Genomic DNA, 72,089 nt, shown 5'->3' on the forward strand with positions numbered 1-72,089 from the left:
ATTTTCAATGTGGGGGGAAAATTATTACTTTTCTTGCAATTTAACAATTTAAAAGTTAAGCAATCCATCACTGAGTTCCGGCACAATTTTTTTTTCAAAAAAAAAAGCACATTATAGATAGATAGATAGATAGTGTTAAGACCTCTGCGCGGTGTTGATTCTTGACAATCTGTCTAGTGTAGATCTGACTGTAGGTAACGCTGAACTCAACACTTCAGTAACACCGGCGAAAGGCCGAAACAATCAAATATGTAGTCGACGCTGATATGTTGTTCTACAAATATGTTTAATACTCAAAAGGGAATCGTCCGATGTCAATAATGTCGTACTTAAGTCTACTACTATACAATAAGCGTCCTCCTTCTAGCGTCGTTTAGAGCGTTCTTCTTTTTAAAAGATCTGTCACGTCACTTGTCGCTAATTAAAACTTTACCCTATTCCCGAAACAAATAACTAATTCCTAACTACTTCCTAATCATGTCATAACAACTCCTCCCCCTCCCGCTAAAAAAAATTGCCTGTCAATTTTTTAATCTACTGTCTTAGTCTTACAATGTGCAAGGGCCAAAATGTAGGGAAACATAAAAGACAACACAACTAGAGTCTTGATTGCGATTTCAACTTCTCTTTCTGTGTCCACAATCAAGTTCCTCTGAACACATATTTCCCTAAAGTGTCACTAACTGATACTGTCCACTGTGATGTGCCATAGGTGACCGCAGACATAGTTCGTTTGCGCTGACACTATAGGTGTGTCTATCTATACTTCATCACATCACGTTCCAGAGGTTACACCGCTTTCCCTCACACGTCAGGACAGACAATGTACCTAATATGACAAATTGACATCTATCAATATCCGTTCTCCCACTATACACCTAACGTTCTTTCGGGCATTTACAAGTGTATTTTATTTCCTCTCTCCACTTACTTGTCCCCACACGACCTAACTCTTTACTGATGTATGATCATGATCAAATACAAAGAATAAATTATAAAACTTACTTTTCCTTGATGTAACTACATCGTCGCCTTATAAATGCCCTTTCTATTCATACACACATCCATGCAATGCATACATACTACCCGAAATTACATAATTAACATGAGTCAATCTAATGATAACCAAATTACCTGTATATTATAACATAAATATACTATTCAAAGATACATTAATACCCGTCTAGTTATGACTACTAGTTAGGTCAATTAATTAAGAATAACCAATTTAAATAAAATCCAACTTATTTACACACTACGGTCTCATAGTGCTATGTTTCACAGGCTATCTACACGACTCATACATTTGTTCTCTCCAACTGGAGTTAACATCTCTTCTTACACCACTATAGCCCGCTTGTGGCCTTCTACCTCTGTATGACTTGCGATTACCGCTACCATAGTCATCTCTTCTACCATCACTTTCGGATACCGACCTGTGCCTCCTATCCGAACTCGCAATCTTCTGTTTAGACTGTTCTGCCCTACTCCAACAGTCTTTAGCGGTGTGCCCATGTTTATGGCAGTTAAAACAAATTATGACCTTTCTAGGTTTGTTTCGCTTCTTGTTGCCATACCTGCTTTTCCAACTTCTAACATGTTTGTCAGAAGCGGCTCTGACACCTGCTACATTTCCAAGTAAAACATCTCTAGATAACCTTGGCATGGCTACCCCTTCGCAATACCCTGTGTACAATGGAGATCGAAGGAACACTTTGCACGCTTCGAATCTCTTAACTGCGCCGTCTGCCAACCTGACTGATTTGGTATATCCTAAATAATCCTTAGATTTCACTAATCCCCCTCGAACTGCGAGTGTACTGCTAGCTGTGTCCCGGATCACATTTACCTGTTTATTATTTATCATGCCTGGATATAGTTTAAATCTATCTTCCCCACAATCAACGTAATTAATTTCTTCATCTGGTTCACTATGTCCACTATCACGATCCCTGTCTTGGATGCTCCTTACAAAATTAACCCTATCCGGTGGCCGATTATCCCTCTCTTGTCTACGGTTTCCTTGATTACCTCTCCTATCACTAGTGCCACTATTATCCTGTGTATTCCCATTGCCAGCTCCTTTCCCTCTATGTTTCCTACACTGGTATGCCATGTGTCCCTTTTCCTGACAGTTAAAACATGTAACATCCCTAAGGTTTCTATCACCCGCTTTAGGTCTATCTATTCTCCTATCATAACTTTCCCTGCCATTGTTTTCATTTTCCCAGGATCTATCCTTTATGCCATCATAACTATCCCGACCATTGTTCCCACGTTCCCTGGACCTATCATTTCTCCTACCATAATCCCTATCACTAACATCATTTCTCTTTACATAATTTACCAGGTCAATAACTTTTTTGTGGTCGCTAACTGAAAGTGGGTTGTTTGGGTAAGCATTCTTAAAGATCCTAATAATTTCTACCAAGTCTTCAATTACCTTAGGGTTTCTCTCTTTCACAAAGGACTGTAGCTGAGGGTCGCACTTATTGATAAAGTTATCAATCAAGATAAAGTTCCTCAACCCCTCGTAGGTGTTCTCCACATTCTCGAATGCGAGCCATTTAGTGAAGAAGTCTTTCTCTGAGTTGATAGTTGTTTGTGGATCAACTTGGCTGGATGGGGTGTTTTCGTAATACCTCTTTCGGAATGTTGCCGCGTTGTGCCCGTATGCGTTTAGCAGTTCCTTCTTTAGCACCTGATAGCTGTTTTGCATGGCGTGGTCATGGTTTTGGCAAATCGTGAGGGCTTTCCCATGTACGAAGTCCAACAAGATTTCGGACCACTCCTTCTCCTGGACATTAAACTTTGCAAGTTTAATTTCAAAGCGTTTCAGATAGTCGCCGATGTCGTCCTTGTCTTCCGCAAACGGTTGGATTTTCTTCTTCATCCATGCGGCGCTACTATGGCTTTCTATGTTGGCACTATTGTTGCTGTTTCCTTCGGTGGGCCCACTTACACCAGCCTCTATCCTCATCTGTTCTACTTGAATTCTCACTTTTCTGTCCGCCTCTTCTTTTTTCTCCCTCTCGATGCGTTCCGCCTCTTCTTTTTTCTCCCTCTCTACACGTTCCGCCTCTCTAACCTTTTCCCGTTCTACACGGTCTGCCTCTTCTTTTTCTTTTTCTCTGGCTCTCTCAGCGTCTCTGACTCGTTCCCGCTCTCTGCGGTCTGCCTCTTCTTTTTCTTTTTCTCTGCCTCTAGCTTTCTCTCTCTCCAAGCGTTCTGCTTCTCTTATTCTTTCCTTCTCCAAGCGCTCTGCTTCTGCCGCCACCATCTGCTGTACATAAGCAGTTAGTTCTTTGCCGCGCAGTTCTAGTTCTGTCTTAGCTTCATGAATTAGCTTTTTTCTAAATTCTTCCAGGTCGTAACCTGAAGTAGCTGCCATATTACCTTTATGTTACTTTACCTCGCTTTTAATTTAAACTATCTTACACACAGGCCTAATATCTTCTATTACCTATGTTCTCCAAATCAAATTACCTTTTGAGCGTAACCTCGCTCCGCGGCTACCTAATACCTCTTGATTCAAATAAATTAAATTCGTCACTCTACCCTTGGCGTCTAAACTACCAAATCCGACTTATAATAACTTCTGTACTTTCCAAGATACACTTAGTATCCTTGGTACCAGTGTGTAGGCTACCCTTTTGACCCGACTGAATACGCTGTGCGACACACGCACACACACCCGACTACGTGTTACTCACACGAGTCGCCGGTAAATAGACCAACCTGTCTATTTACAAATACTAAAATTTACAAATGGGCAATCAGGCTTCACCTCGATTGTTCCCCAGATCTAGTCTAGATTACGCTAGATCTTAGTTACTTCTTACCTGCTTTCACAGCCAGGAGTGTATATAACTTACTCATACAAATAAACTATGAAACTAAACCTAAATACGTTAAACACCAAACTATAGATCTAGTTCTAATGAATGAGACTTTCGTCTGACAGTAAGACTTAAGACGGGAGTATTGCATACAATTAATACATGACGTTACTACAAAAAAAATGCTTAACTAAATGATCCACATTCACACACAGGACGAATTAACAGCTAAACGTATATCTGGACCTCTTGCTAGATTCCACCTAATTTTAAGGATATCCCCAATCCACCACGATTTAACCTGGTAGTGATAATCTAGCGAGTGGTCACTTCCCTACAGACTCTAATTATTCTAAGGAGAAAGTAGTTAAATAACACTTGACTTATCTGTCTAAGAAGCGGCGATAACTCCACAGTCAGTCTCGGGTCCACTCTTCCTACGCTAATGTCTGTCCCGGCGGCAAGGCTCACGGCGATGTCTTCCCTAGCGGTGAGATAAAGACAGCGAACGTTTCGGCTCTCCAAGGTCCTTCGGTACTGGTCTGCAACGGCTCCGGTTCTTCGGTGGTACGGCGTCTGGTTCTGGTTCACGGTGATCTGTCGTCTGGCTCCGGTTCGTCGGTGACGTAGAGTCTGGTTCCGGTTGCTGGTTCCAAGGCAGGTACGGTGGTCGTCTGTCCAAAGTGAAACTGGAACGGTCCAACAGTTGACCCAGCGACAAAGTCAAAGTCCAGTGCTAAAATACCGGCTATCTGGCTATCTAACGTGTAGCACAGATTCAGCCGAGACGTAGATCAAATTAGCACTACTGTACTTAAGTGCCGTAGGCAGTAAGATGGTTCCTACGTCACAAGTTCTCTGGCGTGACCTCAACGGTCGATCTTGGCCTTGCAGAGGTGACCTTCACGTTCGTTCTCAAGATGCCGGGCAGGCGATATCTCTTCAGTACGGCTTCGACAGGACGGTTTTCTTCCCTTCGACAAACTGTAGCCCTCTCAACTACAGGCTTCAGTACGCTGCCCCAACGTATGGGCGTTTACAAATTACAAATGTAGATCTAGATCTATATTTCGTTACCTCCTAGGTCTACGAGTCCAGGATCTCACTGGCTTTCCTTCGCCGACGTGGCTGTATAGTCAGGGTCTAGCTGCAGACTAGGCCGATGACGTGATGACGTTAACTTCTGCCTCCTCCTAACAGAGGGCTTCTATCCTTCTGAACGTTGATGCCAGTGAGCTCCGAGTCTGGGGTCGCCACGTTGTTAAGACCTCTGCGCGGTGTTGATTCTTGACAATCTGTCTAGTGTAGATCTGACTGTAGGTAACGCTGAACTCAACTAATTCAGTAACACCGGCGAAATGCCGAAACAAGCAAATATGTAGTCGACGCTGATATGTTGTTCTACAAATATGTTTAATACTCAAAAGGGGAATCGTCCGATGTCAATAATGTCGTACTCAAGTCTACTACTATACAATAAGCGTCCTCCTTCTAGCGTCGTTTAGAGCGTTCTTCTTTTTAAAAGATCTGTCACGTCACTTGTCGCTAATTAAAACTTTACCCTATTCCAGAAACAAATAACTAATTCCTAACTACTTCCTAATCATGTCATAACAATAGATAGATAGATAGATAGATATTACGTATATTGCATATTAGACGTATTATTTGTTGTTTTTGGATAGGTGGGCTTGACACTCAAACGTTGTGCACTGGGTGCCAGTTACGCTCGCTACGCCTCTGCTGCTTAGAAGACAACAAAACTATTCATATTTTGTATGTGTACCCAATGAAATATTCAATTTAGATAGATCGTGTAGTTGTTTGTTTTACTGTCTTACATTTAACCCTTTTTTTATGGTACTCATAGCATGAGAATTCTGAAAGTCCTGATCGAGCTATAGAGTAAAGTGCGAAGTTCCAAATTATTAAGCCCGCAGGCAGCAATTTTCACGTTTGGATTTTTATAGCACCTTAACGGTCTTACCTATGAAAAATCTGATGACATCTCTGAATTCCTCGTCCTTTTTTCTATAAAAATAGATCGAATTTAATGTATCACTAGGCTTCGTTAAAATGAAATATGAGTTCAAAGAGGTGTAGGGTAGATATCGCCAAGCGTACTTTACCTCGAGCGGATTTTTCCCCAGTTAGTAAGCTCGAATGGGTTGATGGAAGGTTCGAACAGATCAAAGAAAATATATCTAAAAACATGTTTTAATTTTTAATTTTCACTATAAAGTCATTTTCTTTTTACTCCAGCGCAAGAACACCATCCATTGCACCATTTCCCACCCTCCACAACTTCAAATAGTTTCTTTAAGCTGATGAGCAATCAGACTTAAAAATAGCCTTTAGCCCATTACCCATTTCCTTCACTACCGGGTAGTAAAAAAGAATAATTCCACACCTCCTGAGTTTGACCTCACCATGAACCTAGCCTTTACAAGGAAAATGAAATAGTATGTGTCGGAAGTAAAGAAAAAAGATGCATGCGCAGTAGCAATATAGTAGTAATTTGGCAAACATTCAAATAAAAAAGTTTTAGCAATAAAAAGTGAACTGTTCGAACCTCTTGACAAATCGGGGCTGCTGGAACTTCGCACTTTACTCTATATAGGTCAGTGTGCTTGAAATGAAAGTTGCAGATTTTTTTTCTATTAAAAAGAAGATACAAATTGTGGTCACGTGTATCGACAATTACTAAGAATACAATTAACAATCAACTCCACCAATGATATTTTATAGTCCATTAAGTAAATATTATCTTTGAGTTGAGTACTTTCAACGACATTGTAAAAGAATTACCAATGTCCCTTAGTTGTATTATTAGCCTCAGGTGTTGCATTAATTTCAGACCTTGCCGCCCATAAGGTTAACGAGGTTGCCATGAGGCCAGCACAACGACCAACTCTTGAATTCATGTCAGGTACATAATAGAGTACTAGAGGTGCACTAAAGAACCCGAAATAAAAAAAATCCAAGTCTTCACCAGGATTCGAATCTGGAATTCGGTTCGGAAGCCAGGCGCTTTACTACTCAAATATCTCGCCTCCTGCATTAATTAAACTTTATTCGATAAACAATAAGCCTGTTTTTGGTAACTTATATCTTCATTAATAAATGATCTGTTGTATTTCATACACTTATGTGTTAATGGAACTTATTCTCTTCAGACATAAAGTATTCTCTTTCATTGTATTCTGATTTGTCTTTACAACCATTACCTGACATAATGTATAATCTATAATAATAATCATAATCATAATCATAATGCCTGTCTACGCGTCCGAAGATTAATGAGGAAAGCAGTATTTCCAGCTGGACCTACATATTTTGCCACACATAGCGCAAGCATAACCATTGTCCGCCGGTGGTCGATTTAGATTTTCTACTCGCCGTCTAGGTCTTTCCTTGGCAGCTGTTTTTCTTTAGGTCTCAAATGTGTATCCCGCGCGTTTGTTAGTGACCTCCAGCTATATTGCATTACATGCTTCACAACCTAAGTGCTGCACATATAACACCGGCCCTTCGCTTGACACTGATGTTTGTTTATTTTTTCGGGTCTACCTTTTGTGATTCTCTATTTAAACATTAAAAAGCAAAAGTTTTAATAAATAATTTGAGACTCAGGTGTGCATAACGTGTAAACGTGTAAACATTAATTGTAATCAATAAATCGTATAATTAATGTCACTTGGGTGTATTGATCTTAACGTCTCGAGATCCCAATGTAGATCTATATGTTTGTTAAAGCCAAGAATTTGAAAGCTCATTTTAATAGCTGGCCTAGAAATAATGAAAGGAACAATGACCTAGAGTGTTTATTGATGGAAATGTTTTTTTTTGTCTTTTTTAATTACAATTCATCGGGGGCGTTGGAGGGAAGAGAAAGAGAGAGGTGGTTGTTACTTTCATGTGATCTTTTTTTTTTCTTTTTACATGAATCTATTTTGTCTCAGAATATCTCTCAAAACTGGATGTTTAGAAGCCATTTTGTCCGATATCCAGTGCATCTCAGTGCAAGGAGTCCACATACTTAAATCAAGCCCTTCTGATCAGTGGCGTAGATAAGGATTGCGGGGCCCGGAGGACTTGAGCTCTTTAGGGGTCCTTGCATTTTGACTTTCCTGACATGACCTAATGGCGCAATATTTAATGTAAAAACAAATTTCGGACACTCATTTGGGGCCACCTTAAAGTGGGTTCCCGGGTGAGGGTAATTTGGACCCTCCCGCCCTCCCCACCGTAGCTACGCCACTGCTTCTCATTACGAATATAAATCCTTAGGATATTTACAGAACCCCTATTTCTAGTGTCATTGATAAGTCTGTACATAACTAGTTTAGGATATGGACTGATGGAGCTACTGAACTTGAAAGGATTAGATGAATTAAGATTTAGTAGGATTGAGTATGCCGTTGGAACGTTACATGACAATGTTATGTCTTGTCTTAAATTACTTTTTCTTTAAAAAAATAGTAAAGTTATACTTTCAGACCTCGCTATCTATAGGGCAGATGATGGTCATCTGTTTCTATGGCTCACGGTTAAAGAGGGTGTCATGTGACCAGCACAATGACCAACCACCTTTACTTTTGCCCAACGTATATAAGGTACTCATTAGAACTTGGTGAACTCATATTCTCCCAAAAAACAAGAGGGGGGGAAGAACAAGTATGCACAAAATAGATGGACCGGACCGGTGTAACCAAGAAAGATCACTCTTTTTTTTATTTCTTACTCACGTAAAAACGAGGGGTGGGGGGAGAGAGAACAAGTAATCTACTTTGTAGGAGCTATCGAGGCGACAGAGAGCAGGGCTCAGAAAAAACAGAGGGGGGGGGGGAACAAATATTTTTCACCCTTTGCTACGGAGGGCTGCCTGATCATGAGGTTTGCGCGCTGGATTCTTCATTAGTTTGAGGCGCGATAAGCTTCTTTCACCAGATTACACAATTAGGGCTAATGCATAATGCCGTTTTTATTTATCGCGCGTAGGATTGTCGTTTTCCATATTGAATGACACTCTAAAATGACAATTTTTATATATGTATTTCCGTATATTTTACGTATACTTTTTCGTATATTTTGCAATTTTGGGAGATTTCCAGGAGCTGCTAGTAAATCGACAGGAGGGTGCGGTTATACACCTTGAATTAGCGTAGGTCCTATGTTTATTGTGGCCTAAGGCCGGCCCTGCAAAATAGCGGCGTATGCTACTAGTCGACTAGTATTATATAATAGGTCTAGACTAACAATATTAAATCTGTGCGATTAGAAACATTTTTACAATTGTTATTGTTTATTGCAATTTCATGCTTTTAGCTAAGTGCGCTATGATCCTATCACTTGTCTGGACCAGTTGGGAGGGGTGGGGTGGAAGGGAAGGGGTTACCTGAGGGAAGTTTAACGTGCTAACTTTAAAATCTATTTTAATACTAAGAAATTTGTACTGCTTGAATTCGAAATCGAGGGCTCAGGCCTCTTCATGTTCATAGTCTCATTACTTCACTTTGCCAGAGAAGTGCTTATGAAAATAGAAGGTTTTATAGTTATCTTTTGTTAGTTTCAAACTTTAAAGCGACGACATAATTCTCAACACAAAATATAAGGAGGACTTATATAACTTATACCGCCACATCTGTCAAGTACAATTTCTTTTCCTTGTTCGATACCGAACAAAATAATAATACTAATAGTTAATTAACTAATAGTTTGTTTTGTTTATTGATTCTTGTTTTGTCGGGTACAAGAAGTAATTCCAGATTGATCCGAGATTGGGTGTGGGAGAAATAACGTGCACACACTTTTTACCACACAGACAGACCGACAAACAGACAGACAGTTGATTTATAAACTTTGTTAGAAGGCAACATTATTATGTTACATTTGAGGTAATATAGCCAACGTACGTCTTTAATGTGCGTGATTGTCTCGGTCTGAATAACCGGCTGGTCCAATTAACCTAATCCGATCGTGTGAGCATAGCTTATAAAAGTAATGTATCAGTTTTCAAAGACTAAAAGCAATCATAATCTTTTTTTTTTAAAGTACTAATTTCAGCCATAGACGTCGCCAGTGTAACAGAAGGCTATTTATACCCTCTCTCCTTTCTGTTAATAATTGTAGCAATTATAGGTGAATTCTAATCCTGATTTATTTCTTCAGTTAGTGTGTCGATGTTATCGAGACCTATCTCCCTATTCATTGCCCAATTACTACACTCGGGCTAAAAAAAATATGTTAGGTTTAACGTTACAATGTGGCCCGTTTATTATTATTCAAAATAAAGAAAAATGTTCCGGTTATAATAAACACTATTAAGCCTGGGGAAACAAATCAATGGGTGTAGTGGGTGTGTTATAGCTATTTCACATCACATTCGGCACCAAGCCACAAACAAATTAGGTTACAACTGCCGTAATGAAAGATTTGTTTCGTTTTAACAATCTTTTAAGTCGTATTCTTAAACATTGACATCCTTCGCCTTCACCATCACCTATCCTTTAGTCTGTTGAACCGCTGGGGCACTACACAAGATCGGTCAACGGCCTTTCTCCATTCCTCTCTTGATTTAGAATTGCTTTCAATGACATGCCTGTCTATTCTTTAATGTCTTCCCATCACTTCCTCTTCTTCATCCTGGTACAGTTCTCTATGTTGTTGTTGTTGTTGTTGTTGTTGTTGTTTTTAAATCCTTCTATCAGCTTGTAAACTCTACATGTTTATGCTGTTTAGAAACTTACTGGACGGGTATTTGGAAGACGGCTCCAACGAATTTCCTACAATTATAAGTTTATGTAGAATTGTAGATCTTTGGGGAAAACTTAAATACCTAATTAGCCACACAATGAAAACTATGGTTTTGACAGGTTTGTTTGTTTTTTTTAAATATAATCAAAAGTAAAATTGGTCTAAGTGGGAATCACCGCCATCAACACTAATATTTAATTGTATTCAATAAAGAGTTTAATAGATAAATAGACGTATATAAACAATGTGTGCCTCGTTTTATTTACAAATGATGAACTGAACTGTTCATAGAGGAGCTTGATTGTACAAGAACATTGACAAGACTCCTTGCAATGGTGAAGCATCGCAAGAAATAAACAAAGACGTTATATACCATTTTAGTTCTCTTTATGTGTTAGATTACTGTCTTTGGACTCCTCCCAGTGCTTACAATCTACAAGATGACTACATTATCAAGGATCCCATTGCTAGTGTTTGATTGTCAAGGATCCCATTGCTAGTGTTCGATTATCAAGGATCCCATTGCTAGCGTTTGATTGTCAAGGATCCCATTGTTAGTGTTTGATTATTAAGGATCCCATTGCTAGTGTTTGATTATCAAGGATCCCATTGCTAGTGTTTGATTATCAAGGATCCCATTGCTAGCGTTTGATTGTCAAGGATCCCATAGCTAGTGTTTGATTATCAAGGATCCAATTGCTAGTGTTTGATTATCAAGGATCCCACTGCTAGTGTTTGATTATCAAGGATCCCATTGCTAGTGTTTGATTATCAAGGATCCCATTGCTAGTGTTTGATTATCAAGGATCCCATTGCTAGTGTTTGATTATCAAGGATCCCATTGCTAGTGTTTCTTGCTTCTGTCAGCTTCAACGTTGTTTTTTCAAGTTTCACAAGGGGGTCACATGCGTTGCATAGTGTGAGAATGAGGTGCCTTGTCATTGTTTATTTTGATTTATTTAGGTAAAGGGACGCAACTCTGGGACTGTAAAGTGATACAACGAGCCAGAGTGCTTAAAGCTTCACATTTGATTGGCTCTATGCTTCACTCTTCAGAATAAAAAGAAACAATTAATAAAAAAAACAACTGATTTTTACTGACGCCTTGCCCTGGAGATAATAAAGCTTTTGTAATAGTAGATTTGAACACACAAACAAACACTAGATTTAGGCTTAGACTGCACTAACAAACACTGGATGCAGGCTAAGACCACACTAACAAACACTGGATGCAGGCTAAGACCACACTAACAAACACTGGATAGATAAAGGGTGATCATAAGGAAAGCTGTCCTGAATTTTTATATCTCGATTGTAGCCCCTACATGTTTGTTAACATTTGTTAGATTCACGTTAGATTATGTACTGCTCATAGTCCGTGTGTTGATCTTTACTATGTGTGTAGTTATTTTTCGTCATTCAGTGTAATACAGCTTGAGATGTTAACACAGTTTTTGTAATATTAAAGTACGACTGTAGGGTTCTGGATTTCAATTAGGGTAGACATCAGAAATACAAAGAACGGTTAAAGTGTTGCAACATCTGGTGGATTAAAGATGCCCAACCGGAGACCGCAGATGTGTCCTCGGGATTAGCTCTTTTAGTCACATGACTAGTTGCAAAAGGAAGCGACCGTCTCTTGAGACATCAAATACCACATACAAAGGACTAACCATAGGGACTAACAAAACAACACCTTATGTCATGCCTGTGTAATAGCCAACTTTTATTCTTTTTATAGGCCCACAAGGCTTTCAATATCCCCCCCCCCCTTTCTGTTGAACTAACTAACCATTGAGCCTTTCTTTAACTCATGCATTCAATATATCAACACCAACAATACGTTTTTCAATACAATACAATTGTCTAGACAAAACAAGCACGTTTAACTATCAAGGGTCTGACTAGAGGCAGGGTCTGTACTGGGCTTACATAAATCCTATTCCGATATTCTCTGATTAGAGATACTGGGGTTACATTATCCCTATTCTCATATTTCTAGCATTACATTACTGTTACAGTTCACATCCAACCAATAGCATCTATAATTGTTGTTACGTAGACCTATGATAAGCAATTGTTCTGGGACTGTAAAGTGATACAACGAGCCAGACAACATGCTACACCACTTTTAAGAAGAACATTAAGACCTATCTGTTTAAAAAATTTTTTAGATTAACTGTCATTGTATCTTACGTGTTTTTGTTTGTAATGTTGTTACAGCGCCTTGAGCCTACATTTTGTTTGTTAACAGCGCTTTATAAATAAAATTATTATTATTATTATTATTAATCTAATATATAATGGAGAATGTAAGAAGTATGTGTGACCTTTCTGGTAATCAAAATCGTTTGACCAATCTTAATGAAACTTCGCATAAACGTTCCTAAGATAATAGCGGTGATCTTAGGATATGTCTATAACAAGACAGCTTACTAGATATAGGTCAATGAGACATTTTCACATAGATTTTTAAAGATGAAAACAGCAGAGATGCTTTTTATTATATAACGAATAAAAGACAAACGATAAAACCCGAGCAAAGCCAAGTAAAACATATCTAGTAATGGGGACAAGTGTTATCTTGGACTACCTAACTGCTACCATGTCTCAATTAGTATAAGTGATTCATAATAATGAAGCCTTAATAGCAAAATACCACAGGCCCTCAACATTCCTACAGCAAAATAGCATAGGCCCTCAACATTCCTATAGTTAAATAGCACAGGACCTCAACATTCCTATAGCTAAATAGCACAGGCCTTCAACATTCCTATAGCTAAATAGCACGGGCCCTCAACATTCCTATAGCTAAATAGCACAGGCCCTCAACAATCCTATAGCTAAATAGCACAGGCCTTCAACATTCCTATAGCTAAATAGCACAGGCCCTCAACATTTCTATAGCCAAATAACACAGGCCCTCAACATTCCTATAGCTAAATAACACAGGCCCTCAACATTCCTATAGCTAAATAGCACAGGCCCTCAACAATCCTATAGCTAAATAACACAGGCCCTCAACATTCCTATAGCTAAATAACACAGGCCCTCAACATTCCTATAGCTAAATAGCACGGGTCCTCAACATTCCTATAGCTAAATAACACAGGCCCTCAACATTCCTATAGCTAAATAGCACAGGCCCTCAACAATCCTATAGCTAAATAACACAGGCCCTCAACATTCCTATAGCTAAATAACACAGGCCCTCAACATTCCTATAGCTAAATAACACAGGCCCTCAACATTCCTATAGCTAAATAGCACAGGCCTTCAACATTCCTATAGCTAAATAACACAGGCCCTCAACATTCCTATAGCTAAATAACACAGGCCCTCAACATTCCTATAGCTAAATAGCACGGGTCCTCAACATTCCTATAGCTAAATAACACAGGCCCTCAACATTCCTATAGCTAAATAGCACAGGCCCTCAACAATCCTATAGCTAAATAACACAGGCCCTCAACATTCCTATAGCTAAATAACACAGGCCCTCAACATTCCTATAGCTAAATAACACAGGCCCTCAACATTCCTATAGCTAAATAGCACAGGCCTTCAACATTCCTATAGCTAAATAGCACGGGCCCTCAACATTCCTATAGCTAAATAGCACAGGCTCTCAACAATCCTATAGCTAAATAGCACAGGCCTTCAACATTCCTATAGCTAAATAGCACGGGTCCTCAACATTCCTATAGCTAAATAGCACGGGCCCTCAACATTCCTATAGCTAAATAGCACAGGCCCTCAACATTCCTATAGCTAAATAGCACAGGCCCTCAACATTCCTATAGCTAAATAGCACAGGCCCTCAACATTCCTATAGCTAAATAGCACAGACCCTCAACATTCCTATAGCTACATAGCACAGGCCCTCAACATTCCTATAGCTAAATAACACAGGCCCTCAACATTCCTATAGCTAAATATCACAGGCCCTCAACATTCCTATAGCTAAATAGCACAGGCCCTCAACATTCCTATAGCTAAATAGCACAGGCCCTCAACGTTCCTATAGCTAAATAGCACAGGCCCTCAACATTCCTATAGCTAAATAGCACAGGCCCTCAACATTGCTATAGCTAAATAGCACAGGCCCTCAACATTCCTATAGCTAAATAGCACAGGCCCTTAACGTTCCTATAGCTAAATAGCACAGGCCCTCAACATTCCTATAGCTAAATAGCACAAACCCTCAACATTCCTATAGCTAAATAGCACAGACCCTCAACATTCCTATAGCTAAATTGCACGGGCCCTCAACATTCCTATAGCTAAATAGCACAGGCCCTCAACATTCATATAGCTAAATAGCACAGACCCTGAACATACTTATAGCTAAATAGCACAGGCCCTCAACATTCCTATAGCTAAATAGCACAGGCCCTCAACATTCCTATAGCTAAATAGCACAGACCCTCAACATTCCTATAGCTAAATAGCACAGGCCCTCAACATTGCTATAGCTAAATTACACAGACCCTCAAAATTCCTAAGTTCTGGCCTAGTCTAGTTACCAAACGTTTTAAATTTCTTTGAGTAATAAGTTTGTTCAATTAGTCTTTTATTTTTAGTCGTTATCAAATCCTCTCCAGTATAAATTATTACGGATGTTGGTTAATCACATGTTGTGGCTTGCTGTTAGATAAATTAAAATCGATCTTAGCCAGTATTGATTACTCACGGTATTCATTTAATTACTAGGCAATCGCATGTCTCATATTACCAATGTCATGTCAAGATTCACCTAACGCAGGAAGAGCCAAAATTAATCAATGACCTATTTAATTTTACAAGCGTGGACAGCTTCCTGTTTTTGTTATTATCTAGAATTATTACTATTCCTCTTTTTAACTTGCAAATTCATGCAAGAAAACTGGAACCTTCATTTCGATAACGGCTCAAGTGATATTTTTTAGAAATTTGACAGTTTTTGTATATCTTTGGGGAAAAAATACTGGCCAATAAGCCACATGGTGAAAACTATGGTTTGACCGTTATAATTTTTCAAAAAATAATCATCTTGAATTTTTAAATTTGATTTATACTCTGAGTAGATTTATACATGGGCGTAAACAGGATTTTTGGGGGCAATGGTAAAAGTTGGGGCGATAACAAATGCATAATGCCGTTTTTATAAATCGCGCGTAGGATTGGCGTTTTTCCATATTGAATGACACCCCAAAATGCCAATTTTTGTCTATAGATTTCCGAATATTGTAAGTATTTTTTCGTATATTTTGACATTTCTGGAGATTTCCAGGATCTCCTGGTAAATCGACAAGAGGGCGCGGGAAATCTGTTTTAAGTTATAATACGGTTTAATTTAATAATTTATACACCTAGAATTAGAGCGGGTCCTATGAAAGTGCGGACCCCTTGCGGTCGCATAGGTTGCAGTGGCCTAATGCCGGCCCTGCAAAATAGCGGCGTATGCTACGCTGCCGATCAACTAGTAATAATTTATTTGAAACCTAGTCAGGCTAGTATACTCCAACAATAATAATTTATTTGAAACCTAGTCAGGCTAGTATACTCCAACAATAATAATTTATTTGAAACCTAGTCAGGCTAGTATACTCCAACAATAATAATTTGTTTGAAACCTAGTCAGGCTAGTATACTCCAACAATAATAATTTATTTGAAACCTAGTCAGGCTAGTATACTCCAACAATAATAATTTATTTGAAACCTAGTCAGGCTAGTATACTCCAACAATAATAATTTATTTGAAACCTAGTCAGGCTAGTTTACTCCAACAATAATAATTTATTTGAAACCTAGTCAGGCTAGTATACTCCAACAATAATAATTTATTTGAAACCTAGTCAGGCTAGTTTACTCCAACAATAATAATTTATTTGAAACCTAGTCAGGCTAGTTTACTCCAACAATAATAATTTATTTGAAACCTAGTCAGGCTAGTTTACTCCAACAATAATAATTTATTTGAAACCTAGTCAGGCTAGTATACTCCAACAATAATAATTTATTTGAAACCTAGTCAGGCTAGTTTACTCCAACAATAATAATTTATTTGAAACCTAGTCAGGCTAGTTTACTCCAACAATAATAATTTATTTGAAACCTAGTCAGGCTAGTTTACGCCAACAATAACATTAGGAACAAGTTTCGATATTTCTTCTCTAAAAAATTGTTTCCAGTTCTGTGCGAGGGCTCACCAGTTTGCTTTTTGCCTACCCCTAGGGCCGGTCCTGCTCACAGAGTATAATGGGGCCGCAACAGCCATATGACTGGGTTCATGCCCATCCTGCCGTCTTGGCTTCTTGTTCTACCTAACTCCTCCATGTTTGCTTTGGTCACCAAGCCTTTCTCTTCCTTGTGGGGTTCTAAGTCGTTTCGTGCAGTCTTTCATTTCAACATCTCTAGATTTTGCGATCCGAGTCCAACATTTCGTCAATACATTATTAAGCAAAATGTCGATGTGTAACTAAATCATGCGTCACTGTAACTTTGCTTATGTGTAAATAAAACCTACTAGTGAATAAAGACATGTGTAACTAAAAAAGTATGTAACTTAACCTATATCTGTGTGTTATGTGCTTTGAACTGTTGACTCGATAGTCCAGAGGTTCTCAAAATTTTTTGACCCGGGAATACCTTTATATAGTAAAAAAAAAAAAAAAAAGCTATAAAAATAATTTATAAATTATAAATTTAAAAGACAAAACTTTTTTTGTTGAATGAGTGCTTATTGAAATTATAACTTTTGTTTAAAATGGAAATTGAAAAAAAAAATGGTTTTGATAAACGTGATGAGATTTGAGGAGTGTATTTAGAGTATGTCCGACTCAATGTTTGTAGCAACCGTAAATCTCCACTAGCACAAGCTTCAAATCTAATTCTAAGATTAATGGAGGCTCAATACAAAGCTTATAGCAACTCACTCTGTCTGGCAAACATTTGTAAACATTATTTCTCCGACACCCAACCCAAGTGGATGTATAAGCTGAATTAGTCCCCTTTATAGGTTACCGCATTAAAGTAAGTTTGAAAAAGACAATAGATAAATATAATTGTTCTATTTTCATAAGCGCCTCCCTAGCAGAGTGTTCAAAAAGTCGCCTTGAGGAGGCTTGAGCCATGACTTCAATGGACTTAACAAAACACGAATCAATAAAATAAATTCATTTAAAAAGCAAATACGGTACAAAAAAAAAAATTCACCCAGATATTCCTTTCTTTCTAGATCTTCCGACCCCTTTTGCCCAACTGATCCAGACAAGTGATAGGATCACAGCGTATCAAGAAGTCGATTGAGTCGAATAGCCCATACTGTGGGTAGATCTATTACCGGTAATTAAAAAGTCCATTTTAAAAACATTTTCACTGGAAAGGGTGGGGGGGGGGGCAATAGTTCCTCTCATGTGGAGGGGGAAGGGTGCAACGTCGTGACAAAAAGCAATATTAATTTAATATATAAAGTAGAATGTAAGGAGCATAAACGAGTAGTCCGAACGAGATCAGTCTGTAATATCTATGACATAGAATCAAGATGTCAGATGTCTGAAAGCTGGTAATTCCGAAATTGTTCATAGTGCATGGTTCATAGTTGTACTTGAGAGAAACAATAATGATGCGAATATGAACGGAAACAATGCAATGGTCTACAAAAAATGGATTTAAATCAAAGGGCACTTTAGGAACAGTGTCCAGCTCAGTCTTAATGGAATTTTTTTTTTCGGGAAAAAAAAAGGGGGGGGGCATTATTAATTTTGCACGCAGGCGGCCACAACCCTCTATTACAAGACTGATCCAAACAAATATATATATATACAATTACACTATAAGCTTTGTTGTTGTTGTTTTTTAAGTATTTATATGTTTTTTCTTGTTACAGTACTGAATTTTATGTTCTACCAACTAAGAAGTCGGGAAAGCAGTCAACAACTTCTGTGCAATGACCCATAGTGCACGATATAAAATTGGAATTTGTTTTTGAAACCAGAATTTGTGCTATCATTGTTCAAATATTGGTTTTAAGTTCCTCGTTTTTTTTTTTTTTGTTTGGTGTTTTTTCGATATTAAAACGAGCTGCTCCTGAATTAGAAAGGATTCATCAACGACTGGGATCTCAGTTTGTCTACGTGTTAAAGGATATCCAGGGGAAGAATGTCTTCAAATCAGAGGCGTAGCTAGCAATGTGTGGGTGGTGCTGGCCACATGAGGCATCAAGTGGTGGGGGGGGGCGACAAACTGAGGACCAACTTTCTCAGTAAAAACTACACATGAACAAAAACAAAACATTTTTTTTTTATTTTGCTTCTTTGTTAACATCCTAGATTCTTTCTTAAATTAAGTCTAAGCTGTAGACCAGCTTCAGTTCACAAATGTCGGTGTCGATCGGTTCGGTCCGCAACCTTACACTAGCCTAGCGACGCCACTGACTGTACATACCAAATAATATCAGTTAATCGAGCCAGTATATATCCAAGCAAGTCTGGACAGTTAAAATATTACATTACAAGTTCATATGTCAATGTTTAAATGATACAATTATTTATTTAGCTTTTCAAAACGTTGCTGTTTAATGGTTATCTTACTCTCATAGTATGCGAAATCTTTATTGCTTTAATCGATCCAGTGGCGTAGCTAGGGTGGGGGTCCAAATTTGAAAATTACCGGGTCCCCTGTGAAGGGTTCCCCGAATAAATGTTGCGAATTTGTTTTTTCATTAAATATTACGCCATATAATGTTGAATGTCAAAATGCAGGGGACCCAATAGAATTTTCTAGCCTTCCCCCTTGGGCCCCCAAATCCCTTGCTACGTCACTGAATCGATTAATATATAGGCCTGTGTGCTCGAAATTAAATTTACCGGAAATCATTTATTTGAACAGAATATAAAATTTTGGTCACGCGATATTGACAGTTTCGAATAACTAGATCTAGCACAACAAACTTCACCAATGATAAGCCCATTAGTTTAATATTATCTCAGAGTTGTACACAATGAGGTTGTGAAACAAATCCTAAAATCCCCTAGTATAAACACCAAGGAAGCTAGTTCTATTATTAAAACATAGACGTTAAATTAAATATTATTTGCTAAAGAAAAAAAACAACTTTTCAGACAAGTTCTATCGTTATTTCCTAATGAACACATTTTTTAGAACTGCTCTAGGATCTATCATCACAATATGGTAAGTTATAACCACCTTACACCTGACGTATTATACAGTCGATATCAGTGGTTCTTAAAATGTGGAGCGCGGACTTAATTCATATAAAGTTTATATCAACTCATTCTGTCTGTATGGAACAATACTTTATTTTCGTACACAATAGTTCTCCCACTTCCCGTCCTAAGGTCAAGTTGAAAAAGTACACAATCGTTCAATGGACTTAACAAAACATGAATCAGTAAAAAAAAATAACCAAATAAGCTTTACCTCAAACTTAAATCCTACAGTATTAAGAAATAATTTGGAGTTCTTCCCCTTATATATTTTTTTTCAGTCAATTTATATATCTCGCTTGTTCGTATAATTCAGTTGAATTCAGTGTCCATGGCATTGTTTAGTTTAGCGTAAAAATCTCCTATGGCAACAGATAGCAACAAATGATCACGTGATCTTTACTTCTCATTAGCGTTTTAGGTTTGCTCAAATTGTTCCCGAGATTTCAGCGCTACAGTGTAATGGACTCCCATTTCTTATTCTCTGTTTCAACAGTGAAAACAAAATTCTAATCAATAATTTAAGGCCCACATGAACAAAGCGTGTACGAAATGCTCACATCAATAGATCGTATAGTTAATGTCACTTGACTATATTGATCTTTACGGTCTGATGTACCATCACACAAAACTTGGTTGATTCAAACATCTTTCTGCGACAAAAGGAAGAATGATTATTGGATCAAGTTCCTCCAACAAAAGAAAAATTGGTACATTCTATTTCATATATTACAGAGCTAAACAAGCAACCCACAATGGAAATATGAGTGCCTAATAAACTAGATCTAAACTTTTCTTTTTTAAATGCTGTTTTTTTTTAAATGAGAAATTTCACTCATTCTTTTATTAACATAGGTCTACACCAAGAATACACCAAGAATAACTAATGCCTTTTCCAAATCTATTAAGACTAAAAAAAAAAAAAAAAAAAAAAAAAAAAAAATTTAGAACAAAATAAAAAAAGTCACAGCCTGTCAAAATATTGTGATATCGACTTGAGAAGCTGACAACTAATTAAAAATTGTATTTAGGACTATTTTTTGGGGGGGAGGGGGGGAGGGCGGCTTTTTCTTATTACGTTATTATCAAGCATCCTATTTCGTTTTGGCTGGGTAGAAAAATAAAAAGTCCATGAAAGATTAATGGGCCTAAAATTGTTTGACAAGTTCCTTCAGAATGAAAGATGAATACAGGCTAGTCCAAACCTCCAGAAAAAAAATACAAAAATCCTTTCCGTAACCGAGATAAGGTCTGGGGGCGTATTTAAAGTGGTCTCATCTAAGTGAACATAACAGATATTAGAATAAAAAGTATAACAATTGGGACGCCACGAAATCCGAGTCGTGTCATTGGATTGGAAAGAAAGAAAAGGAGTTCCTGCCAGAAAACTAAGTAGCAGAGCGGAAAAAATGCGGAAGATGAAAAAAAAAGGAAGGGAGTGGGTCCTACTGCTTTATTAAAAATGGATTAGACAAAAAAATGGGTGAAGGGTTAACTGATAAAAATAGATACAGTATATCTATGGGAACAAATTAACGGGCGTAGCCTGTGTAGAATGCTTGTATAGATATTATTTAGATAAATACATTCATAAATATATGTATAAAAAAATTCTTTTTAAAAAAGCGGGACGGACGGACGGACTGTGTGTTTTGGAGTACGTTTTAAAGTGGCTCGCTCTTATTAAACTAGCATATACTAGAATACATGGGCCAACAGGAGGATTGTCTAAATGCGGGCAGTTTTTATGTATGTCCACGTTACGGTTTGCAAGATGAGATCAGAACAAAGACCTAGCCCAAAAACTTCATGGAGCACATCAACTAGTTTGAATAAGAACTGCAGAACAGATGAATAGTCAGAGAGTACAAATAAGAACTGCAGAACAGATGAATAGTCAGAGAGTACAAATAAGAACTGCAGAACAGATGAATAGTCAGAGAGTACAAATAAGAACTGCAGAACAGATGAATAGTCAGAGAGTACAAATAAGAACTGCAGAACAGATGAATAGTCAGAGAGTACAAATAAGAACTGCAGAACAGATGAATAGTCAGAGAGTACAAATAAGAACTGCAGAACAGATGAATTGTCAGAGAGTACAAATAAGAACTGCAGAACAGATGAATAGTCAGAGAGTACAAATAAGAACTGAAAAACAGATGAATAGTCAGAGAGTACAAATAAGAACTGAAAAACAGATGAATAGTCAGAGAGTACAAATAAGAACTGAAAAACAGATGAATAGTCAGAAAGTACAAATAAGAACTGAAAAACAGATGAATAGTCAGAGAGTACAAATAAGAACTGCAGAACAGATGAATAGTCAGAGAGTACAAATAAGAACTGCAGAACAGATGAATAGTCAGAGAGTACAAATAAGAACTGCAGAACAGATGAATAGTCAGAGAGTACAAATAAGAACTGCAGAACAGATGAATAGTCAGAGAGTACAAATAAGAACTGCAGAACAGATGAATTGTCAGAGAGTACAAATAAGAACTGCAGAACAGATGAATAGTCAGAGAGTACAAATAAGAACTGAAAAACAGATGAATAGTCAGAGAGTACAAATAAGAACTGAAAAACAGATGAATAGTCAGAGAGTACAAATAAGAACTGAAAAACAGATGAATAGTCAGAGAGTACAAATAAGAACTGAAAAACAGATGAATAGTCAGAGAGTACAAATAAGAACTGAAAAACTGATGAATAGTCAGAGAGTACAAATAAGAACTGAAAAACAGATGAATAGTCAGAGAGTACAAATAAGAACTGAAAAACAGATGAATAGTCAGAGAGTACAAATAAGAACTGAAAAACTGATGAATAGTCAGAGAGTACAAATAAGAACTGAAAAACAGATGAATAGTCAGAGAGTACAAATAAGAACTGAAAAACAGATGAATAGTCAGAGAGTACAAATAAGAACTGAAAAACAGATAAATAGTCAGAGAAGAAATATAAGGGGGAGTTCCATGACAAAATAAACAGTATATAGCCTAGGCGTCAACGGTCGTAGCCGGTGGGTAATTCTAGTTGTTTAATATTTCTGTTACAAGTAGGTATATTTGATTTTGTGATCTGAGTTTCTATTGTTACCACACCTCTAAACAAAGACTGACTGCCCAGTAATGACCGTCACATATTCTTCGGCACAGATTTGATAAACGAAGACACGTTTCAGTGCATACATTAAAACAAAGACCGTCGTCCATGGAGAACTGTTGTCTGTAAGTCCCAGCATAGACTATCCAAGTGTAAGCAGGTCATTTAAAAAATAAAAGATTGTACCATCCCATTCGTTGGTCTAACACTATCGGTATGTATGAATTGAGCATGCTCATAATTATTAAACTCTTTATCACTGATATTGTTACTGTCACTGTATTTGAGATATTCGTTTATGAATGTTACCAAGATAATCTAGAGTAGCATGTCCTTTTCCATCTATCACGTTGATAGATCATTTCTCTTGTTCTAAAATAGAAAAAAGAGACATGTCATATTATAAATTATAGGTAATTGTCTTTCTCTTCCCTATCTCTTTTTCTTGCTACTCTCTATTACTTTCTCTTCTCTCTCTCTCTTTTCTCTATCTTTTTATCTTCTCTTTATTTCTTCTCTCTATCTAACTTGTGACGATGTGCCAAAAACCCCAAAATGTCAAATATATTCTTCTTTGTATTTCATGACTACGTCTTGTTTGCGTGACAAGAATAAAGTTCACTAGACTAACAATGTTTAAATAGGTTTTCCTGGGTTATTATAGGCTCAAAGAAAAGTTCTGGTTAGAGTTAGGGTTAGGGTTAGTTTCAATAGGTTTCTCTGTCTCTATACTTTGACATTTAGTTTGATTTTTTTACGCACACACACACTGTGACAATAGCATAAAAACTATATTTACAACGGGAGGTAATCATATAATTGTGTTTATGTCATCAATTTTCTGTAATAATCCCTCTTTACTCGATACATTTTTTAAAAAGTTTAGTATGTAAACTTGTATGACACTTAAGTTTGCTACTTATTTTAACGTAAGGACTTAAATTACTTTAAGTATGTAAATTCGTAAGTTAGTCAAGTGTTGGATGTTGCGACACGGGCTACACACTAAGCCAGGGCATTAAACCGCATGCACCAGTTATGTTTCAAGAAGAGTCTATCTTCGAAAATGAATCTGAGAGCCCTGCAGTTGTAAAGAATTTGTTTTACCGTCTCGTCTTCCGTGTGATAGTGTCGACATCTGGGATCGTGATTCACTCAGATCCTAGCCACGTAGGCTCCAATCGGAAAGTGCCCCGTGCGAAAACATGCCAAAATTGCTTGATCCTTTGTGTCTAGCTGTCATCATTCGTCCTTCCTCTCTGGGCTTTTGAAAACCTTCCAGACTTCCCGTCCCCTGCTACAATGGTCCCAGCTATCGTACCACTTGGACTTGATCCATTCACAAATCGTATGTTTTCGATTCCTCTGGTGGGTCTAAAAGCGTTCGTAGCTTCGCCAAGCTGTCTGCTTTCTCGCTTCCACAATGTGAGGGAATCCATTGTATAACCAGTATTTACCACAAAGCATACAAGAACGGAACCACATGCAGAGATGAAACAAGACGTGTTTGAGCTCAAAACCTAATGGGATCTCCAAATCGATGCAAGTAAAAGATGAAAGATCTCATAGTCGTTCTATCGTGTAGAATGTAGAAAATTGAAGGAATTATTTAGTACAAATGAATTAAGATTCTAAATCTTCGAGAGGTCTTGAGGCCTTACGGGCAATGATAATTTTTGTTTCTACAAATTGTATATTAACTCACTCTTGTCTGTCTGTCTGTCTGGTAAAACTTTGTACACGTATTTCTCCCACGCCCAATCTCGGATCAAGTTGACATTTGGCATGATTATTTCTTTACCTGACAACACAAGAATTGTAATAATTATTTTGTTTGGTATCTCGGAACAGGGGAAACAATGTACTTGGCTGAATTAGTCCCTTTGATAGGTCGCCGCTCTAAATTGAAACAAACAATATATAGTTATACTATCTTCTCAAGTCATGGGGTACCTCACTAGCGGAGTGGTTAGCACGTCGGCCCGAGGTAGTGTGAGCCACGAGTTCGAATTCACGTCGTTGTTGTTGTTGTTGGTCTAGATCAGTGATTCCCAAAGTGGTCTATATAGACCCCCAGGGGTCTACGAAGACTTCCAAGGGGTCTACGAAAGTGAAAAAACAAATTGGGGGTCTATGAGATGTCCAAGGGGGTCTTTGATAATAGATGTCATTTAAGCAGGTCGTGACTTTAATTTTTACATCCCATTAATGTAATTCTTCACGCTAATAATCCTAATATATAATGTGTACCTAAGTAAATCCTTTAAATATTTATCATTCTATTCAAACGAAAAATTGTAGTATTTAATTTCAATAATTATTTAAATAACTTAATTTTGTCTGCATCGATTATTTAAAATTGTTCATTCATTCCTCTTAAAATATGACGATATGAAACTTATTTATTTTAATTGGCTTAAATTTGAATTACATCAATAACAAAAAAGATAGATCTCTATGACTTTGTGTGTAGCTTTAAATTACTTTTTCATTTTTCAACTCACTACAGATAGAAATTAGTTTTAAAAATTGTTGATGAATTTGAAAAAAAAAATTAAAAAAAAAATTAAACAGGGGGTCTACTGAAAACCAGAAAACATGGCAAGGGGTCTACGAGACAAAAAAATTTGGGAACCACTGGTCTAGATCTATTGTAACATTCATTACATTTCTGATCCAAACTAATGGATACTATTACTTTTGTTATTTGTTTTGTAATTTTTAAAAAAAAAAAAAAAAAAAAAAAAGTTTATTTATGTTTTTCCTGTTCAAATGTTGAGCTTTTCAATCATTTTGTGACCTGTGGTTTATTTGTAACGTGAAATAATACTTTTTTTTCCTTTTTTTAGACACTTAAAGAGATCTCACACAAAACTTGTTTGATTTAAACATCTTTCTGCGACTGAAGGAAGAATGATTGTTGCGTCAAGTTCCTACAGTAAAAAAAAAATTGGTACATTCTGTTTCATAATGAAAATATAATTTTTGTTATATTACTATTAATTCGTTAAATTACATCAGACAGTCTTTTATAATAAGTAATGTTTAGTTCACATATTTCAATACAACTTAATCGCTTTGGTCGTTTCCTCTAAAGATAGGGATCCAAATCACAAGACTCTAATCATCTTATAATAAGATGAAAAGTCACATTCATCTTGATAACCACCATTGGCGTGATGAATTGTGTAAGATTCTAGTGTCAGAAAATGTTTGTGCCTCTCACACTACAGTACATAATAACGCAAACAACCTGAAAACAAGGCTGTTTGTTTGTTCAATGCTGTTTGTTCAACGTTGTACATTCGAAAAGCAGGGGAAATAAGCTTCAAAACATAGGGGAAGAACTATGGCCAAGATATTAACTGGCAATAATTTGCCTGTAAATGTTTACAATTCTTATCAATTTTAGTGTTTATTAAACAGCTATTTACATCAAGATCTAATGCAAGTGATTTCTAATTCATTAAAGCTTTCTAAAATTTCTGAGTCGAACATTTGTATTTCATTTTTTGTGGAAATGCTATCAACATTATTGAAACTGCATGCAATATGGTATTGAATGTTACAAACTTTTGATTTACCATTTAGCTATAGGTGCAGTTATTTTATGCGTTGGGATCGTAGCCCTAGGTCTTGGATTTGGATTGGGCCTCCGGTCAGCAGAAGATAACACTCTGAGCAGACAAGAGCGGGCTGAAGATATACTCTCTAGAGTTCCTCTTGTTGACGGGTAATTATAAGCTTTGCTTACAGACCGAAGAGCTTTGTCCTAGCATACAATTATATCTATACATAAATAACATAAATATATATGTTTGGGGTATCTCTCTTATCTATCAATCAATAAACAAAGTGATACATTCTGCTTTCTTAGAAGCATTGGCCTCTCCATTATTATACTTAGTTTTGTTTTTGTTTTTGTTGTTTTTCTAACTTTGTTTTTTGCACCATGCTTTTGTAATAGGGTTTGACTTTTGGCCAAATGTCCGCTTGAACTGTTTTACAGCTTAGCAGTTTAAAATAAGAAGAGACATAGAAATACGTAGCCGCAAATAGGCATCGCTTATATTAACTAAACAAATATTTCGTATAGTTAATGTAGAAGTATCTTGCCGAGAAGGGTGTGAGGCAGGGCTGTGTACTTGCCCCGACACTCTTTGCAATATTCTATAGAGCAATGCTAAATAAAATGAGGCGACGCTTTAAAATGTTTAACATGTTTAGGATGCCCCTCCAGAGTTGAAGATAGTTTACTTCTTAGTCCAAACCTCCCGCCGGACGACGGGGGATGGGAGCGGGCAGGGTTTGAGCCCGGGACCATCGATAAGTATTAACGACAGTCCAGCGCGAAAACCACAAGACCAGGCAACCATCGCTGTATGAGAACATCTACATCAGTTTCCTCACCGATGGCAGCATATTTAACATACGACACTTGCTCTCCAGTAGAAAAATTAAAGAGATGATTGCGACAGAGTTGCTCTATAAAGACGATTGCGCCCTTCTTGCACACACCAAACAGGAGCTTCAACTTGCCTTCCATTGTTTGCTGAGACAGCTGCCTCGTTTGGTCTGTCAATTAACCTGAAAAATGGAGGTCATTCTTCAGAAGTCCTCAGTGGGAATTAATCCAGATCCACAAATCAATGTAAATGGCCATCTCTATAATGTTGTTGACTACTTTACCTACCTGGGCAGAGAAATAGACAAATGTCTCGCAAACGTCACAAACGCCAACTGCGCTTTTAGTCACCTAAAACTGAGAGTATGGCGGAATAGGTCTCTTCACCTAGCAACAAAAATCAATGTGTATAAGACAGTGGTTATCGCCACACTTTCAATGTCTCTGAGACCTGGGTGCTCTATCAAAGGCATTTAAAGCTTCCATCAAAGGTGCCTTCGCTACATAATGGGCATAAGCTGGCAAGACTACATTAAAAATAACTATGTTCTGCTGGAGGCCGAGGTCTACAGTTTAAATGCACAAATTGCTATTCGACAGCTGCGTTGGTTCGGGAACCTATCCTGCATGGGACACGACCGCATGCCAAAGGCGATCTTCTTTGTTGAGCTTAAAGGAGGACGGCGTAACAGAGGTGCCCCCGTAAGTGCTATAGATATAAACTCAGACACCATTATGCCCTCACTATTGGAAGGTAGCTGGTAGCAGATGGCCTTTGAAAGAGACAGTTGGAGATCTCTCTCAAAGACTGCGGGATGCACATGTGAGACTCAATGGAAAGCTCTATTGAGGACAGGCGCATAAGACGGAAAGAAAGCTCAAATAGATCGCCGGCGGACAACGGCTTGGTCTGCACTAGATGAGGATAAATATGCAGGTCATTGTGATAGTAAATGTTATTGTCTTGTCAGCCCCGTCCTGTTATTGTATGTAACCCAGTAACCCACATTGCTGGCATGTTGAAAGAATGTGCTAATTAACAGATAGGGGGGATAATTGAATTCCTTTTAGGCCTATATATATGGACGATCTAACTTGAATAAAGGGCATTTAAACAGACAAAAAAGTGTTTGTTAGTCTCTACTAGCCTACTATTACAGTCATAACTGCGTTTGCGTAGTCATGTGAAACACTACAGTTATCCTTAATCTTCGGAATTCAAGACATTGCCATTATTATTATCATCATTATTATTATTATGAATATTATTATTATTATTATTAGTCGTATTGGTCGATTGAGCATTATGAAGTCATTTTATATTTTAGCTATTTTTTTTGTTTTTGTAATTGTTTAATCTTTTGGGTACAATGCTCATTCATTAAAAACCTTAGAAACATTATAATGATGTTTTGAACGTATTCCCTTTCAGTCACAATGATCTGGCCTATCAGTACCGTAAAACGAAGAATAACTCGGTCAATACGGTAGATCTGTACACCTGGTCAGACATTCATTCAAGTGTACCGAAACTTCGCCAAGGGAAATTAGGAGCTCAGGTAATGGACAGACTTTCTTTGTTTAGAGAGAACCAGCACTGCTGTCACCCAAACATTAACCCCCCCCCCCACCCCACCCCTGTCCACTCTTTCTCCTGAATTTTATATTTATTTCTCTTGTTTTTGTATAATATTTATAAAGATGTTCGTTCAGAGTTGAAGACAATTGACTTCCTAGTCCAAGCCTCCCCAGGACGACGGTGGAAAGCAGAGGGAAGGGTATGAACCCGGGACCATCGAGAATTCGAAACGACAGTCCTGCGCACATACCACACGACTAGGCAGCCATCACTCTTTTTCTTGTTTTCTCTCTTTTCTCTCTTTGGTTTCTCTCTTTTCATTTTGTTTTTAATCGCTTTCTTCATCCTTTCCCACACACTGCTCTCCCTCACACTTTCATAAAAGCACTAGTTCAGCAGCACAAAATGTCTTGCCAACTAAATTTTAATAAATCGCTTATTGACGGATGACTTTATTATTTTCTTTTATTTGACTTTAAATCTTTAATCTCGTTTCTGTGTCTATTTTGTTCCCTCCTACTGTGTGTGTCCAGCTGTCAATTATTTATGTGACATTCTATACCACAGTTCTGGGCAGCTTACACAGACTGCAACACTCAGTACAAGGATGCTGTCCGGATCTCCATGGAGCAAGTGGATACGATCAAGCGATTCGTTGCTCGATACCCGGAGGTCTTTCAGTTTGTGACCACGGCACAAGGTAATCGGCATAGTGGTAGAAGTAATAGAAATAATGATGAGGGCCATAATCTAAATTTTCACCAGTTATACAGTATGGAAATCTTCACCCTTGACATTAACGTCTAGTGTTAGACCAGTGCATGTAGTCCATTGCCAGTTTGAAGATATACAAAGCTATGAAACCAAACGTATCACTTCTTAAAGATAAAAGTTGTGCGTTTTTGTTTTTTTTTTGTACTGGGAGATAAATGGGCGGATGGTTTTGGTTGTGTTGGATGAATAGATTTTGAGGAAACATCAGGATGGCCTGTAGTAGTTCACGTGAATAAATAAGAATATGAAAGTTCCAGACAAAGGAACAAGGTAAGAGACTTGTGACAGAAAGAAGTGTGACAGAAAGAAGTGTGACAGTATGACTTGTGGCAGAAAGAAGTGTGACAGAAAGAAGTGTGACAGTAAGACTTGTGACAGAAAGAAGTGTAACAGAAAGAAGTGTGACAGTAAGACTTGTGGCAGAAAGAAGTGTGACAGAAAGACTTGTGACAGAAAGATGTGTATTTAACGTGAGTTATATCTTATTTAAAGTATCATTATTTCATTTGGGTTTTTACATTAATCTATGTTGAAGTTGAAAGCTGTGTATATTTGCAAATGGTTATATTCAATTTTGCTGATTACCTTAGATACACTGTTCTTGATGCTCGGTCGTTGCATAACTTGAAATAAACCGGAATGAACTTCATAGACCACCATCAACTTCACAGAGTATAAATTAATTTTAAAAAATATATTTTTTTGTATTTTACTTTTGTGGTTTTGTCCATGTTTTAAGGTTGATATCTCAGATAATCTTTCTATCAGGTTCTAGTCTTTCTTTTGCCTGTTTGTTCCTTGTATTATGTTTGCCAGATAACAAGCACTGTCGCTGTTGAGGAATGTCTGTGTTTCCCTTTACTTTTCATAAGATTATCGCTTATTGTGTGTTAAAGCGGTGGAGGTCTATTTCTTTCGTATTGTATGAATTATCTTTACACTTTGTACTATAGAAGTGACAAATTTAGATATATACATGTATATATTCAAAACTGTTTCAAAATTAGTAAATCACATGAAGATAGGAATGTCTTGTGTTCAGTTAATTAATATTGAAAATGAATATTTAAATAGCAATAATAATAATAATAATATGTTAGTTTAACTGTTATTTTTAAAATATGCTCTGATCTTTGGTGAAATGCTTTCTGTACAGTACCCATGTCTCAGATCGATATAGAAGGGTTTAGAGAACTACTGCTTGGTAGACACTGATTTTTAAAGACAGGCGGAGCGATTTATTTCGCCACACTCTCGTCTGGAAGCGCCCAAAAGCATGCGTCATTTGACACTGTGCTTCCTTTATATGTGAAGTGGTCTACCACGTTAAGAGGTTACTGTATATCTTTCTACTTTTTTTAGAAGTCCATTGAGATTCCATGTGTCTGCCAAAATAGCTATGTGCATCAAATTACATTATTATCCTAAATATCACACAAACATCAAACACCTTCTGTATCTTCAGTAAGCTTCAGGCAGGAGTATCTCGCTAGCCTTGTATGGCTTCCTTCCTAAGAGACGGGAAATTCTAAATCCAAACCTCTATTGCCTTGTGGCTATACTCAGATATGGGAAAGGCTTTTGGTGTCAACTCTGAAGAAAATTCAGGAGCCGGTGACTCTTAGCCAACTTGCAGGACTGTGTTGCACCTTGAAAGAGTCTGTGACGCTTCTGATCCCAAACTGTATTGGCATGGCAACTTCGGCTGCATGGAGAGGGTGGAACTGCTGCGTGGTTGATATCGTCTCATTCTTAAGAGATGACCTATAGACCATAGACATGTGTGTATCTGAGATAAACCAGATACAGAGAACGCCAATATGCCATTTATATTCGCACAATTATTCTTATTGGGCCAATAAGTTAAAGTTATCTAACGTTTTATTCATCAATTTGTCTGTCTTCTATTTAATTTGAAGTCATATATTATACAAGAAAACCTAATCGCTGGGGTAATATGTGGGTGCTATCGGAAACTAAAATATAACTGATAGCATTGCATGCCACATTCATTCGTGCAACTTAATAGTGCCTCATTCAGCACTCTGTTAATTTTATATTACATATACCAAATTTCTATTTTGAGGAGTACATTGAAATAAGTAGTAAGACTAGTTTAGAGAATAGGTAAACAATACAGATTTTCTCTTCTTCTCGAGTATCAATACATATACTATATACTGTGGTACCTCTGCAGGTATTTACATGTTTATATTTTTACATCCGGAGGCACCGGTCTCTACAGACCAGTGTGGGTTGTGTCTTCTACTTTATATCCGCATAGTGCAACTACTGATATTTTAAAACGTCACTTCTGCTATGTGTATGTATAAATATGTACGTACATTTATATATAATATATATATAATATTTATTTATTTATATATTGTGTTCCCTCTCTAGTTTACTTGGTTCACCAAATAGGCCTACATCGTTTTGCCTCTCTTGTTTTTTTAACAGTTCAATGTGGTTACCTCCCTTGGTATATAAATAAATTGTGTTACCTCCCATTGCATTAACACTTACTTGTTTTTCCCCTCAGGAATACTGGATGCCTTTTCTGCAGGTAAAATTGGAAGTCTGATCGGCCTAGAAGGTGGTCACTCCATAGACAGCAGTTTGGGCAATCTTCGGATCTTCTATGAGCTTGGTGTGCGTTATATGACCTTGACACACAGTTGTAACACGCCTTGGTAAGTCGCTACCAAAATAAGTTTGACCAATACTACGAAAGTGATACCATTCTTCTTCTTCTTTCTCATTTTTCCTGTTGGAAGGTTCAGGTCACCAATTTATACCAGTGAAACAGATCGGAATCGAACCCAAATTTTAAAGTTCGGGTTCGGTTCGGTCAGATTTAAGTTTGAGTTCGGTTCGGTTCGATGACGAGTATAGTTCGGGTTCGGTTCAGTCAGGTCCAAAGTTCGGGTTTGGTTCGATGTTATGAAATTAGGTAATAGCAAAAATTAGGTACATGTAATAATGTTTAATTCAATTATTAATTAGATAAAATAGCGATTCAAAACCTTATTCGGCCGGTGGGCCATTTTAATTTCCGACACTCGTGTTGCGGGCCACATTAACAGAAAAGATATTTTAAAAAGTAATAAATAAAATATAAAGCCCTTTTATTAGAAACCCGAGAATATAATAAAATTCCCCTTTCATGCCTTACTATCTATAGGGCAGATGATGTAGTGGTCATCTATTTCTGTGGTCCAATATCAACGAGGGTGTCATGTAACCATTACAAGGACTAGCCGCCTTTAATTTTATACAGCTGGGTGGACTTAGAGATGGCCATAAGATTCCGAAATTAAAAATCTCAGTCTTCACCAGGTTTCAAACCCGGGACCCCTCGATTCGGAAGCCAAGCGCCTTACCTTCCACGTGAATATAATATTTATACTAATTCATGACATGTAGTTTATCCAAAACCAACTGCATTGATGAGACACCAAGTTGAAGCACTGAGTCTAGAGGAATCAACTTCTTGCCACACAGGTTTCGTTTGACTTCACAATTTTTCACATAACAGTTGGCTATGTCATCCAGCCATACTTTTGGGGGTATCAGTAGTCACTCCCACTAATTCCTTGTGTTTCTTCGACTCTCCCATTTCATTAACGCACAAGTATTTAATATTACGCTACCATTCGAGGGGAATCAACAGAAGACGACATAAAATGATCCAGTTTAGTTTTCCAAAAAAATTAAAAAATGACTGTCAAATTATCAAGCTGAAACTAATGTTTTTAGTAAAAAATATTGCAAAATCTTTGATTCAGTTCGGTCAATGTAAGGACAGTTCGTTGGGTGCATTTCGGACCGATCAGTTTTAAAGTTCGGGTTCGGTTCGGTTAAGTCGTAAGTGAGGTTCGAGTTCGATTCGTTCAGTTCGGGTTCGGTTCGTTTCCAATCTTTAAACTCTTCACCCGACACAACCAAACCTACCGGCCCTACTTTCTTCATGTTTACATCAGCAACACGCGTGTACACTCCTTACCACACTGTGCAACGATTAGTAGTGCTACTTTTTTTTTAATTAAAAAAAAATCTTTAACGCCATGCAAACATATATCACTACAGGGCAGACAACTGGAAAGCAGACAACAATAACACATATCAGTTTGACGGACTTACACAGTTTGGCGAGGTCGGTAAATATTCACTCATTCTATGCATTTACTAAATCAATAATATTTTAGACAACAATAAAAGGATAGTGAAAAATGTGTTTCACTTCCATTTGCTCCTAGACCCTTCCTTGCTCATAACCTAGCATATTCTGTTTAGTTTTATCTTTTATACATACACATGTACTAAGCTACCATGGAGTATCGGGTTGTTCGTTAACAAAAAAAATTAAGCTAGAGATTTTTAAAAAATAAATAAGCGTGAAAAAGCAGATACCCCCCACCCCACCCCCACAATGGTCCACAAAAAAAATTGGATCTTAGCACACTGAGCATACTATAAGCGTGAAAGTTGCGCCTAACAAATACGTCATCGCACACATTCATTATTGTTAGTCCAACTCTATTAAAAATAGATGACATCATTGATTGTAAATAATTAATACAATTTCACTCACTATAAACTTTGTTGTTGTTTTTTTTAAATAGTTTTTCTTTGATTTGATTTGTGAAATTGTGAACATGTAATATTTACAAAAGATTTTTACTGAATTAGTAAAAAAAATTAATTCTTTTTGCAGAAGAAATTCAAAGCGGTCAATTACTTCATTTTGAATGTCTAAAGCAGTATCGTTATAAAACAAATGCAACTTTTGACACGAATTACTTCAGCACTTATACAAAAATCAAAGATGAATTTCTTGACAGATTTGAGCAGTTTAAAACCAACAAAACCTTTCTAGCATTTCTAGTACACCATCTCAACACAAAAGTAACGAAATTCACATTCACTAATCTGGAATTGATACTGAATCTCTAGAAATTCAATTACCGGTAATTGATCTAAAAAAGTAAAGCTTTGTGGGGTGAAAAATTTACAGAGTTGAAAAGCAATTTAGAAGTCCAGAAATGTATGTACGTAACGCAACAAAATTGGACAGATTTAAAAAGAATGCCGCGAGTTGATTCGAAGCATGAAATAATATTCCAGATGGCTACAGTGAGGTGAAAAAGTTGGCATTTGGATTGCTGACTATCTTTGGATCGACATATATGTGCAAGCAAGCGTTCTCTTGTATGATTACAATTAACAGTAAAGTAAGAAGCCAAATTACAAATGAAAATTTAGAGTCGTATTTGAAACTAAAAACAAATGTATTCCAACTTTCTAAAACCATTCAAGGCAAACGCTCCCATTGAATTGGTTTGCTCAATCGTTTGTTATTGAAGTACTATTTAAAGTTGTAAGTAAATGTTTACTTCTTTAGTTGTTACCGACAAAAAAAGTATTATCTAATAATGCCATATTTATATTATCTGATTTGTCAAAAAGTTTGTCTATCTGGAAAGCACTTTATCAGCAAAAGTCAACCTAGATGATGAGATAGACTTCCGTATTGCACGTGCCAGTGCTGCTTTTGGCAGCCTTCAAGGACAAGTAGTGCAACGGAGAGGACTCAGCATATCCACAAAACTGAAAGTCTACAGCGCTGTGGTTCTCCCGTCACTCTTATTTACATCAGAGTCTTGGATCCTATATTCCGCCACACCAAAAAATTAAACTCCTTCCACCTACGCTGACTAAGGAGTATCCATAATGTGCGTTGGTCCGACCATATACCAGACACAGAAATCTTAAAGTTGTCCAACATGGCGACAGTGAAAAAGGTTCCAACTTCGATGGGCGAGACATGTGGTCAGCATGCCAGACAATCGCCTTCCCAAACGACTTCTGTGCAGGGAGTTGTTTCATGAAAGCGCTCCCAGGGAGGTCAATACAAGCGCTATAAAGACACTCTCAATAGTCCTTCAAGGAATGCGATATCGACATTCACGGCTGGGAAGCACTAGCTCTCGATCGCTCCTCATGGTGTGAAGCTGTGAGTCTCGGAGTCTCAAGATTTGAAGCAAGAAGAGTGGCTAGAGTGAAAGAGCGCCGAACCAAGAAAAAGCTGAGAGAATAAGCAGGCCTACTGCAATTGACCAAACCTACCCATGCCACGTAAAGCCGGCTTTTTAAAGCGAGGATCGGACTTTACAGTCATCTTCGAGTCCATAGGAAATGAGAAATGGGCTCATCTTCGATTACGAAGGAGGAGCTGTACATATATATGATTTGTTGTGAAAAACACTACTTATATATGATTTTTTTTTTCAATAAAAAAATTGTTTGTGCGAGTACTAGTTGGCAAGAAAAAAATTTGTGGCTCTTTTTAAACTTTGAAATTTTGTAAATTGTAATTTTTGGCTCTTCCGACTCAAAAGGTTGCCGACCCCTGGTCTAGTCTAAGTTCTTCAAAGAATGAGAGTAAGAGAGAGATATATATATAAATGTGGTCGCGATGCAATGTGAAAAACGTGTCTTTTTGTAAATGAAATAAAATGTGAGAGATCATCAAATAAATAGACAAAATAATTTTTAATAAATAGGTATAGTAAATTTGAATAGATAAACAATATAAACACTGTAAATATTGTAATATCACAGTATAAAATTATTGTGTGTTTCAAGTGAACGAGCTTAAAAATGTGCTGTACAGTGCTACACAGTGAACAAAGATTGTATTACATGGTTTTAGAATACTTTGCTTATCTAAACTTAGGTATTCTGTACACCTTGATTTTCGTAATTTATGGATTCTACGTATGAAAAGCTTCAAGCCTTAAAAGAAAAATTATCACTATGAAGTTAAACTTAGTTGTTGCTGTATCTTACAAAAATTTGTTCCAGAGTGTCGTCAAGGAAATGAATCGATTGGGCATGCTGGTAGATTTGTCCCACGTGAGTGTCAAGACAATGGAAGACGCTCTGGCTATCACCAAGGCCCCGGTCATCTTCAGTCACTCAGGGGCGTATGCGAAGTGTGCGCATAATCGAAATGTTAGGGACGAGATACTGCCACTGGTGGTTAGTGCACATCTTATTTATCTTTACCCACCGGCTACGCACGGTATTGAGATTTAGTAATAAAAACAAAGTTTACTACTGTTAGGTAGTACGTCAATCCTTAGACGCATTTAAATGAAATTTAACAATCGAAACAAGACAACTAGGTTTTTTAAAAGAATTTAAAATAGGATTAATGTACAGCAAAGGCAGTCCTCTGTCAGTTTTATCATGTTAGGCTCTTAGAGAATTGTTATGATAGGCTCTTAGAGAACTGTTATGATAGGCTCTTAGAGAACTGTTACGATAGGCTCTTAGAGAACTGTTACGATAGGCTCTTAGAGAACTGTTACGATAGGCTCTTAGAGAACTGTTATGATAGGCTCTTAGAGAACTGTTACGATAGGCTCTTAGAGAACTGTTACGATAGGCTCTTAGAGAACTGTTATGATAGGCTCTTAGAGAACTGTTATGCTAGGCTCTTAGAGAACTGTTATGCTAGGCTCTTAGAGAACTGTTATGCTAGGCTCTTAGAGAACTGTTACGATAGGCTCTTAGAGAACTGTTACGATAGGCTCTTAGAGAACTGTTACGATAGGCTCTTTTACAACACATTTTTTTGCCTTGCTCTGCTCAGCTCCATGAGAGAGTTATTAGCTTTTGGAAGCCTGCTTTATAAAATATATAACATCTATTATTTGTGTTGTATCACAGAAAAACAACAGTGGAGTGATCATGGTCGTCTTTTACAATGATTATATTAATTGTTCTAAAACAGCCTCAATGGAACAGGTGGCAGGTACATACTTGAGTTAGTTCGTGTGAATACAGTAATCCTCATTGTGGCAATATTACACACTTTATTTTTTTGTTATTTCGAGGGGGGATACAAAATCGTAAAGCTTCCACCTTAACTTTGCTCAAGAAAAAGGGTCTCTATGTAGGTCTATAAACAAAAATGAATAACATAGATCTAAGGCTGTATGTACGTTAGTATTAACCTTATTTTACGTTTTAAACTTGTCATGTGACTTTTGTTGGAAATAGTTTAATTTATGTTAATTAGTAACCGCCTACTCTTTTAGTTAATTTTGGGGTAAAGAAAAAGAAAGGTAATTATTTTATTACACCATTTAGGATTACATTGAGACGATAAGTACTTTTTTTCTTTCATAGGCAGAAATTGCTTTGGGGCAATGGATGCTTCTGTTAAATCTGACAGTTATGTTTTAACTAAATGAGATTGGACAGATAAATAAATATACAGAACAGTAATTCTTACTTTCAGATCATATTGATCATATAAAGAACATGATTGGCCCAGACCACGTAGGAATAGGATCAGATTTTGACGGTATTGAAAGGTAAGCATCTCGGTAAACAGAATTGTATGTATGCACTTACTGTGAAATAATACTTACCTATGTAGGCCAACCAGTTGTTTATTCATGTGAAAATATAATACGTCATAATGAGGCAAGTAAATGAATAATGTGGGGGTTGTGACTGGTTATCTATCAACTGACGGCTGACAGACAGACCACACTAAACTAATAAAGGCTTTTCCCCTTTCAGGGCACACTAACTAGTCATTCCATTGAGTTTGACTCCACAGCAGCATAATTTTTCGTAGCTACCTAGGTCCAGCTGTGACTTATATAAAATTAAAGTAGCCCTTTCAGATCCTGCAACCTATAGGGGAGGATAATGTAAAGTATATCTGTTTCTATTGCCGACGGTTAACGATAGTATCGTGTGGCCAGCACAATGACCCCCACAGCTTTGACTTCTCCTGCGTATGTCAGGTACCCATTAAAAGTTGTGTGGACACAGGGGTGTCCTAAAAATCTCGAAGTTCAAAATCCCAATCTTCGACGACATTCAAACTCTAGACCCCCTCGGTTCGTAAGCCGACCACATCACTACTGGTCCACCAAGTAAGTTTTAATAAATCTTACGAAGATCTGCGTTTTCTTAAGTACCGTTCCTTCCTCTGCACCTTTCTTCAAGACGCATATGCTTAACACAGAAGATTCTTAGCTTATCTTATCTTCTTCTTATATGATACAGACGTTTCTTCAAAAAAGAAGATGATTACGTCCTACGCGTCATGCATTTAGTCATACATATTAACCAATGACCTATACTCCGTCAAGTCACTGGTTTTCCTGGCTAGCTCAAACAACCCATTCCATGCTCTAATAGCGCTAGAGAAGAAGGAGCTTTTGTACAAATTCAACTAGTATATGGAGGAAAGTGCCTTTATTAGGCTTTAATAGTAAACTTCAGTTACCTAACCAAGCCCTATAAAGTAAACTACTTTTGAATAGATTGAGAAGGAAAGAGGAGAAAGATTTTGTCATTGTGAATTAAACTATTATATATATATATTAGACTTTGTTTGCCCGTTATTTAAATCTTACAATAGCTGACAATACCAAAAGTTTAGACTATGCCCATAAATTAAAGTTTGATAACAGCTGAAATAATAAGTGGTTCCTTCTCCTATATTCAGAGCGCCAGTTGGGCTGGAAGATGTCTCGAAGTTCCCGAATCTCTTCGCTGAGCTCCTGAGACGTGGGTGGTCCACTGAAGACTTGGAGAAACTAGCTGGCTACAACTTGATTCGAGTTTTTAAAGAAGTGGAGAAGGTAGTTTAGAGATTTATTGAACTGTAAAATACAGAAAAGCGGGGATGTGGAAAATGAGAGAGAGAGAGAGAGAAAGAAAGAATAAATGAATGAAAGCGGTAAAATATTAAATAGAATGGCACAAACAAAGAAATATTTTTAAAAAAAAGGTATTTAGGACATTTTATATATTTTCACTTTGAAATAACAAAAGAAAAGTTATGGGCAATTTAAAAACACTTATATTATCTTAACTGTTACATTTAATTACAAACACTAAGTATATCATTCAGTTATGATAATAAATGAAACGATACTAATTTTGGTTCAGTGTCTTACAGCGTTCCCGTGATAAATGCTTTGTCCATTTACTCTTCGATTCTACATTTACACTGATTTATATCTATGTTACAAATTTCTATTATTGCATAACGAATATTAACTCTGTCTGTCCGCTTGATCAAAGGTTTTACACGTTATTTCTCCCACAACCAATCAAGGATCAAGTTGAAATTTTGCACAATTATTTCTTGTGCCTAACAAAGAGAGAATCCTTTTAAAAAATTAACCAAATGGCAATTTATTATTTTGTTTGGCATCGAACAAGGTAAAAAAACTTCATTTATCAGTTGTGGTGGTATTAGTTGAATTATTTCCCTTGAGGAGACTTCGGCCCTGAGTTCAAATTCAAGTTGTACAACTTTTCTGTTTATGCATTTAAAAAGCGATCACAGTGATATTCACACAGATCCCCTTTCTCCCTACCCCTCCCAACTGGTCCAGACAAGTGATAGGATCACATCGCACTTAGAAAGCTAAAAGTATAAAATAGCGCTAAACAAAAACATTTGGTAAAAATATTTCTAATTGCACATATTTATTTTTGTTAGTCTAGATCTATTACAAATGTAATAACACGACTAATCCAAACAAATTGATACAATTACTTTTCATAAAAGTTCTTCGTGTTTTTAATGTTATTTTGTTACACAGCATTCTGTAAAGGTGGCCAATAGTGTCACTACTAATACTGCAAAGAATACAACTTTTTAACTATAAACATTTCAGGTCAAGGTCATGCTCGCCAAAGAAGAAATACAGGAAGAACAGATACCTTACAGAGATCTAGTCGATACAACGTGTCGAAGTGACTTTTGATAGGTAGCACACCGTGTAGGGAATGGGAATAGTCAAGTAGCAAACAATTTTAAGCGTTTGGATAGTCACGTGCCAAACCGTGTAGAGTGTTGATAGTCAGGTAGCACACCACATAGGGAGAGCTGATAGTCAGGTAGCAAACCGTGTGGTCAGAGTTGATAGCCAGATAGCAGTGTAGAAACAGATAGTTGCCAGGCTTTGTGATTCCCGAGCAGCACACAATGGCTGCATTGCTAATCTTAGAGGTAGCACATAGTCTAGTAGAGGGACATTGGGTGCTCCTTGGATATTTCAAAACGTAGAGTTAGTCACGGTAGTCTGCTCTTTGTTCTCTCTTTTTTATTTCAATATTCAATATTCTTTAAGCAATAAAATACAGTTAAGAGAGAAAAAGGGGAAAGCGATAAGAAGCAATGTGGTGTTGATATAAGGGATACCCTAAGAAAAACGTGAGAAAATGAAAGAAAGATTGTAAGAGATTTGAAACTAGACAAACTAAACGACATCTAGGACTCCATAGTGAAAGCTCACTGTTGCCAAGTAAAGGATAAAACAGTTTGGTTCTACAGTGCTGAAAAAGGCACAGACATTATGATATGGTTTGTTACAAGACTTTGGCTACCCAAACTTTCGTATTCTGCACACCGGACACGCCAAAGAGCTTGCTATTAATGGATTCCTCTCCATGGATGAAAATCGCCTACATTTCCATGTCATCTTTTTTGTTCGCTGTATTGACATAGAATACAATATCCATTTGATGTCCAAACATTTTTTATATATGCAAAAACATGATTAAGCTATGTTAGTTTCAATGTATTTTAGATCTGTATCTTTTCACCTAGATAGTATTTTAATGTTTGATCAAATTGTCATGTACACAAGTTTTTATGTAAAAGAAATTGAAAGGCTTTATTGCTTTTGTCATGAAATTTTCTTGTTTGATTTTTTTTTCTTTGTTGTTGGTGTGAATCTAAAACTCTTATTTTGACTGTGCTTTGTAGTATGTCACTGTATGTTCGGGCAGAAGGGGCTCGTTAAACTTGGCGGGCTACCCACCTAAAAGAAGGAAATTCAAAGTCTGCAATGCAGATGATCTTAAACTGTATGGACACTTGCCGTTCCTTCGAATACATCAGTTCATGGAAAAGTAGAGGGGGAGGGGTGGATGATGAGTCGGCGACATCGTTCCGATTATAGATAATATGCTTTTTTTTTTTACAGAATACTTGTCATAACGATTTCGCTTATGCGCTGTTCATTGAATGAGATAAAGAATCATATTTCTAATTAATATAGATTTTATGACAGAAAACCCGATCATATGATTATTTCCCTTCAAAATAGTGAAGTCCTTTCTTGACTATCTTTGAACTATCAGCAAGATATAGTCTCGAGTTGTCGTCTCCTGATTGTGAAAGAATATTATCTCTTCCTGAATACAACCTTTAGTTACATAGTCTTATATTTTCTTAATAGATCGAAATCAACTCTTTATAGAATTAGTGTTTAAATATATTAACTGTTTAGAGATTAAGCAGATAGTTATCTCATCTCTGTCTAGATTTTGTATATAGGTTATGTGATAGAAGGAAAGGTCCTGGATTACAGATGACGCACACACCAGAAGTAGAAAGAAGGATGAAAGTACTAGAGTCCAGTGGCGTACCTAAGAGGGGAGGCGGGGGAGAATTTTAAGATCCCCCCGGGCCTCCAAATCCCTGGTTACGCCCCTAGTACAAGAGTACTAGAGTGATTTAAAATATCCAACCTGTGTATCATGAGAAGTTGCAAAGGGAAAAGATTTTCTCTCGGGACATAAAATGCAGCATGTTTATACAATCTCTGTGTAGATCAGATGAATGATTACACAATTAATTCTAGATTCTATAGGATTGAATTATCTCTAAACAATGAACCAAAACTATCTTTCAATTCAAGACTAGAAAAATTAAAACACTTGTTTGTTCACGTTATAAAGAACCTCTTCCTATGAACAAAATACATTGTTCATGGTATTGGTTTACAATATATGCTAAATCTCCAACCCAAAGGTCTGACCAACTTACGAATCTTTCCAATGTTCCAAGTGAACTTCCAAGATAGAACTTTTTATTTCTAAAACTCAAAACATTTGTTCAAAGATCAATCATGAAACAATGTTCAACTCGATGCGTGGTTCAAAATTGTCCTATTTGTTAATTGCATGTTACCATCCAGGGAGACAGTGTTACTTTAATTCCTTCGCATATCGAATTGTTAGCAAACTTTAATTATTCAATTATAATTCTGAGACATCCCAATTCCATGTACTATATTGAACCTAGGAATTTAATACTTTAAATCTTCAATAGAAATAATTATTAAAATAATTGTCAAAATTATTCTACACTTCGCAGTTATTAAAAACTGTGATTAATTTAATTAATCAAATGTGACCTGATTTCAATTTTCATTACTTTTAGACTAGATCAAGATTGTCGTGTCTAAAAAATGTATTACCTTTGTTTTTTTAATCGCCTCTATTTGTTGTAGATATGAAAGCTATAACGAGCTTTAGAATAGAATTGAACTTTTATTTGTGTAGAATTTGCTTAGAATTCGGTTTCCTAAGGCTTCATTATAATTTAAGGGATTCAAAATTGTCTTCCTTGCGTTCGTAAAATAATATATTTAAATATTCATTTCCTTTTATAATTAACAAAATGTATGTGTATAAGGATGCTTTCCAGAAAGTTTACCTGGCATATAAAGAGAAAAGTTTTTCAAAGGCAGCACGGAAAAACTTCTCCCAGCTACTTCCCCCCCCCCCCCCCTTCCTCGTGGTCCACAAATGAGATTGGAGCATAGCGCCCTGAACATGATATAACTATGAAAGTAGCGCTATAGAAAAACTATTATTAATTTAAGTCCTCTTTTCCTCTGAATATCATTTGACATCTTATCAAATATTCTTTAAAAAACTCTGGCCATTTTACAACATATATTCTCGGTTCAATGACAACTTTGACAACAAGATAAAGACTTATAAAATCAAATGCAAGTTAATTAATTTTTTTTTGCGACAATCAGAAAGATTAAAACAAGACGGAGGTAACCCTGGGATTTACGTCTTGGCTGGCCTTACACCAACAAAGTGATTTTGTCATAAGTAATTAAGTAATAATAGTTCAAATTAATATCAAGACGAATTCGTAGGCGGCCATGGGGGCTCGAATTTATTATTTCAAATACACACATAGTTTTTTAAAAATAAAAAATAAAACACGCTGACCATTAGTAAGTCTGTTGCCTTGCCGCTAAACTTAAACACGGGAAAGGCTTTGAGTGTCAACCATGTGAAAATCATGAGTACACCTTGCTACAGTCTGACAGAGCCTGCGACTATGCTGACCCCAAACTGTCTCGGCTATTGACATTCCTTTGGGTCCAATAGCTGACTGGAAATGAGTGACCTGCTGTGTGGGTGACGACGTTTTGATCCTAGTCAATGACCAGGTAGTCAGCGTCCACCAGGAGATAGCCATAGGTAACGGAATGAAGGAAGTATGTACTTAGAATCACATAGTAAACCATGTGTAATTGTTTTGTCTGTATTTTTATAGAATATTGATTGAGTTTTTTTTTTTTTTCTTTTTTTCAGGTTTTTGTTTTAATAGAAGTGTCCTTTGTACATTTCTCTCCTGGATTAAGGGACTCCAGACTGTTGAGTCAAGCATCTGATGATCTGATATATCAACAATTGACTGAATCAACTCTTCATTCTTTGAGCCTTACCTTTTAAGGCACATTTCTGGACACAATGAATCAAAGTGAAGATTTACTTCCGGGAGACAAGGTCACAGAGTTTGACGAAACGCTGGCAAATGTCAACTATTTTTTAAATGTTTGGCTGCTAATGATCCTTTCCCTTGTAGGTGTAGTGGCCAATTCTTTAACAATTGCAGTCTTTAGACAACAGGGATGGAAGGAAGGCGTTAATATATCTATGATGGTCATTTCCGTTCTCGACCTGGTCAGATGCCTGTTGACGATTTTCAAACGAATCCACGGCTTCATTGAGATAGTGTCGCCCTCTGACGGCGTGTCTTGGAGCAACTTGACCACGCCCAATGCGGAATTTCTAAACGTGTTAACAAACTACGTCACATTTGCCATGTTGGCTTACGTGTCGCTTGAGCGGTGCCTATGTGTCACGCTGCCCTTCACCATGAGATCTGTCTTCAATCACAAGGTCACGATCACCACATTGACGATGGTTGCAGCTTCTGTTTATGGTATGTTCATCTTCCTGTTTCTGAACTTTGACCTGGAAGCTGTCTTCAGCGCGAACTTCAACGCCACCATCATTATATTAGTTCACAGCCGTTTCTACCACACACACAGCGCGATTGTTGATCCATACCTGAACATCATGTCAATGCTCCACCCAACTTTGTGTTTCATTATACTTTGCATCAGCTCTGTTGTCATTCTGAAGCAGCTGCAAAAATCACGTGACACGTTTTCGTCCAATAAAAAGAAAGATCTCGTTTGGAATCGCCCTCATCCTAAAACGGAAACGCTTTGCCTAAGGTTCTCCAAGAGAGAGAAGCGAGTCACGAAGATGCTTCTGGTCGTCATGGTCGTCTACATCGGCAACCTGGTGCCACGAGTCACGTGGTATGCCTGGCAGATATTTCAGCCGGAGTTTCGACCCCTGGGGAGGCTAAACGATCTCTTCATGTTGAGCGTCACCGCCATGTTCATATTGGATCTTCTTCATGCGTCTGTTAACTTTTTCATTTTCTACTCTCTGAGTTCCGGTTTTAAGAAAACGTTCGATGCTCTTTGGACTTAAAGTTTGAAAATAATGTCAGTTCAAGGGAAAGCCATGAACAGGGAAATGTCAAACAGTGCCTAGTCCATCAGAACACATCTATGCGATCCTTTCAGCAAAAGTGTAAAACAAAAAACTATGTGTGTCTCATTAATACATATTAGTGGTCAAGTCATTTGCAGTATCGGAAGTTAAGTAACAATTTTTAGCAGCCCCCGAAAGAGGAATAGACACTATTAGTTTTGTGTGGGCTGTTTGTCAGTCCGTCCCGTTTAGGTCTCGTAAACTAGAAAAGATATAAAAAAAAAAAAATCCGACATCATGTTATTTTAGACCATTCAAAGACCTGATGCAACGGCTACTTTTTTCATTTCTGAAAGCGAAAAAAAAATAATTTTTAAAATCAACTATACAAGCAGTTTTTTTTTTATAAAAATACACCATTTTTACAACTATTCACTATTTCTAGTAACAAACACGGGAGGCTATTTAGTAAGGGAGATGACTATTTACCATATTTTAAACACATTTATGCAAACGGTTTTAGATTTTTTGTAAAAAAAAAAATTTCTTTACATTTGTAAGTTAACCTAGTTCTGTCATACTAGCTACTAGATTTACGAAAGAAAATGTTTACTTGTATTTTTAAAGTGAAAGAATCTATTTAGTATGCATATAAGTAGAACATAATTTAAAACAACAATTAATAAGACGTTTGTACTATAATCATGTGAACGCACTATATGACAGTGCAGCAATATTGAAGTCAAGGAAGGGGTGAATTTTTTTTTTTTTTTTTTTAACGAAAATGTCGTTTGTTTTTTTCTTGAGACTATGAATAAGAGATTGACCCTTTACAGAACAATTAGATCAATTATAATCATTATAAGACATCAGTTAGGCCAGGTTCACATTCAACTTCTCCTTCACGTTTATCTATTCCTTGTTCTGCTGGACCGTTGTGGTACCACACAAGATCTGTCAACCTTCTTTCTCCAGTCATTTGCCTTTAATAGAATTTCATACTGATGTTCTTTCTGCCTTTTTACCTGCCTGGGTGGACCAGGGGCCGATTTTGAATTTGTTTCCACACAAACTGTCTTTGTAACCTTGTTAATTTTCAGAAATATGTCGTAATGTATCCTCGCGTTTTTTATTTTTGTTTTATTTGAAATTTCCTACTTTCCACTATGAAGGGAAAACGTGTCACAATGAAACGTGAAGGAACTAGAACAACAACGACAGAAGACTGATCTAAATGCGTATTTCAGTAGTTATAAACGTTCCAAGAGCGTGATCTGGCTGGAATATATGAACAAGGGAACACTTCGACTGGGCTAGAGGTAATATAGGTGATACTTTAAATGTATAGGTTGTTCGAAAGAAAAGACTATATTTGATTCAGCATCAATAGACAACTTTGTCACTAATAAACTCTACCTCATAGCAAATGAATATAGCTAGAGTAGTTAGTTTGTTATTTTCGATTTTTACTCACTAAAAAAAAAAAGGAAAAATAAAGAAAATAAATGATTTTATTTCTTGTGTTAATTTTAATTCTTTGATTATGGTAACAATTCGATGACTCCCCATGTGTCAGGTCTTTGTTGAAATTACTAAATTATTATTAAGTATTAATGTGTCTAGATATTACAGTAATTTTAAATTACAATGTGTGCGTTCATTATAATTAATTTATAACTTGTAATATATTTTAGGCCCAAGTTCAGCCCGACAGTCACACCAAACACCCAGTTGTACATAAACTAAAAAAACGATGTGTATGATGATTTAAATAAAAATTATGAATTTAATACAATTATATTTATACAATGAACTGATATATGAACAGGGCCGCCGCTACCTATTGTGCAATGTGTGCATTGCACGCAGGCAGCCGACTTTTGGGGGCGGCCAAATCATTGTTCCAATGTTACTTTAAAAAAAAAAATGTTAAATTAAAAAAATACTTTTAAATATGTTATATAAATTCCAACAATTGCATTATCCTTTGAAAATATAAACGGTATTCGTATCTAAGAAACTATTTTGGAAACTAGACTAAGAAAATAGAGCAGCGTACTAGGAATTCCCAGGGTTTTTTTCGATAGGCGCCTACTCATTTTTGGTCTTGGATTTTCGCGGGTTGTTTGTAATATTTGTTTTTGAATCGAATAGCCCGCACTGTAAGTAGATCTATAACGCCAATTTAAAAAGTCAGTTTTAAAAACATTTTCACTGCGATGAGGGCGCTAGGTCCTCTCATGTAGAAGGGAAGGGCGCAACGTCCTGACAAAAAGGAGATGTTATGGAGTGTATGTGTTTCTTAGGCGGCAGTAAGAAGAGGTTAAGCGATTGATTGGTAGTTATGCAGTGGCAATGATTAAATTACCGTACCTAGTGTCAATGTGAGACGATCTTTAGACATGAAAGAAAAAAGACTTTATTTTTTGTGTGAGCTAGATTGTGTTTAATTGAAAAAAAATGTTCAGACCCCTTGCCGTCTTGAGCGGAAACCTGTCGTATCTTCAATTCTGCCTCCGGGAAGAACTTTTTACAACGCTTAAAAAATATGTAGGCAACACTAATTCCCACCCAAAAAAAAAAAAAAAAAAAAAAAACGTTTTAGTAAAGTTTCATTGCGTTAATTTGGATTCTATACACAGTAATAAATTAATGTAAATGAAAATTTAAATCTAAAAATTGTAATTAATGTTCTTTTCTTTATTATTACATTCTAAAAAAAAAAACTCACTGTGGAAGCCTCCATCGCTCGTCTGTGCACCAGCTTCTAAAGGGGGCTCGAACTAAAATGTTGTTATCTGGGCAGTCGCCACCCGGGAATGTGTTTTATTTCAAGTCATTGTTTAAGTGACTTGTACTTTAGATTATTTACTTTGTTTTTAACTCAAGAAAAATATTTAGCGCTGAATTCGTTTGTTGGATACATTTGTAGGCAACTCTGAATCCGTGTATGTCAGATGAATGTGGATACAATACACATCTCTCCAAAATACAATTGTGATAATTTTCATGAAAGTGTGCAGAACGTTGAAAAAGTTCCACTGCCAATGGCTTTTGTATTTCGAGCTTTTTTTGGATTGTGTTTTAACATACAATAACAAACAAGTTGACATATCCACGTCCAGACCATATAGAACTGTTGAACAGTTCAAGTTATCAAGAAATAGTATATATAGATCATGATCATTTACACTTTTCATTGTTATATATCAGCCGCAGCTCATCAGTAATAAATTCATCGCCACAAATACAGGAGCATAAGCGAGTAGTCAGAACGAGATCAGTTGTTTAGGAGCCTAAGTGAGTATTCAGAACGAGATCAGTTGTTTAGGAGACTAAGTGAGTATACTGAATGTTGATCACAAAGAACCAAAATGTCAGATGTCTGAAGGCACGTCAATCCGAAATTGTTCCTAGTGCTTGGTTCATAGCTGAGTCATAGGGATACAACAGCGGTGCGAGTATGAAAGGAAATAATGGAATGGTCTACATAAAATGGATTTAAAATAAAGGACACTTTTTTAACAGTACCCAGCTCAGTCTTACGGCCTAATAAAAAAAAATCTGAGAAAAAAAAAGGGGGGGGGGCGGCATTTTTAATTTTGCACACAGGCGGCCACAACCCTCGCGGCGGCCATGTATTTGAATAATGATAATGATATGAAAATCATTAGATATATAATATGGTGTAGTATAATATATTTTATTTTAAATACTTTATGAAATTTATAAACACCTTAACTTATAAGGTTCAGTAATATTGACCACACAATCTTTCAAGACGACAACTCCATGAAACAGCTCATCAAACTGTATGTTGAAATTTCAGGACAATTTCAAATTATCTTCTAGTATATACTGCTCACCGACACCTAATATCAGAGTTCAAAGTAGCACCAAAGCTCACAATTTCAAACTGTATCACCAGGTCTGGACACAGCAACCCGTAGTCTGGAATCTGGAACCTCAGACTCGTGAATCAAGCAACAGACAGATAACCAGAGATGAAACCCTCAGTTGTGAAGCCTAAAGCTGAGATCTAAATGCTGAGACTGAAACTGAGACCCTATAGAAAGATAAAAAAAATAGATTCTTCTAATCTTCTAATCTAATTATAAAAATACAAATACGATCGAATCCAAATACAAACAACTATATAATGTGAAAATAAAACTCACCCTAAACAGGGGTCAAGATAATCCAAGAATATATAATAGGGTCAACGCTAAGTCTATCCAGTAACGAAGACACACGTCTAATTCAGGAGCTGCAAAGATCTACAGCTTGGCTCTACAGCCCAAGATGGAGAGAAAGAACCAAACGATCTACGACGATAGTCTACTACGTCATAAACAAAATATGACGAAGCAACAAGGGGAGATCATCTACTGTACAAAATAAATACTCATGAAAATGACGTCATCAATATGTGATAAAATCGACGCTTCAATTTTTAAAAAAATGATTAAATATTTTTTTAATGTAATTCACCCTTATCATCATACTTGACTAACTAATGAGTGAATCACGTGACGCTTTTATTCAAATATCTTTAGTACTCAACACGATATTAGAATAGTTTGTCGTGTCATTGTGTTTGTGTGATGCTACGTAAGGTCGGCCCTGCCAGCTTAACTGTTGAAAAGACTTCCTAAAGTTTCTTTACGTTCTCGAGAGTAGTTTAAAATCAAAGTCAGGGGAGATAACTGAAGGTACACCAAGCAGACGCTTTACATTCTAGGAGTTACTCCTTTTGTCATTTAGCCTGAGCGCATTGTCAAGGAAGATCTCCAAGAAGTTATTTCAATTAAATTATTAACAGCTAAATGGATTGTCTAAGTGTTATCAAACTTCTTAATTTCTATAAGTTAAAATATTTTTGTTTTTGTGCTTCTAGATCTAATAGAAAGTCAAGGTTTTTGAATGTAAGGAATAAAAAACAAATATTGTTTCAAGTTTTTTTCAATTGTATTTGGGTTTATTCACTCGATGAATGAATGCACAAATGAATTGATCCGGGGACTATGATCACAGGCCAAAAACTGTATACTTAACTTTATCAACCATACATGGAGAACTGGAGACATACCACAGGAATGGAGAACTGCAAACATAATACCCATATTAAAGACAAATAAACCAGCAGGAGACCATAAAAGTTATAGACCAATATCTCTAACATCAAACATTGGCTAAATGGCAGAAAATGTGATCAAGATCAATATGAAAGGGCAGATAAGCTTTCAAAGGCAGGATCATCTATGGAGCAACCAGATAGACCTGTTAACTACCTCACCCTAAGGTCAATGTTAATCAACAACCACAAAGCGGAGTGGCTCAACCAAATGGGCAACAGGAAACACAAAGAAATGAACATGTATAACAAACTGGACAGTATTAACTTCCTCCCCCGCAAAGAGCAATCTTCCAACTAAGGACAAGACACACACCTCTGATAAATTACCATCTCAATAAAATAAATCCCGCACAACTCCCCCTTTGTAGACACTGCGCCCACCCTTATGAAACCGTAAACCACATCCTCTTTGAAAGCGCCTTCCTAATCAACCTTAGGTAGACCCTACTACCACTCCAGCCCAACATAACCAACACCCTGTACGGCAGTGCTGAACAACTGAAGAAAACAGCACAGTATTTTTCTTTGGCACAGTCTGCAAAAGAGCTGACAGCTCAGCAGCAAAAAAAGCTGGCTAGAAGAAGAAGAATTTGTGTTTATTGGGAAAGAGGAAGGATAAATGAAAATAGCTCGTGAGCATCCGGTGATACACTACTAGCTACGCTACTGCTGACATCCAATTGAAGACCAAAGACAAAGTGTAGTCTCGTTGTTTACAATAGCATAACATCATTTACTATAAAAGATAAGCTGAAATCATTGACCTCAGAAACAGTGAGCTAATCGCTGACCTCAGAAACAGTGAGCTAATCGCTGACCTCAGAAACAGTGAGCTAATCGCTGACCTCAGAAACAGTGAGCTAATCGCTGACCTCAGAAACAGTGTGCTAACCATGTACCACAACGCATTGCTGAAAACATTGACCTCAGAAACAAAGCTCCAATCTTATCAATAACCTCAGAAACATTGCTCCTACATTATCACTAATCTCAGAAACATTGCTCCTATCTTATCACTAACCTAAAAAACATTATTGCTATCTTATCACTAACCTCAGAAACATTACTCTTATCACTTACGTAGTTTCCATTTCAGACTTTGAAGCTTTAAATCTATGAAGCTGATTTTGTTTAATTCATCTGTTTTTATGGCAAGCGGTTAACGAGTTGGGTGTCATGTGGCCAGCACAACGACCAACCGCCTTTACTTTCCCTAACTTAGGTACCCATTAGAATCGGGGGGACTCTGGGGCGCCCTAAAAATTCCGATATTCAAAATCTCAGTCTTCACCGAGATTCGAATCCAGGACTCCAGGTTTGAAAGCTAAGCGCTTAACCAGTCAGCCACCACGCTGCCTAATCCCTGACCTCAGAAACATTGATCAAATCACTGACTACAGAAACATTTATCTAATCACTGACCACAGAAACAGACTCTCAATTTTAAATCCCTCAGAGTTTTTATAAACAATGAAATAACTTATTGAAGGTCGCGCTGCTTGGAGTCACTTTTGGGATCACGGATTTCTTTGTGTGATCATCCGTGACTGAATATACTTACAGTGACATAACCAATGTGTTGTCCACATCTAAGTTATTGCACACAAAGCCAGAGTCTGTTTCTTCTATTGTTTGCATCTTGTTTCTTCTGTGTATTTCTTTGCCTCATAAACAGGTGACTATTCCAATAGTCCAGTAGACGTCATGACTTCTGGCAATCCAAGGGAGGTTAACGTGCCATTTGTCACAGATCTAAAACACAAACCAGATTTCAATCAATAAATATGCAGACACTATTTAATTATACACCTCATTTCCCCCACCTCAAATTATACTTTCTCACGCCTTCATACGTTGTCTGTAATCAATGCAACTGAATAATTATTTAATTATACAGTAGTCATCCCTCTAGTGTAAGTTTTTCGGTGACTGTTGAAGTAAAGTCTTCTTTTCTTTTTACAACACATGTACCTCTAGTATTAAACGATCGATCAAGAGAACTCTCTTTAACACCTTCACAATTACATACCTTTTAATATCGAATTGAACAGACTTATAATTTCTAAAATTGAATGTATAATCTGTCTTAATCTATCAGAAATAAATATAAGGTTCAGATGCAGACCCAAGTGCTAGATGAATTTGGTAATTGGATAAATATGCAAATGAAACTAAATTACTTTGTTTAATCAGACAAAGTATCGCATATCTAGCATGGAAGAAGAACCGTGTATCTTAGAAAATAAGATTTGTCTTCGAGTCCCAAGATTAAGAAGGAGTACACGCTGCAAGGCAGTCCTAGCTGTGACCTACATATTTTGCCATATATTACGCATAGAAAACGTCTGCTAGTGGTTGATTTTTTCTCTTTTCGCTTTCTGTGTCGTCTTCGGCAATAGAGTTAATCATAATTCTTACTGATCTTAAATATTTATTGAAGCATAAACAGTCTTTAGGTCCATTACATTTATTGTAAATTAAGCGTTACATTTACCATCAAGGTCATTTCCTTAAGGATTTATGCTTCATAACAAAAGCGCTCTTGGAATGGAGAAACTTCAGAATAATGAATCATTTACGTCCAGCAAAACAAACATATTAACAAAAACGACAGAGACTCATGTGGAACTTCTTTAAATAAATATTCCAATTTCTATTAAGTCATTCAACTCAAATTTCACGATTAAAACAAAATATAACAATTTCAATTATTGGAGAAATCAGCCAGTTTGACGATATACTGTAATGACGACGCCTGTAATCACATTCATTAACACACAATTAATTAACAGTATTTTACTGATCCTACGGTAGCAAAAATAATTAAAATTGAAAAAAAAAATAGTATTTACTAAGGGGTCTTTTTTTTTTTGTCTATGAATACGATAATAGTTGTTATACATTTACCTTTGTCTGAGAAACAAAGAACCAAAGTTTGGATCTGTCGAACATTAAAGATTCAATGACAGATGAGTCGTAGATGAATGGTTAAAAGTCTGGATTTGATGAATATTAAAGATTCAATGACAAATAAAAAGTAGGCCTAAAGACAATGAACCAAAGTCTAGATTTGATGAACATAAAAGAAAAGATTCAATGACAGAAAAGAAGTACAGACAATGAACCAAAGTCTTGATCTGAAACACATTAAAAATGCAAACGCTATTACAAATGAGAAGACAATAGTCTACGTGAACTCATTCTTAGATGTCTGGCTTCTGTTAATTCTTTCTTCTGTTGGTATTGTAACCAATGCCTTGACCATCGCAGTCTTCAGACATCAAGGGTGGAAGGAAGGCGTTAATATATCTATGACCACTATTGCATTGCTGGATCTCATCCGGTGCGTGCTGACAATGCTCAAACGTATCCATGGCTTCATCGAACTTGTCTCTGTCGCGGACGGCGTGTCCTGGAGCAACTTAACAACACCCAACGCGGAGTTTGTTAACATTTTAACAAGCTATGTCTCCTTTGCCCTGCTGGCCTACGTCTCTCTGGAAAGATGCCTCTGCGTGACGATGCCCTTCACCATGAAGACGGTGTTTACGCCCAAAAGAACTTTGATCATCCTGATAGCAATAGCAGCCTTCGTTTACCTTTCGCTGGCTGTCATGTGTTTTAACTTCAGCCTGGACTTCGTGTTCAGCGACGAACTCAACTCAACCATTATAATCTTAGTCCGAAGTGACTTCTACAACACGCACAGGGGCGTCGTTGATCCCTATCTCAACAGTATGTCAATGCTGGTTCCGACTGTCTCTTTCATTGTCCTCTCTGTAAGCTCTCTCATCCTTTTAAGGCAGCTAAGGACGTCGCGTGATGCCGTCTCGGAGAATAAAACCAATGAGTCTGTTTTAAATCTTCCCTATCACAAAACTGTGAAGAGTACATTCAGATTTTCCAAACGGGAGAAGCAGGTCACCAAGATGCTTCTGGTAGTTGTCAGCTTCTACATCGGTAACCTTGTCCCGAGGGTCACGTGGTTTGTCGGGCAGTTTGTGGAGCCAGAGTTCCGCGCTCTAGGAGAGTTCCAAGACTTTTACATGATGGCCGTCACCTTGATGTTTATTTTAGACCTCGTGCACGCTTCCGCCAACTTTTTCATCTTCTATTCCATGAGCTCGGGATTTAAGAGAACTTTTGATCAACTTATGACTTGCAGCAGTCAGGCGTCGTTGCAACAGTAGAATGATGACTTTAGAGCCATATCTGGGTGGTTTTTTTTCTCCTCTGGGTAAGGAGAATGTTTTATCAGCAGATGACTTCCAAGACTGCTGTCAATCAAAACAAGAACGGAGCGGTACAAAAACTCGTTCGTACCTCACTCGGTCAGACTCTATCACCGCCACTCATTGATCAGGGAACATGAAATGCACCAAGATACCTGTGTGTAGTCGCTGAATGAACTCTTTATGTTGTCTGTTGTATTTATGTGTATTTTTCTGTTGTGTTGTCTTTATATGAGAAACGAGTCCTTGTAATCACAACAAATTTTCGTAAGGATCAATAAAGCAGTCTTAGTCTTAGTCTTAGTCTTAGTCTTAACAAAGTCGAAACTCTTCAGCCATTAAAAGTTTAAATTAAAAAACATTTTTCTATTTCTTTTTTTAATTGCAGATTTTCATGCATGGCGAGAAAAAAATATAAATAGCCAGCTTTTTGGTGCACAAAAAGGGAGTGTTGGTATGCTGTGTTTTTTAAAAGGTCTAGGAAAATAAAATTATTATTGTGCACATTTCTAGAACTACAGAATCTTAATTATCTTAGCTTTTTTATTGTAGCTAAAGATATTTTAATGTGGATAAAACATTACACTTTCACTCTTTGACTTTCAAATTATTTAAAACAAATGGTGGTAACTAACAGGTACCAAGTGAGACGAGTCAAAGGTCAACTGTCATGCATTGTTGAATTTATAGCTAAGTTATATATATATATAGAGAGAGATAGATAAATAAATATATACATAGATAAATAAATAGATAGATAGATTATTTTGTAGACAATATTGAAGTATAATCAAGCTTTCTATTATGAATGGTTACATGTCCAATTTGCTTTTCGATTTTTTGTTTGATGTTAAGGATCTATGTATATTATAGGGTTCTGAGGCTACTGTAAAAAAAAATAAATTTAATAATTTGATTATACTTTGAAATACAAATTACAATATAAATTCACATTACATCTGAAAATATTTTACTCTGTACAACTATGTTTGTGAACTTTGTTACAATGCTCTAGTAATTTGTTTAGCTACAACAAGAATAAGCTTGTATTTAAATTTATTGGGGGCACGTAGGTTGAGGTGGTTAGGCGCTTGGCTTCCTAAACAGGGATCCTGGGTTCAAATCTCTGTGAAGACTGGAAATTTGAATTTCGGGATTTTTAGAGCATCCACCCAATTCTAGTGGGTATGTTTTTTTTGTTTGGGAAAGTAAAGGCAATTGGTCGTTGTGCTGGCCACACGACACCATGTTTGTCAACCAATTGGCCAAAGAAACAGATGACCTTAAAATAGTCTGCCCTATAGATCGCAAGGTCTGAAAGGAGAACTTAACCTTTATTACTTATCGCTTTATGAAATAATAACCCAGAAAGTGTATTTAATAATAACCCAGAAAGTGTATCTAAAGTTTAGGAATAGCTATGATTCACTTAGTCGAATACAGATACAAATGTAATCTATTTTATCAACGAATACTTTTTTTTTAATGTTCTCTATTCCCTCTTTCTTGGAATCGACTCAGTAATTTCCAGTATGTTATAGAATAGAGAGTGACTACAGGAAGGGCCACTAAACATAGTCTATACTCTTGCTCTTTGAAACATTTCTTATTTTATCTTATCTTATATCCATCCATCCCAGTGGCGCTACAGCCCATGGAGGGCTCTGGCCTGCTTCAACACATCCTTCCATTCAGATCTCTTTTGGGCCCTTCATCTCCACGCCCTAACCCCCCCCCCCCCAAGCTGTTGCAGATCTGCCTCCACATCATCAATCCTATCTTATCATATCTTATATAATACAGACGTTACTTTAAAAAGAGAAGATGATTAGTCCAACGCGTCATGCCTTTAGTCATGCATATTAACCAATGACTTAAATTCTGCCCAATCACTGGTTTTCCTGGCTGACTTGCTGGTGTAAGCGTGATGGTTGTTTCTACCAATGTCAGTTTCCATGTTCTGTCTTTCTGTATTATAGCACCAATGTCAATAAGACCAGAAAGACTAAAAAGGAGACAGTAAATGACAGGTTGAATGGTGTAACGTTGCAGAATGCGAATGTCGTGGAATGCTGGGTTCTTGCTTCCTGAAGTACTCTTGTCATGTGACAAGACAAATGCTATAAACTGACTTAAGTCCGTTTCAGCAGACAAATATAAAGTTTATTTTACAACACAATAATAATAATACTGCACTCCTTGTTAGTGCTACAAGTCAAGAAATAATAAACAATCCTATCCGCATAACAGCGGTATCAAATGTATCCAATATATGTTAGAGTCTCTAGATTACAAATCACGTCCGCATCTCAGCGGGTAACACTGTGCAGAAATATAGATTAACTAATACATGTCTCAAAAAGACCACTGGCAACAACTGCCCTCAAGTTACTTTCTAACTGAAATTACTACAGACTTTTCTAAGTCGCTACTGTCCATCCCGGATCAAAATATTACTTGACCACCCGGTCTAAAGAATACAACTTGACTTCACTAACTTGACTTGACTGACTTGACTGAACTCAAAGTCAACTTTATTCATTCTACTTCCTGTTTTCTACATCAGGAATTCCACGTGTCTTTTAAATTATTAACATGACGTGAATAATAGATCAGGCAATGAGACTGTGACAGAGACAGAAGACTCAAAAGAAAAGTAGCAATAATTCATAATAAAACACAAAGATTTAGGGACATTTCTTATTCCATAGGATAGAATCAATTCATGTAAGTTCTCCTTTCCTTCACAGTGCCATTAGAGCAAGACACGAGCTGCCTGAATCAGCCAATGATATGGCAGAGTTTAAAATCCCTAATTAGCAAACGCGACTAGATTATTACAAGGATACGCGTAGGATTAAAATTATTTTCCGTTCTGAAAGAAAGTCTGTAATTTATAAGATTACATAAGAAATTAGATCTATTTACCTTAATTACGAGGCGCGGTGGCTGAGCGGTAAATCGGGGGTTCCGGGTTCGAATCCTGGTTAGCTCTGCGATTTTTTAATTTCGGGATCCTTGGTCGCCTCTGAGTCCACCCAGCTCTAATGGGTACCTGACATTAGTTGGGGAAAGTAAATGCAGTTGGTCGTTGTGCTGGCCACATAATACGCTCATTAACCGTAGGCCACATAAATAGATAACCTTTACATTGTCTGCTCTATAGGCCACAAGGTCTGGAAGGATAACTTTTTTTTATCTTAATTACGTTGTAACAATACTTCCCATAAATTAGTCTAAATGATTTGTGATTCAAGTATAAATAAATAATAATAATAACAGATTCCACAGTCTACTCTATCATGTGCCTAAGAAACCTTTCTGTTAAGTGCTAAGCAGGACAATATGGACATGAAGAAACTATTCTGTTTACGTTATTCGTAATAATATTCAAGTGTTTCTAAATGAGAACATGAGAGTATGTTTATTTTGGAAGAGTCTTGTGACATAACAAAAGGAAACTTTCCTTTACTTAATTATCTAGCCAGTGCAGTCAAGGAAGAGGAGGGGATTTTGAGGTTAAAAACCCCCCCTCTTCATTAAAACAAAAACAAAACTATAAAGCCAACGACGGTCACCAAATTCCATTAGCGTAGCCAAAAACGGCTTTGAGGTAATCCCCCCCCCCACCCCACACCCCACCCCCGCTTTCCAACAAAAGAAAAAGCAAAGCTACAATTACTAAATTTCGTGAGCGTAGCCAAAGGGGATTTGTGGTTCCTCCCCCCCCCCCTCCAATGAAGACATAAAGCAAAACTATAATCACCTTTTTCTACCAGTCACTGGGCTCCAATGAATAGCACATTTGGTTTTTGAATTTTTTAGCAGAAGCGTAGCATGATAATGCACTTTAGACGCCTCAGAATATGCATTTTTTTAAAGCTTTAAATACTGAAATTAACTGGAGAAGCCCCAGACCTCGCTGAGGGAGCTCACAGCACTCCCCCAACCCCTAGCTGTCAATAGCGGGGTGTCTACTGCCTTTCCACTAACTAAAAGAAGAGCCTATTCTAGGGTGCAAAAAGAAAAAAAAACGGCCAAAACAAAAATGAAAGATCAGTATGTAATGACTATTAATTACATACACACACTCATATAAAAAATATATGTACGGATTCCACCCCCCCCCCCCAAAAAAATGCTGGCTACGCCCATGATTATGACATCCCATTTGTGGGCCAGTTTATACAATAATGCCGATTTTGATACCCAGTCCGCCCCTGGTGCTAAGTGTTAGGTTGATTCAGGTATAAGATTGTGTGATAGTAGGCCTAACGGAGCTACACATATTGGACCATTACTGTTGTTTAACTCCAACTCAGAGGCTCGATTGAAACTGTAAATACAGTCCGCGACAGTCCGCGTTGCCTATACTTGCCATAGCAACAAATGAACATCAGACTATTGGGTTAGAACACACCATTGACCACTACACATAGACAACACAGTTTGAGGGTGACGTGTTTAAGACCAACCACTGACCAGTAGACCACTAGAACAACACAGCTCGATGTTCAGACGTATGTGAGTAAAATCAACAAATCCGTGCAGGGATTCTCGTCTTGTTGGAGCTCTACATTTCTTTGGCTTTGTTTAGATATATAAAATGTTTGGGTGAGCCACACAAGTGTTAGAAAGAATAAAATAAATGGAAAAAAAAATTAAAGCAATTGGTAAAAGTCGATAGCTTGTCTCCGAAGTGGGGCAGACTGTTTTATTTCTCTTATCTTATACATTACAGACGTTCAGTCAAAATATAAGAAGGAGAAACGAAAAGAGATTGGGTGTTATTAAAGCGTCTATTTATTAATCTAGTCGTGCAAGTTCATTATAAACTAGATTAGAAGTCTTGTTTGTTTTTTTTGTTTTGGCTGATTCAGGCAACCCACCAATGCTCTTATGGTAATAGTAAGAAAATGTAATTATATGAATGAATTCTTCCTATCTTATAGACTAAGAAATGTGCCATTGGAGTGAGAGAAAAAATGTCGATGTTCCATTATTGTATTTATTTGTTACAATTACAGGAAAAATTTTGTCTATGTGTTATTGTTAATTGTTCAAAATTAAAAAGGCAAATTATTGTTTGATTTTAAATTTGTGTTTGTCAACATAAAGACAAAAATCTAACAAACAAATGTGACTTGCTGTTATACTTTCTTATCTGTGCAAGACTACATTTTTGAAAGCCAATTAATCTCAGTGCTGTATAAATGTGATTATTTTTATGTTTAATTTGAGAACCCTTCTTATTGAAAATACTGTTTTCATAAAGTTGGTGTATTAGAATCAGTACATAGACACACAGTCGTTATACTTGTTATGGTGAACGCAAGTGAAATAGAGTAAGGGGCTTGGGAGTGAACACTGGAGTCTCATTCGAGTTGTCTATAACTTATCGTGTTCTTTCTTACTGGATACATTTTTCAAGAATCTTTTATTCAAGGAAGACTGTATCTCAATTTAAAACATTATACGAAGTACGTTATTGTGCCATGTATTGAACTATATTTGCGTGAGGCATTACTTTGACTTTGGCAATAGTGAAGAACTTCTCTAGTTCTGTTGCATGATATTGACTCTGAAAGTTGGATTTTGTTCGTTTGAAAATGGCTGGAGAATCTTCAGCCCTCTGTTTAATCATATTTCTCCTACTTTGTATCTACATGCTATTCGTTATGTGGGTGATGTCTATCGACGTGATCGCCTTCCTGAGACCATTGCAGAATAACGAGGCAATCCTGAATGTAGGCCTGATCGTTGTCGGCTTGATGCTCATGTGCATAGGCAGCGGGTGTTCGCGTTGTTTGCAACCAGATGACGACGTCCTGCCCGACTGCTACGAAGACGTGGACGGGAGCGTTATTCTGGACTTCGACATGTTGGCCACTGTGATGACCAAAAAGGACTTTCCGCTGCTTAAGCGGCGCCCAAAGTTTGATTGGAGGAACGTCCAAGTAGTTAGTGACCCCCCGATTTACAAAGGCGGCGCCGATGCCATGAAACGAAGTACGCGGGTATTGTATACGAGGGCGTACACGAACCCAGGCAAAACAGCCGTGGCGCACCCAGTCCATATCTGCAGAGCCACAGTGTCGACCGTCGAGGTGTTCATTCTTCGGACATTCGTCATCAACAAAGTCATGCGCATGCAGTTTGTTTCCATGAAGTCTGCATCCGGGGCTAACTTTGACCCCGAAATCGCCGAGAAGCTCAACCTGCATACGGGGCTGATCCGCACAGCGCATTTCGACCAGAACTGGGAAGTCCACACGGAGGTCAGCGTGCCCCCAAACTCCAAGGTCACCATCCAGCTGGAGGTGGAGGAGGAGATATACGAGGGCGAGTTTGAACTTTTGTCCAAAATGATTGGCAATGTTCGAGTCTTGGAAGGGAAGAAAGAAATAGACGCCTGGTCGTCGCTTCGGGACTTTACTTCTGTTGTCTGCAATGAAGGTCTGTCCAAAGACGAGGACGGGCATCTGAACTATCTCTCTAGAGGCATCATCAAATACCTGCTTGTCCTTGGACATACAGTCAACATGTTAGAGAAACCTTTAGGGAAGAAACAGGACAGAAATACTAACTGATGAAGTTCTAGGACCAGACATCAAACAAGTCCGTGAAGAATTGAGTGATTCAAAGAGAATATTGAATTCATCTTTTTTGTTTCTTTTTACATTTCAATTGTAAGCATTGCATTGTAACTTATGGCTACCATCTTTCTCTCTCTATCAATCTCGTCACCTATATATAGATACGTTCTTTTTTCTCCCGCTTTCTCTCTCTCTCTCTTTCTCTCTCTCTATCTCTCTCTCTCTCTCTCTCTCTCTCTTTCTCTTCTCTCGCCTGTCATCTTTGTCTCACGCTTTTTCAATCTCTCTTTCTCTTTCTCTCTCTCTCTCTCTCTCTGTCACTCTTTCTCTCTTTGTCTTTTCTTAGATTTTTTTCCTTAATATTTAATCTTTATTATATTTTTTGTCCTCTTTAATCAAAAGAATTCGAGTCTAGGATATAATACAATATAAACTGGCAAGCTTATCCTGGATGACTATTAATATTCTTTTGTTTTCTATAATTTTCTTTGCATTTGTTTAAGTTAAAGATTTTAATGCTTTGAGATTACCAACCTTTAGCTATTAATGGTAATTTAAAACTTTTTTCTCTACAAATAAAAATTGTAAATGTTTGATCGAGGAATAAGAATTTACAAGCAATAATCTCCCCCCCCCCCTTTTTTTTTTCCCTTGAAGCTGAATAGTGTAAGGGAGGTAAAAATTCTTTTATGCAAGAGTATTTTATTTACACAGTTATATACCCTGCTAACAAAAAAATGTAGGAACAAGTTCGCTTAAAAACGACCTAAACAACAAAATTGCTTCTATTATTTTCTGTTAAGAAGTTTAATGTATGTGCGCAGAAAACTATGTTGTATTTTTATAATAAGTATTTACAGATATATTTAGATTTGTCAGTATTATATCTTAGAAAAAACATAATGACGTGTCAGTATAATGTATTGTGTGGTGCCTACATAGATATGAAACTACTATGTGCTGTTAAAAAAAACAGAAATAGATTGTTGACTTCCTGCTTCCTCTTTTTCTTTAAGACAATACAAGCGTTGCTTGCGAATGTTAGTCTTACTGAATCACTGAGGATTTAGCAGTAGAATGTAAAGTTCTAACATCAGACTTCATTGTTTATGTTCCATAGTTACATTAACTTGTGCCTTGTCCAACTTTTCCTTTATCTTCCATAGCCCTCAGCTACGCTTGGTCTAACTTTTTATCTTCAATAGTAGTACAAGAAAGTAACGCTAGATCCAAATGCTTAATCTTACACAGCACCACTAGTTTCTTGTTTTATAGCCAACGCTAGTAATTTACGCTAGGTCCAACGTCTAGTTTATGTTCCATAGCAAGGCTGTATTTTTTTTTTTCAAATACAGTTTACATAGAACAATGTTACAATTTTGATCTTATACTTTAAACGTTTGAATTTTTTTTTTCTATGTTGATTTTTCTTCTAGTTGATATAGTTTGTTGTTTTTTGTTGTTGTTTTTTTTTAATCTCACCTTCACCTTTTTAAATGAAAGGGGAAAAATATTAATTGAATTTTTTTTTTGTTGTTGACTTCCAATCTTCTCTGGGAAGAACTCCCAATTTATCCAACCCTCCAGTAAGAAATAGAACAGAAAATATTTGAATTCATTCAAGGTGTTGAATAAGACAATGGGTAATGAAATAAAGTTGTTTCACTTTGATCAAACAAAGGAGTGGCGGGGTAGCTAGTCTGACGTAATGTAGATTGTAGCAGAAGTCTGTCTAGAGCTACCAAGATGTGACTTTGTTATTCCCAGCGTTTTGTTGTGTTTGTTATTCATGATTATTTGTTGTCAATAAATTGAATGATCTTGAAAATTGTCTATTTTATATATTTAAGCAAAAGTTATTATTGTGCTAAGTAATAAATAATTAAATAAATTCAGTGTTAATTGGAAAATAATATCAATAATTAAATTCAACATTTATTTTATGATCACAAGAGAAAAGGAAACATAACTCTTATCACACAGAAGCCAAGACACTAAATATTAATTAATGATAATAATGATGGCAATGTCTTTGAAAAATATTGATTAAATCTTCAATGAATCCACGAACTGGAAAGGAAATTGACATGTTGTGGAATATATCTTATCTTACCAGAAAAATTAAAACAAATTCCACTTATCTTATTCACGGTAAACCAGTAACACAGACTAAAAACACAAAATACCTAGGTGTTATAATAAATGAAAATCGAATGAAATACAATACTAATCTGACCATAAAAAAATCAAACAAAGCATTATGATTTATTAAAAGAAATTTCTATAAATCAAATAAGAACATAAAACTAAAATGTTATTTAACCTTGGTTAGGCCAATAATAGAATATGGATCGTTTATTTGGGACCCCTCAACTCAAGAAAACATTAAGAAAGTATTTTTTTTTCATAATAAAGTCCTGCTCCATCCCTTTGGATCCGGTTAGCTTGACAGCTAGGCGAGTTCTGATATCTTTAGGCGTCCCAGTATTAGCTTTCAACCAGCAATGTGACTTCATTGAGGTGCAAAGGGAACAAACCTTCTCTTGAGGCGTAAACTGACCCTGACAGAATTAAGCCCCGTGCATAGTTTTGTGTCAATCCAGGTATCATATCCAACTGTACAAGGTATCATATTCAACTGTACAAGGTATCATATCCAACTGTACAAGGTATCATATCCAACTGTACAAGGTATCATATTCAACTGTACAAGGTATCATATCCAACTGTACAAGGTATCATATCCAACTGTACAAGGTATCATATCCAACTGTACAAGGTATCATATCCAACTGTACAAGGTATCATATCCAACTGTACAAGGTATCATATCCAACTGTACAAGGTATCATATCCAACTGTACAAGGTATCATATCCAACTGTACAAGGTATCATATTCAACTGTACAAGGTATCATATCCAACTGTACAAGGTATCATATTCAACTGTACAAGGTATCATATCCAACTGTACAAGGTATCATATCCAACTGTACAAGGTATCATATCCAACTGTACAAGGTATCATATTCAACTGTACAAGGTATCATATTCAACTGTACAAGGTATCATATTCAACTGTACAAGGTATCATATCCAACTGTACAAGGTATCATATTCAACTGTACAAGGTATCATATCCAACTGTACAAGGTATCATATTCAACTGTACAAGGTATCATATCCAACTGTACAAGGTATCATATCCAACTGTACAAGGTATCATATCCAACTGTACAAGGTATCATATTCAACTGTACAAGGTATCATATCCAACTGTACAAGGTATCATATTCAACTGTACAAGGTATCATATCCAACTGTACAAGGTATCATATCCAACTGTACAAGGTATCATATTCAACTGTACAAGGTATCATATTCAACTGTACAAGGTATCATATCCAACTGTACAAGGTATCATATCCAACTGTACAAGGTATCATATTCAATTGTACAAACTCAAGATTTTTGCGACGTCTCGACCCAGTTTCACTACTTCACTAATATAACTATTGTACAAATTACTTCCGGTTTATTGAATTTACAATGTAATACTAATTTTTAAAAAGGAGGGGTGGGGGAATATCTTTTGCCGGATAAATGACTACACGAGACCTAGATCTATTATGCGTGGCTACAATTTCGATGACTATGATACGATACGACAGCTAGACATTGACTTCGGCTCCACTTACTTCAGTCCATGCACCATTCATTCATCACTGGTGGATCCAGGGGGGGGGGGGGGCGGTAGGGGCGATCGCCCCCCCCCCCCCCACTCGGCCGACCCACCCCCCCCCCCCGAAGGGGGAGGCGGACGAATTTTAGTATAGAATTCACACAATTTGTATACGAATTCATTACTTATGTTAATAATATATACTAATTATTTATATTTCAACCTATTTTTAGATTATTTCGCCCCCCCCCTCTAGTATGTTGGCCGATTTGGTGGGGTCGGGAGGGGGCGATGGTATCAATCCCGCCCCCCCCCCTAAACTTTCGAGTGGGGGGGCGGTCCAATTTCTTTGTAGAAATCACAGCTTGCTAACAGAATCAATTACATATCTATGTGATTAAAACTTGTTATTGATATTTTAACCGATCTGTTCCCTGTTTGCCAATTTATCTCTACTGCCCTTCCCACCTAACCCTTTTGAGAGGGGGGGGGGGGCGGTCCTACTTTAATGGAGAAATCATAGTTTGTGAACAAATTAATATATAGATTTATATTATGTCGCTCGCCTTCTTGTATCTTGGCCGTTTCGGTGAGGTTGGGGGAGGGGGAAATTGCATGCACTGCCCTCCCCACTCTAGCCCTCTGAGTGGGGGGGGGGGGCGGTCCTATCTTTGTGGAGAATCATAGTTTGTGAACAAAATTAGTTGAATATCTATATAATATAAACTACATATTGATATGTGAACTCATTGAATATTATGTCGTACCACACTCTAATCTCAAATTTTTTCATTAGTAAAATTTAAATGAAAAAGGGTTGTACCAGGTGGGAGGGGCGATTCATGCAATCGTCTTTCCCCCATCGGACAAACCAATACTTTTTCTTTTTGTATTACAGTTAGGAAATTACAAAACAAAAACATCTGTCACTAATATAATTTATATATACTATAAATTAAATTCTTACATCGAGTCGCCACACCCCTATTCTTTAATGCCAAATGCAATCTTTAGCAGAAATTATTAAAGGAGCGAGGATTAATCGTTTTCACTCTACCGCCCCTCCCATTTCCAGACAGAGTTTATGTAATTTCACATGAATTTATCATAACTATTTTAAGAAAGACTTTGCATTCAAAAAATTAGAATTCAAACGAAATTTTTCAGTATAAGAGTCACGATTGAGATGAGTTCTAAACCCAAATAATTTTTTCATAGTCGCTTTTTTCTAACCTTTACTCAATCTGATATTTTTCTAGTTAAATAAATTTGGGACTATAACTCACAATTTATACTCTGATTTTATTGAATATTATTTATCGAATAATTGTTTTTCGGCGGAGATCCTCAAAGCCAAAATCTAAATATGTGGGGTATCTTATCTTTTCAAGGAACAAATCGGATTTTTTGGCAATGTATTAAGGGCCTATAAATTCATATTAGAATATTATAAGTACAACATTATTCAAAAGGTCCTTTTTTAATAGTATGAATAATGAGTTTTAGGTCAGGAGAATACCTTTCTTCTGTGAAGTATGCAAGAAAACTCTTTTGGCGGCGGGGCTTCGCCCCGAACTCCATTGATAAATAATGAGTTGTAGATGTCAGGAGAATGCGTTTCTACAGTGAAGAATGCAAGAAAACGCTTTTGGCGGCGGGGCTTCGCCCCGAACTCCACTGATGGATAATGAGCTGTAAATGTCAGGAGAATACTTTTCTGCAGTGAAAAAAGCAAGAAAACGCTTTTGCCGTCGGGGCTTCGCCCCGAACTCCATTGATAAGTAATGAGTTGTAGATGTCAGGAGAATGCGTTTCTACAGTGAAGAATGCAAAAAAACGCTTTTGGCGGCGGGGCTTCGCCCCGAACTCCATTGATAAGTAATGAGTTGTAGATGTCAGGAGAATGCGTTTCTACAGTGAAGAATGCAAGAAAACGCTTTTAGCGACGGGGCTTCGCCCCGAACTCCACTGATGGATAATGAGCTATAAATGTCAGGAGAATACTTTTCTGCAGTGAAAGAAGCAAGAAAACGCTTGTGTCGTCGGGGCTTCGCCCCGAACTCCATTGATAAGTAATGAGTTGTAGATGTCAGGAGAATGCGTTTCTACAGTGAAGAATGCAAGAAAACGCTTTTAGCGACGGGGCTTCGCCCCGAACTCCACTGATGGATAATGAGCTATAAATGTCAGGAGAATACTTTTCTGCAGTGAAAGAAGCAAGAAAACGCTTGTGTCGTCGGGGCTTCGCCCCGAACTCCATTGATAAGTAATGAGTTGTAGATGTCAGGAGAATGCGTTTCTACAGTGAAGAATGCAAAAAAACGCTTTTGGCGGCGGGGCTTCGCCCCGAACTCCATTGATAAGTAATGAGTTGTAGATGTCAGGAGAATGCGTTTCTACAGTGAAGAATGCAAGAAAACGCTTTTGGCGGCGGGGCTTCGCCCCGAACTCCATTGATGAATATTGAGCTGTAAATGTCAGGAGAATACTTTTCTGCAGTGAAAAAAGCAAGAAAAAAACGCTTTTGTCGTCGGGGCTTCGCCCCGAACCCCACTTGAAAACCTTATAGCGCTGCCCCAGTTGTTTTGTTTTTCACCAAAGGTTGAGAAATGCTGCTTTTTAAAAATTCTCATATATATATATATATATATATATATATATATATATATATATATATATATATATATATATATATATATATATATATATATATGTGTGTGCACGTTTATGCATAGGGTTAGGGTTTACTGGGCATTAGGGTTAGGGTTTGGAAAAAAATCGCCCCCCCCACTCAAAAGTTCTGGATCCGCCAGTGTCATTCATTAAGTGCTTATATAGTCACGTGACTTCTACTGCTGTTTATTCATATAAGTTAAGAGTGGGATTGTTACTGTGTATGTTGAAGTCCAGATATTATCACTATATAGGCCTAGCATAGTCTGAATTCACTAGTCAATAACAAATCTGGAACAGTGAAGTGACTTGGGTGTGCGAGGGTGCAAGCCGCACTGGGTGACACCGATTCTAGTGACGCTACTGACAAGGACGTCTCAACATCAAGTTGTGTTAAAGTTGAAGTATATATAAATTTTATATTTAGAATGCCAGTAAATTAAATGTAATACCTAACAAAATATAGACCTGCAGGTTAGAAAAGATGAAAAAAAAATGTATAGTTTCCTCTAGTTTTAGTTCATGGTCTGTTGTTTGCAAAGATCGTTTTGTTGGAGCACTTTTAATGAACAAATATGTCAGTATTAAATGTCAGGGGTGCAGGGGCGGCATATGAATGGGGGACGCGCTAACAGTTGGAGAGATAACCCGAAACTGGTCCCTCCACTTGCCGATACTGACCAGAGACAAGCGTTTTCGTTTTAATGAGAAGGTCAGTTTGCCCATCACTCGGGGGTGGTCCAGTGTCACGGTTAGCCGTAATCTTTTACTGAACTTCCTTGCTTGGTGCGCCCCTTCTCTTCGCTCCACTTGTAACTTAAACCTGGATCCAGTTACGAACTAGCGCCACTCTTTTTTTAGATTCCAGGCCTGAAGTCCACACGGGCATGAATGGAAACGTCTGCTGCCAAAATAGAAGTCTCAGTTGTTGCACATGTCTGGGAAACAATGCTATCTATTATCTCCCCTTGCTATGTCCGAGTTATGATAGTCAATATTGAATGTTGAAATTAGGGCAATGGTCATTGTCGCCTACTCCAAACAAGCCCCTTCATCTTCATGCCTGAGTCGCCTTCCCCTCCTTTTAACCATCACCCCTTCTCCATATTACTGTTAGTTTGGTGTTGAATCAAACAAGCGTTTTGTTATGATGCTATGCAATCAACTTGTTAGAAAAATGAAAATATTCTCTCTCAATGTTGAAATGCACGAAGACATTTTTTTTTTAGCAGACGACACTTTTTATCACGTGACCATATTGGGATATTTTGTTTGAAAATATTGAATATAATTTTTATTGAATTAATTGGAACCAAAATATGGTAATAAAAATGTTTGGAAGCTATTTTTGAATGTGTTGCATGATTTTCAGTCCGATTTTTCCGAGCAGTATTGACCTTCTATGGAATAGGGGCGAATTGGGGGGGGGGGGGCAGGGAAAGATGTGTATAGTAGTTTGTGGAACTAATTGTGTCAAAATCGAAATCTTAGTTTGTTGTTGCTCTTCTCTTCGCAACAATAGTATCAATTATCTCCCCTTGCTATGTCAGTTTCTAGGGAAATAAGAACTTCCAGCCTACTAATGAAGCAGGTAGCCTCATAATAGTCATATGTATTGTGTTGGGGGTGTAGGGGTATCTATGGGGACTAGAGTTCTAATCCCGACTCGAATTGAGTTGTGTAATCAAGTTATAGTTGGTATAGTTTATTTATATACATGTTTAAAATGCAGGATAGCATCTTAGTTTTATTTCGAACAGAATCTGGTTTGATTCAGAAAAGATATCTACATGACATCAAGATGGCATGAATGACATTTTAGTAGACTGACATTAATTCACAAAATGGACTATTTATATTCTTGTTGCCTAGAACTCATCTCAAGCAGACATTGTCAAGAGAATCGGGGTTCGGGGGGGGGGATAGAACAGAGGGCCAGTGAAACAGATTTGGCTAATGAGGTTGAAATAACAGTTGTCTGGCCTTGATAGCAGGACAAACAATGGAAAGATAATTACTTCCGGGGGGTACACGGATGGGGTTAGTGGTCGGTTTAACTAGAGAATGTCCAGTGGAGTCCAAGGCTCGTGATGTGATGGTTCGCAGTCCTAGTAGTTGGACAAAATGGAGGAAAGGGCCGAATGGTTGAGGAATCTCAAGTGGGGCGGTACTTCAGTTTTATTAATGGCAAGTTGATTCTAAGTGTTGATAAATATGTAGGCCTTTGATTTCAATGGTTAGGGTTAAGGCCACTTGTTATACTATTTATTTGTAAGTAGGCATATTACTATGTCTGTATGTGTGGATGTTGTTTGATAGAATGAGATGAAACATTTTTACGTTCTTGCACTACAGTAAAAATAATCAAAGGAAAATCTCTCGAGTGTTATAATTAAATCTAGCAATAACTGTAAATGGAAACCGATCTGTCACTATATCAAATACATGTTGTTGTTTTTGTTTTTCTCTACAATTTCGTTTGAACTTTTTTTTTCTTTCTTGTTAATTTTATTCAGACGCCATCTTAAAAATCCAATTTTTATAACGCTTTTTGAAAGCGCTAAGTACATTCTAAGATGGGAGAGCGGTGGCTGAGTGGTTTAAGCGCTTGCCTTCTGAACCTGGGGTCCTGGGTTCCAATCTTGGTGAAGACTGGGATTTTGAATTTTGGGATTTAAATGGCGAGCCTGAGTCCACCCAACTCTAATTGGTACCTTACTTTACTTTTGGAGAGTAAAAGCTGTTGGTCGTTGTGTTGCTCGTTAACCGTTGGCCAAAGAAAGAGATGACCTTCACGTGATCTGCCCTAGAGGTCTGAAAGGAGAACTTTTTGTTTTTACTTTTAGAGTCCAAGACACTTATCATAAAGCACAGGAGGCATTTTTTCTGTGGCGTCGTATTGAAACGAGAGAGCTACTCTCTTAAGATGACCCGACGGCCCCAAATAAAGTGTCAACGCAGGACCGTTGACTACGCGCGCATGCTAGACACAATAGAAGCAGATACAACAGCAAAAAAAAAAGTTCTGAATGGCGGCTGCCTTGAAGTAGGACGATATGTCCTGAAGGTGTCCAGTGTCACATTTAACTATCTGCGCCGCATGCTTTCTAATTGTGTCTAGTAGAGACACTGGCTGTACGTGGGTACGCTCTAAGTGTTAGAGCCCGCTTTTAAAGCTAAATGTACAGGGCACAGAAGTAGAATGATCTATTTATGTTTAGGGCACAGAAGTGAGCGTGACACCTATATGTCCAGGGCACAGAAGTGAGCGTGTCATCTATATGCCCAGGGCACAGAAGTAAGCGTGACATCTCTATGTCCAGGACTATCTTAATTCTTTCTTTTTGAAACAGTTGTTTTAAGTTTTATATTGTAATACTATTACATTGTAACTGGCAATGATTAGTCTAGCTCAAAATGTGATTTGCTCTATTGTCTGAAATATCTTAAATATAGTGAAAAATAAAAAGAACTGATTACCACTTTGGGTTCTGGACATGAGTCTAATAATGAATTTCACGGAAGCGCCCTCTTGTGGAATGATTCAGACAACCTCGAGATAAATATTAATAGAGGAGGGATTGAAGGTAAAACAACAATCAAAACGCGATATATGTGGCGCAATAGGTAAAGTTACTCTCAGGGGATTGAGATGTGTAACAGTTATCCATAGTGGCGTCAAAGCAGGCATACATCAATGCTCTTTCAGGGCGCCTCGTCGTCTAGTTTACAAAATGATTAACTCTTTCTCTCCGTAATTATTGACCACATTCTGGTGGAATCAACGCTGGTATCGTCAGTTAGGAGAGAAGGAGTTAATATTAATAGAATGTCTTTCGTATAATGGAATTTAGTAAAGTAACTGTGTGGAAATTATGAGCACTGGAATGTCAATATAAATATAGCGAAAAGATGCTGTTTTTTTTTTCCTAGGTTTTCACTGCAGTTGCTAAGGAACTCATTAATTTCTTCTTCCAAACCAAACTTTATGTCCCAACCTTGTGGCAGCTTTTGAACACCGTAAAGCCTAAAAGTCACTAAAATGGAAATTTAAATTCCAATTTGAAGAGTATTTTGTATTGGTGCTTCGCATGCTATCTCTTTCATTGAATCTTTATAGAGTTGCACAAGTTCATTCTGTCTTTTTCTAAGTCCACACTCAACTTTTTAAATGTGTAAATGTGTTGTATACATCTTCTAGAAGGGAAAAGCGATTCCCGGTCTTGAGAGTAGGGCACCCAACGTCTAGATCTAAATGTTTACATGTCTCAAGTTATCTTGCAAGTCTAAAAATAAAACATTTAGCTTCCCTCTCCTACACCCCCTCCCCTAATTTGTTGTCCTTGTTGGTCTAACACACAGACCTATATAAGATCTCTAGTTCTGTTTGAAATGATCTTTGTTGTGAATTTGTTTGTACTTATCTCCCCCTGTTGCTAAGGA

General features: G+C 37.1%; 3 protein-coding genes across 3 annotated transcripts; all 3 read left to right on the forward strand.

The window, feature by feature from the left end:
• Positions 1 to 22,944: 22,944 nt before the first annotated feature.
• On the forward strand, positions 22,945 to 41,415 carry LOC106059428 (dipeptidase 1-like). Its single transcript, XM_056039167.1, has 12 exons — positions 22,945 to 23,128; positions 25,764 to 25,867; positions 26,506 to 26,647; positions 28,752 to 28,878; positions 29,466 to 29,598; positions 32,215 to 32,365; positions 33,762 to 33,828; positions 36,540 to 36,716; positions 37,410 to 37,494; positions 37,984 to 38,059; positions 39,211 to 39,346; positions 40,394 to 41,415. Exons 2-12 carry the CDS (start codon positions 25,828 to 25,830, stop codon positions 40,481 to 40,483), a joined length of 1,224 nt encoding a protein of 407 aa, XP_055895142.1. The 5' UTR covers positions 22,945 to 23,128; positions 25,764 to 25,827; the 3' UTR covers positions 40,484 to 41,415.
• A 2,870-nt stretch (positions 41,416 to 44,285) lies between these two features.
• LOC106059410 (uncharacterized) lies at positions 44,286 to 49,356 on the forward strand. Its single transcript, XM_056039365.1, has 2 exons — positions 44,286 to 45,014; positions 49,156 to 49,356. The coding sequence occupies exons 1-2, from the start codon at positions 44,286 to 44,288 to the stop codon at positions 49,354 to 49,356; spliced, it is 930 nt and encodes a 309-aa protein (XP_055895340.1).
• A 4,226-nt stretch (positions 49,357 to 53,582) lies between these two features.
• LOC129927837 (uncharacterized) lies at positions 53,583 to 54,653 on the forward strand. The gene has a single exon (XM_056039366.1). It carries the CDS (start codon positions 53,583 to 53,585, stop codon positions 54,651 to 54,653), a length of 1,071 nt encoding a protein of 356 aa, XP_055895341.1.
• Positions 54,654 to 72,089: the final 17,436 nt, after the last annotated feature.

Source organism: Biomphalaria glabrata, chromosome 8 (assembly GCF_947242115.1).
Source record: "Biomphalaria glabrata chromosome 8, xgBioGlab47.1, whole genome shotgun sequence".
In the NCBI taxonomy this organism is placed as follows: Eukaryota; Metazoa; Mollusca; class Gastropoda; family Planorbidae; genus Biomphalaria; species Biomphalaria glabrata.

Coding starts and splice junctions, on each gene's coding strand:
- LOC106059410 (XM_056039365.1), top strand. CDS start 44,286: ATGAATCAAAGTGAAGATTTACTTCCGGGAGACAAGGTCACAGAGTTT. Junction 45,015..49,155: donor CCAATAAAAAGAAAGATCTC/GTTTGGAATCGC, acceptor TTGAAATTTCAG/GACAATTTCAAATTATCTTC.
- LOC106059428 (XM_056039167.1), top strand. CDS start 25,828: ATGATTGTTGCGTCAAGTTCCTACAGTAAAAAAAAAATTG. Junction 29,599..32,214: donor GTTTGTGACCACGGCACAAG/GTAATCGGCATA, acceptor TTTTCCCCTCAG/GAATACTGGATGCCTTTTCT. Junction 37,495..37,983: donor CTCAATGGAACAGGTGGCAG/GTACATACTTGA, acceptor TCTTACTTTCAG/ATCATATTGATCATATAAAG.
- LOC129927837 (XM_056039366.1), top strand. CDS start 53,583: ATGAACCAAAGTCTTGATCTGAAACACATTAAAAATGCAAACGCTATT.